Here is a 67,835-nt window from a genome sequence, read left to right on the forward strand (position 1 = left end):
AACCAGCCCATTGCCCCACAAAGTGTCATTATATGCTTTCGTTTGTTTGTTTGTTTGAGTTAGTTGGTTGGGTGTTTGTTTGTTGTTGTTTTTTGTTTTTGAGACAGGGCTTCTCTGTATAGTCTTGGCTGTCCTGGAACTCATTCTGGCCTCAAACTCAGAGAACGGCCTGCCTCTGCCTCCTGAGTGCTGAGATTAAAAGCATACACCACCACTACCTGTCATGTGTTGCATGCTTTTAATCCCCATAATCGGGAGGCAGAGGTAGTCATATCTGTGAGTCCAAAGACAGCCTTCTCAACATAGTGTTTTCCAGGAAAACCAGGGGTACATAGAGAAACCCTGTCTCAGAAACAACAAAAAGTCGAAAATACTGACTACAGCATCCACTGTCCGGGGGGGTGGGGGTGGGGGGGCGGGGGTGGGGGGGCGGTGCACAGGAGGGCACAGGCGCGTACTGTCGTGAAGGTCAGAGGACAACCTGCAGTAAATCCTGCTCTGTGAAAACATACTGAACTTGCCGCCACACTCTCCCAATCGGGCTCCCTCTAGTGCTGTCCGTGGTGCTGACTCGCACTGCCTCTGAGCCTCTGCTTTCAATAGGCAAGGGCTGGAGTGACGGTTTTGCGGGTAAGAGATGCTGGATACACACTTGGTCTTGGGCGTCCTGAGCCAATACTGATCCTTTCAGAGCCCACAACAGATCAGTACAGATATCACCAAAGTCGAACTTGGTGAACCAGTGAGTTCTATTGGTGTTACTTACAGGAGCAGAAATGACTTACAGACAAGCTGTATCACCAAAGCTCGATCCAGCATGAGTGACAGCTTACAAAGCTGAGAAGCTGGAGCCCACCGCACACCCTGGAGACAGACAGCTAAATAGGTTGGAGAGTGTCCTTCCAAGTGATTCAATTGGTCTAAACCTCTTCCAGGCAGCTTAGCTGGTTTCTGCTTCCTCCAGGCAGCTGGTCTGGTCTAGGAGTCTTCTTTGCAGCTTTGCTTGTCTGAGAGTGACTCTCAGCAGCTTGTTTACTTTGGGAAGGAGAGGCCTAGCGAGTCTGGTCAGTTTCAGGGACTTCCTGAAGCCATTTTGAGATATTTGCCTTCCTGCTTAAGGAGCTTCCCTGAAGACTGGAATGTTTCCCTCTCAGAGAAAACTGTCATACAACTTGTTCACCACTGGGCTACTGCCACCTGAGCCCCTTTCATACTATTTCTACAGTTTGCATGAGTACCCTTCAAAGTCTACATGTTAAAGACTTGGTTCTTAGGATGCTCCAGGGGGGTGCTGTGAGCCTTTACAAAACACAACTGAGTGAGTAGGAATGGTCCCCACAGACTGGTATGTGTTTATGCTTGGTCCATAGGAAGTAGCATTATTAGGAGGTGTGGCCTTTTTGGAGTAGGTTTGGGTTTATTGGTGGACATGTGTCACTGGAGGCAGGTTTTGTAGTGACACAGTCTTTGTTTCCTGCCTGCAGATCAAGACGTTGAACTCTCAGCTCCTTCTCCGACACCGTGTCTGCATACTTACCTCCATGGTTCCCACCATGATGATAATGGACTAAGCCTCTGAAACTGTAAGCCAGCCCCAACTGCTTTTCTTTATAAGAGTTCTTGTGGCACATGCCTTTAATCCCAGCACTTGGGAGGCAGAGGCAGGTAGATTTCTGAGTATGAGGCCAGCCTGGTCTACAGAGTGAGTTCCAGGACAGCCAGGGCCACACAGAGAAACCCTGTCTCAAACAAACAAACAAACAAACAAACAAACAAACAGAGTTCTTGTGGCCATAGTGTCTCTTCACAGCAGTAGAAACCCTAAGACAATGACTTTATATGAGGTTCTTAGGTTGTGGGGACATGCTCCCAAAAGCAACCGTGGGACTTGGTCTTGTCATTCTCTCTGCTTCATGGTTCATGATGCAAAGGGTTCTCTCCACCATGCACTCCCCAAATGATATGCCCTTAGCAATGGCCTACAGCAGTGAGATGCTCAATCTTTGACTGAACCTTCGGAATTCTGGGCTAAATAAACCTCCTTATATATTGGCTACCTCCGGTCTCATTGTGGTAACTCGATGTTACTAATGTTTAGTCACTAATGACTAATGTGACTAAATGTACCGATCAAATTACATCACAGTGTGTGGGAAGCGGTTTCCGCTGTGCCTGTGTGGCTTAATTGGTAAACAAGCAATGTGCGCATGTGTGAGAGTGTTTTTCGTGCCAAGTCACGGCCCATCCCGGGGAGTGGTGATGCGGCTCTGGGAGAGCAGCCAATCAGGTGTGGACACGCCACACTAAGGTGTATATAAGCAGCGCCTTTTTGATGCTTGGGGTCTTCCTCTTCATGTTGAAACTGGTGTAATAAAGTTGCTGCAGAAGGATCCGGTTTCTCACACGTGTGTTCTTGCTGGCGAGACAATAGCGCGTGTGAGAACAGTGGGCACATGCACAACTGCCAAAGAGCATGGCAACAGGCTCTTCTCTCGTGACAGCTCCTCCTACAGTGTGCGAGAAGCAGAGGCATTGTATGCATCCTACCTGAGCATGCCCTCAGATTCCCCTTCGTTTGCATCCGTGTTAGACCTTGAATTATGCAATCTCAGTAAGACATAGACACTTAAATGCCACCTGGAAAGCACCAGACAGTCTGGCGGGGATGGGGTGGGGGTTGGGGGGGGCCCTACAGTTTCTGTAAGAGATCAGCATTAGCTCAGGATACTTCAAGACCAAGGTCTCCTACAAAAGAGATTTATTTGCCCCAGAGAGACAAGGGCAGGGAATAAGAGATAAATGCTGGAGATAGAGGAGGAGGCAAGGGGGAGGGAGCAAGAGAGAGGGGGGATTTCTCTAGAATGAGGCAAAGGACTGGGATAGAGAGGAGACAGATGCGGCACATTCTGCAAATGGCAATTAGTAAAGGCTCAAAGGGAAACCCCCGTGATAGGATGAGGTGTTTAATTTTGATTGGACAGGTTGATTTGGATAGGCAAAGGGAGCTTTTGATTGCTGGACTTCAGTGCTTTGATAGCTGGACCTTGATAGCCAGCTTCAGGAGGAGGATGTGATCTTACAGTTTTCTTAGCAAAGCATTGGGAACAGGAGAGAAGGGCAAGGCCTGCCAGAGCCGTGTTTGCCAAGCTCTGGACAGCTAGAGCCGCTTCGCTTTCCAAAAGTTGTGTTCACAACTCGGGGTCTGACTTGGGGAAAGAGTGATATTTAAAAGAATCCACAAAGGAAAGCAGATAATTGACTAAATGACATAAGTGACGGGAAGGACGTGGCTGCTAGTATACATCAAAATGTTGAGCAGTCACCAAAGGTCTCGAGTGCCCTGTGAGCAGCCGACTCACAGGACACGCCTGCTCTCCCTTACTGTCCCGTTCTTTTCTCAACATGTTCGCACGCACGAAGACTTCAGAGAACAACTTTTGGGTGTCATTTTTTTCCTTCCACCATGTGGGTTTCTGGGATTGAACACAAGTAGTCATCAGATTTTGGGGAAAGTGACTTTACCCACTGAGCCATCTTGTTGGCCTTTATGGTTCAGTTGTAAGTCTATCTATTTATGTTTTGCCTTTAATTGATAAATCATAGTAGAGTTAATAGGTTAGTATAGTTAATAATAACCTGTACTAGGTTAGTTAACTATCGAGGCATAGTGAGACATGCCTATCATCCTAGACTCAAGAAGCAGAGGCAGGAAGATCAGGAGTTCAAGGCCATCCTTAGCAGTCTGAGCTTCGTGAAACTGTTTCAAAAACACAACCAAGAGACCAGAGACCTGGCTGCAAGGTTAAGAGCACTGGCTACTCTGGTAAAGGTTTAATCACAGCACCCAGCAGGGTTTCCGTAACTCCAGTTCCAGAGGATCCAGCGCCCTCTTCTGGCTTCTGTTGGCATTGTATTATGTGGTACACATATAAACATGGAAGCAAACCATCATGCCCATAAAATAAAATACATACAAATAAAGAAAACTTTTTTTTGTTTTTGTTTTTTTTTTTGGTTTTTTTTTTTTTTTTTTTTGGTTTTTTCGAGACAGGGTTTCTCTGTATAGTCCTGGCTGTCCTGGAACTCACTCTGTAGTCCAGGCTGGCCTTGAACTCAGAAATCTGCCTGCCTCTGCCTCCCTAGTGCTGGGATTAAAGGCGCGCGCCACCACGCCCGGCAAGAAAACTTTAAAGACTAATTTTAAAACTAAAATTAAATTTAGAAACTTAAACCGATTGGTAGAAATGTGAAAGAGACCCCCCCCCTTCAACAGAAAGGATGCAACCGCTCTTCTGACTGCTAGGTAGCAATCTCAAGGCTCGCCAGCAAATGCCCGGAGGACACGCGTGCGCACTGCTCCTCGGCTTCGCCGTTGGAGCTACGCCTGCGCAGACGGCGAGACACGCGACCCCCTACCCGTGCGCATTGCGCTCGTGGACGCGCCCTCGCGTGCACGCCCCGCGCCTCACGGCCCCGTTCTTCCCGGGTCTCAGCGAGCAGCGGTGCTGACCCCGCGGTCCGACATGTCGCAGCTGCCCGCAGTCAGCAGCGCCCCGCAGACGGGAGCAGCGAGCCGCGACCGCCGGCTCCCGCAGGCCGAGGTAGGCGGCGGGCGGCGTGCGCTCCCGGGTCCGGCGCGACCTGGGGAGACCCGGGGACGCCCAATGGCGGCGGCCCGGGAAGGCCCCGCAGCCCCGGCGGCGGCTGCCAGGGGAGGCCGGGTGGCTGCAGCCCGGGAAGGCAGGGCGGCGGCGGCCCGAGGAGGCCCTGGGGCGGCGCCCCGGGGCGGCGCAGCGGCCCGCGAAGGCCCGGCGGCGGCGGCGGCGTCCAGGGAAGCCCGGATGGCAGAGGTGGCCCGGCTGCTGGGCGATCCGCTGGAGGAGGAGGCTCCGGAGGGCAGGCCCCGGTCCAGGGCGGGCGGCCTGGCGGCGATGCCGTACATGCGCTTCCGCCACCCCCTCAGCGTCTTGGGCATCAATTACCAGCAGTTCCTGCGCCACTACCTGGAGAACTACCCGATCGCCCCCGGCCGGATCCAGGAGCTGGAGGAGCGCCGGCGGCGCTTCGTGGAGGCCTGCCGAGCCAGGGAGGCAGCCTTCGACATAGAGTACCTGCGTAACCCCCAGAGGGTGGATTTTGACATTTTAACGTTTACCATAGCCCTGACTGCATCAGAGGTGATCAATCCTCTAATAGAAGAACTGGGTTGCGATAAGTTCATCCACAGAGAGTGAAGAGTCGGACTGCGGGGAGGGCACGGCACCAAGACCTCCGCATCCAAGTGAAACCCCATCCTGCAACTTGGTTTTAAGAAATCAAACGGATCTTGAGAGGCAGCGCTTCCTCAGAGGGAGGAAAAGCGTCAGAAAATTGGGGGTGGGGAGGGAAAGCATCGTAGACTCCTACCGTTTCTTGAGTTTATGATCAGTTGAAATTTCTTGTGTTATGGAAAAGGTCCATCCTCGTGGCTTCGTTAATAAGTAAAGGACGGTTTTGTAAAACTGTAAAGACTTAAAATTGCCAGTAGTAGAGCCCACGACGAAGAAGACTCGAAGAGAAAGCTGGTTTTAGGACGAGGTTTCTGTGGAGAACTTGACCTTGTCAGAGCAGGCAAAGTCTTCACGTCAGCGTCAACAAGCGTGTATAGTGTAAGAGGGATTTTGTGTCTCAGACATTGTGAATGGCGAACAACATAAATATTGTATATAGTATGTGATAAATCGTGTTTCCAAACATACCAATTTTCTGGGATTTTATTTTCCATTTTTCAAAAGTTTTTTTTTTCCGTCATTGCTTTGTAATTAATCTATTCCTAAGTCCCAAGACTATGAAGGATTGAGAGTCTTCTGTCCTTCTCTCCTTGTCCCCATGCCTCATGCAGCCTCTGAAGGCAGTTTCCGTCCTTGTTTCCTTTTTTATACACATTTTATTTCTCAGCAGAGTTGACAGATTTTGGTTTGGATATTGTGATTTCTTATGAAGATACCGTGAAGAACCTTCCCGACCAGTATATTTACTCCTTAGGGCTATATTTTGTGGTTATGCTGTTATGAACCAGGAATATACTGGTGGACGGTGGGCTTTTTCCCATCGGTTTCTCCTGGCAGTATGGCGCCACCTCTGGTAGGTTGGCGCCTGCGCACACCAACGGGCCCGTGGGCAGGCACATACTGCTTCCGTTCTGAACACATTTTTCATGTCTACCATCCCAAGGTGGAATAAGTCTTATACTTGATGGTGTTATATACCTACTACTTTTTGGGGTTTTTTGGTTTTTTCGAGACAGGGTTTCTCTTTATAGCCCTGGCTGTCCCGGAACTCACTTTGTAGACCAGGCTGGCCTCGAACTCAGAAATCCGCCTGCCTCTGCCTCCTGAGAGCTGGGATTAAAGGCGTGCGCCACCACGCCTGGTTTTGTTTTGTTTTGTTTGTCTTTTAAGTTTCCATAAAATTGACGGTTCGTCTCACTAGCTTCTTAGGCTTTTTGTTCTTGATAATCTCTGTAGCCTGATGTCTAGAGGTGACAGTCCTGGGCCAAAGGCTTGCCTTTGTAACTTTACAGATGCAGCTAATTGGCCCCTTGGTGCTCCCACCAGTGATCGATAATTGGATGTTTTCTGACTCCCTAGCCAATATGCTCAACCATCAGATGCACAGTGCTTACCAGACTGACGGTAGAAAAAAAAGATATAGCGGTTGTAAGGTTTTTATTGTAAGTTATCTTTTCACTTTAGAATGAAAAGGTGGGGGGATGGAGAGATGGCTCAGCGGTTAAGAGCACTGACTGCTCTTCCAGAGGTCCTGAGTTCAAATCCCAGCAACCACATGGTGGCTCACAACCATCCGTAATGAGATCTGGCACCCTCTTCTGGAGTGTCTGAAGACAACTATAGTGTACTTACATACAATAAACAAATCTTAAAAAAAAAAAAAAAAAAAAGGAAAAGGTGAAGCCGGTGTGGTGGTGAATGCCTTTAATCTCAGCACTTGGGAGGCAGAGGCAGATTTCTGAGTTCAAAGCCAGGCTGGTCTACAAAGTGAGTTCCAGGACAGCCAGGGCTACACGATGAAACCCTGTCTCGAAAAAAAAAAGAAACAAAAGGTGGGTCAATGATAGCACACTTGCCTAGAATCCCCCAGTGAGGGGCTGGGGGCGTGGCTCAGTGGTAGAGCCCCTGCCTAGAATCCCCCAATGAGGGGCTGGGGGCGTGGCTAGACCCCCCCAGTGAGGGGCTGGGGGCGTGGCTCAGTGGTAGAGCCCCTGCCTAGAATCCCCCAGTAAGGGGTTGGGGCATGGCTCAGTGGTAGAGCCCCTGCCTAGAATCCCCCAGTGAGGGGTTGGGGCATGGCTCAGTGGTAGAGCCCCTGCCTAGAATGTACAAGTCTCTTGGGTCTGATCCCACCCCCAACACACACCACAAAAATCTAGTTCCTTTTCCTCTCTCATGACTGTCCAGATTTTTGTTGTAGTTGTTGTTTTGGTTTTGGTTTTTTCGAGACAGGGTTTCTCTGTGGAGCTCTGGCTGTCCTGGAACTCACTCTGTAGACCAGGTTGACCTCGAACTCAGAAATCTGCCTGCCTCTGCCTCCCAAGTGCTGGGATTAAAGGCGTGCGCCACCATCACCCTGGTGAATGTCCACATTTTTTACCCATTTCTCCCCTTAATAATTCCCTTAATGGCTGTAGTAGCTTACTATTATTAGTGACATTAGGTATAACAATAGTTTGTGATATGAGTTACAAATATATTTTTTTCTAGTTATTTAAGTGGCTTTTCTGAAAGATTTTATTTTTATTCTCGATGTGAGTTGAGCAGATCAAACCAGGCCACCAGGCTTGTGTCAACTAAGGTTAGGGGTTTTTGTTTTTCCTGTTTTCCCTAAATTGTGCGAAATTTTGAATTCCAAAGTTTTATTAGTGTGTATGAGAGAGGTTACTCTTTTTTTGGATTTTTGGTTGGTTGGTGGGTTTGGTTTTGAGTTTGTTTTTGTTTTTTGTGTTTTGTGTTTTGTTTGTTTGTTTGTTTTTTGTTTTGGTTGGTTTGATTTGGTTTGGTTTGGTTTGGTTTGGTTTGGTTTTTCAAGACAGGGTTTCTCTGGAGATTTCATTTTTTTATCGTGAACCACTTGGGATTTATTCAAAGAAGTAATAGTGTTTCTGGTTATTTATGCTCATTTTTACTTGGGGGCGGGGATGAGACAGGGTTTCTCTGTGTAGCCCTGGCTGTCCTGGATCTGCCTCTGTAGACCAGGCTGGCCTCAAATTCAGAGATGGCCTGCCCATGCCTCCCAAGTGCTGGGAGTAAGTGTGACCACCACACCTGTGTTATTGCTAGTTCATTAGAATCACATTTATATATAACCTAGGAATAACTGCTGCCTTTAAGATACTGCTTTTTATATACCTTTCATTTTATAATCAGATACTTTTTATTTTAAAGTGTTTATCTTTAATGTGTCTGAGCTGTTGCCCCCATTTATATCTATGTTCACTTTGTGCATGCAGTGCCTCAGAAAGCCAGAAGGGGGCGTTGGATGCTTTGGAACTGGAATTATGTGCAACCTTTGAGATGCTGGAAGCCAAACTCAGGCCTTTACAAGAGCAACAAGCGCCCTCCGCCTCTGGCCATCTCTCCAGCCCCTCAGTCTTTCCTTTGAGCTGTGTTTTGTCATATTTGGTTCAAGACAGAATCTCACTTTTAATCCATGCCAGCCTGAAATTAAGGATTCACGTGTCTTATCTTCCAAAGGCTGGGGTTACAGGTGTGAGCTACCACATCGGTAAGATATGGAACTCTTCCAGCTAGGTGGTGTTGGTGCTTGCCTTGCCTTTAATCCCAGAAGAGGCAGGCCTGACCTATTGTTCTATAGCCAAGGCTACTCAGAGAAACTCGATAAAATAAAATAAATGGTGAATAAAAAGTTACAGAGGTCTTTCTGTTCAAATGATCTGTTTGCACGTTATTTTTTACTTATTTTTTGTTTTGTTTTTTCAAGACAAGATCTCTCTGTGTAGTCCTGGCTGTCCTGGAACTTGCTCTGTAGACCAAGCCCAGAACTCAGATCTGCCTGGCCCTGCCTCCTGCATGCTGGGCTTAAAGGTGTGTGCCACCACCACTGCCTGGCTGTTTTCATGTTTTTTAAAGACTTTATAGACCAAGTAGTGAGACCTCATGCCTGTAATCTCAGAACATAGGAGGATCACCACAAGTTTGATATTTGGCTAAATATCTTGGCTGGGGTCAGAAGTCTGTAGAATACTTGTTTCGCAAGGTTTGGTCCCAAACCCACATAGGAAAGATGAGGTGACACACACTCATAGCCCCAGCACAGGTGGTATAGACAGAGGATTCCTGACGTTCTCTGACAAGCCAGCAGCCCTGGGTTCCAGCAAGAGGCCTGCCACAGAAGACAGGTTGAACTATCACAAGGAGCACTGGGGGTTGACCTCTAACCTCCACATAAGCATGCACCTGCACACGCATGAAAGCAAGCGTGCACACAGATGTTTAAAAGCTTCTTTGTACCCTTGAGTCTAAATGTTTTATTTGGAGAGTATTAATATTGTTAGATGAATTCACCTGAAATTGGTCTTTCACAGGTCTAGTCGTTTGTTCCTAGATATCTCATCTGTTGTCTGCATGAATTCTGTGTACTTGAATGCCAGGTGCTCAAGGAGGCCACAGGAGGGCGTCTGACCCCTGGAACTGCAGTTACAGAAGGCCGAGCTGCTGTGTGAATGCTGGGAACTGAACCCAGGTCTGGCAGAGGAGCAGCCAGTGCTCTGAGCCATCTCTCCAGCCCCACTCAATAATGTTAGTTTGTCTGATGATTCTTCTCTAACTTTTCAGTGTGTGTTCATGTGTGTGGTGTACACATACATGTGTATGTGTGTCCATATGTGCAGAGGCCAGAAGAGGGTGTCAGGTAACCTCTATCACTTTCCTTGAGACTCTCACTGAACCTGGAGCTAAGCTGATGGCCTCCTTCTGTCTCTACCTCACAGAGGTGGGGTTATAGCACATGTGGCCATGCTCAGCTTTAACATGGATGCTGAGACCCAAATTTCAGGCCCTCATGAGTGACAGACAGTCTGATGGCCCCCATGGGTGACAGTCTGATGGCCCCCATGGGTGACAGTCTGATGGCCCCCATGGGTGACAGTCTGATGGCCCCCATGGGTGACAGTCTGATGGCCCTCATGGGTGACAGTCTGATGGCCCTCATGGGTGACAGTCTGATGGCCCTCATGAGTGACAGTCTGATGGCCCTCATGAGTGACAGTCTGATGGCCCTCATGGGTGACAGTCTGATGGCCCTCATGGGTGACAGTCTGATGGCCAGTCTTGGTTGTCAGTTTGACTTACCTGAGGAAAGGGCCGTCAGGTGAGGAATTTCCTTTAGCATTTTGGCCTTTGGGTAAGTCTCTGAGGCATTTCTTCATTGCCAATTGATGTAGAAAGGCCCAGCCCACTGTGGGCAGTGCCATCTGTAGGAAAAGTAGTTGGACAAGCCAGGAGAGGAAGCCAGTTAGCAGTGTTCCTCTGTGGCCTCTGCCTCAGTTCCTGCCTTGGCTTCCCTCAGGGATGGACTGAGTGTGACCTTAGAGTTATAAACTGAAATGAATCCTTTCTTCCCCACATTTGTTTTGATCAGTGTTTTATAACAGCAACAGAAAACACCAGGGCATACGGCAAGGGCTCTCACCCTGAGCCATCTCTCTGGCACTCTGACTTTTTTTTCCATGTGCATTGACATTTTGCCTGTATGTATTTTTATTATTATTATTATTATTATTATTATTATATGTAAGTACACTATAGCTGTCTTCAGACACTCCAGAAGAAGGCTTCGGATCTCATTACAGATGGTTGTGAGCCACCATGTGGTTGCTGGGATTTGAACTCAGGACCTTTGGGAGAGCATTCAGTGCTCTTACCCGCTGAGCCATCTCTCCAGCCCAGCCTGTATGTATTTTTGTGTGAGATCCCCTGGAACTGGAATTACAGACACTTCTGAACTGCCATGTGGGTTCTGGGAATTGAACCCAAGTTCCCTGGAAGAGCAGCCAGTGTTCCTAACCACTGAGCCATCTCTCCAGCCCTGCTCTGACTTCTGTTTGGCTCCTTGGCCACTGCATTCTGTTTAATGTGGTGAGTGACCATGACTTGTGAAAATGATTTCCATAGCCATCTATCCATAGTCTCTGGAGAGAAGGCTCAATAATTAAGAGCACTGTTGCTCTTACAGAGGACCCTAGTTCACTTCCTAGCAATTACATGTCAGCAGCTCACAATCACAAACATCTGCAATCCCAGCTCTAGGGGAGGGATCTGATGTCCTATTCTGGCCTGCACAGGCATCAGCCGTGCATGCATGCAGGCAAAACACTCACACACATAAAGCTAGAGAGGAAAGGAGTGGTTATCGGGGCTGGAGAGATGGCTCAGCAGCTGGAGCACTTGCTGCTCAATCGTGAGAACCAGAATTTGGATACCAGCACCCGTGTTGGGCAGCTCACAACCACCCTACAACTCCAACTCCCGTGGATCCAGTCCTCTTTTCTGGATGCCAAGGTCACCCACTATACTGGCTGGTTTTGTCTCAACTTGACACAAGCTGGAGTTATCACAGAGAAAGGAGCCTCCCTTGAGGAAATGCCTCCATGAGATCCAGCTGTAAGGCATTTTCTCAATTAGTGGTCAAGGGTGGGAGGGCCCATTGTAGGTGGTGCCATCTCTGGGCTGGTGGTCCTGGGTTCTATAAGAAAGCAGGCTGAGCAAGCCAGGGGAAGCAAGCCAGTAAGGAACATCCCTCCAGAGCCTCTGCATCAGCTCCTGCCTCCAGGTTCCTGCCCTGTGTGAGCTCCTGTCCTGGCTTCCTTTGGTGATGAACAGCAGTATGGAAGTCTAAGCTGAATTAACCCTTTCCTCCCCAACTTGCTTCTTGGTCATGATGCTTTGTGCAGGAATAGAAACCCTGAGTTAGACACCCACACACGTGTACATACACATTCACACAAAAGTACATAAGCACACACCTATAAATAAAAATAACACATTTTTAAAAAGAAAGCTTGTTGAATTTTGTCAAAGGCCTCCTCAGGTTATGAACATAACAGACATGGTACAACTTGTAATCCCAGCAGCAGCAGGGAGCAGCAGGGAGCAGCAGCAGCAGCAGGGAGCAGCAGGGAGCAGCAGCAGCAGCAGGGAGCAGCAGCAGCAGGGAGCAGCAGGGAGCAGCAGGAAGGTGCTAACTTGGAGGACAACTTGTGCTCTGTAGCAAGACCCTGTTTCAAAACCGAGAATCTACAGATGCCATCCTAGGTTATGTCAGATGCACCATGACGAATTATGGGATCATGTTGAGACTAACACAGCATGGTCTTTATATTCTTTTCAATTTTACTAACAAGCTTTTTTGTGTGTATGACAGGGTCTCACTGTGTGTAGCCCTAGATGGATTAGAACTCTATGTAGACCAGGGTGACCTTGAACTCACAGAGCTCCTCCTGCCTCAGCCTCAAGTGCTGATTGAGCCCAGAGCAGCACCACTGAGCTACACTCCCAGGCAGTACGAGTGCATCTCCCACAGTATATACATAGTGCCAGAAGACAGCTTGCAGGAGTTGGCCTTCCTCCCACTCTGTGGGTCCAGGGGATGCAACTGAAGACATCCTCAGCATTACCTGCTGAGCATCTCGCTGGTCCTCTAACCCTAGGCTTATTTTTACTTTGAGTCATGGTCTTAGTTGCCCAGACTGTCCTTGAAGTCTGTAGCCCAGGCTACCCTTGAACTTTTTCGGCATTGGACACCTAGGTAGCTGGGGTTACAGGCTTGAGCTCCAGATGCGAGTGTTGGGGACAGCATTGACAGGTTGGAGACATGTGGCCTCTGGGTTCCTCAAAGGCACGAGAAGGCAGGTGCAGAGTTGATTACGTGGCGGAGATACAGCTGCATTTCAGACTCTTAGCACACTTTTCACATTAGCCCAGGCTGGCCTAGAACTTGCCAAGTAGCCCAGGACGAACATAATCTCATCTTCCTGCCTCTACCTCCCAAAGACTGGGATTGCAGCTGTGCTCCACCACGGGTAGCCCTCTTGTTTTCTGAGATTATCGACAGGCAGTGGCCACCCTAGGAGATTCAACAGTGTATTACACTCAAGTAAGGGAAGTGCTGCCACTGCGTGGGGGAAAGAGGCATGGAAGTGCCGAGAGAAACGGCTACACCAACCGTAACGAGCAAAAATGAAGAAAATATGCCAGCAAGATGGATCACTAGGTAGAGGCATTCACTTGCCAAACCTGACAACCTGAGTTTGGGTCCACATGGTAGGATGGAACTGACTCCTAAAAGTTATCTTCTGATCTCCATACACCTGCCGTGGCTCGAACTCGTGTGCGCACTCAAAGCTAAATGTGACACAGAAGCCAGAGTAGAGCACAACTGACTAGCACCTTGAGTTCAATAAGGTTGGAAGGAGAGAAGGCCACGACGTTGACCTTGACCTCCACAGCTGCACGGTTCCGACTTACACAGACACACTAAAAAACAGTCCGGAGATTAAAAGCACTTTTTCTTTCAGACAACCCAGGTTCAGTTCCCAAAACCTGTGTGGTAGCTCAAAACTACCTTGCTTCCTCCCTCCCCACCTTTCCTTCCCCCTCCCCTCTCTCTCTTCTCTGTCTCTCAGATAGGGGTCAAACCCAAGACCTTACACCCTAGGCAAGTTCTCAGCCACTGAGCTATCTCTAGCCCAGTTCACAAACACCCTGGAACTCTAGTTACCGATACCGTCTTCAGATTTTCTTAGGATCCAGACACACATATGGCTTACATATACAGATATGTAACAAAACATCCATATATGTGTTTGTTTGTTTGTTGAGACGGGGTTTCTCTGTCCTGGATCTGGCTCCAGAGATCCACCTGCTTCTGCCTCCGGAGTGCTGGTATTAAAGGCGTGCGCCGCCACCACCGCTAATTCCAGTTTTCTGGAGGCAGAAGCAGGCAGATCTGAGTGTATATATGAGTTCCAGGCCAGCCAAATGTACATGGACGCTGCCTCAAACAAGGCAATAAAATAATAATAATAATAATAATAATAATAATAATAATAATAATAATAATAATAATAAATTAAAGTATGTGATGCCGCCCCTGCTGGTTCAGAACTTGAGGCGGCCGTGGCGGTAATGGCACATGGCACCCCTAGAGGGCGATAGAGGTCCGGGCACCCGTCCTTGCGCAAGCACTTTTGTTTTCCAGGGCGCCGAGGCCCGCGCATGCGCACATCTTCACGCTGCCGCCGGAGCCGGTGCTTCTGAGGATTCAACGGTGGCAATGTCCGAGCTTCCCGGAGAGAGCAGGATCCCGGACCTGAGCCCCATGAACGGCGTCGGCGACGTCCTGCAGGTGGGACTGGGCGGAGGCAGTCCGGTCCCCGAAGCCCAGGAAGACCCGCTGGCCACAGCCTCCCAGCCCATGGCGCCGGCCCCGGGCCTGGCTCCCGGGCAGTTCCCCGGCGTGGCGGGCCTGATGGCGATCCCGCACGTCCACGCGCCGCTCCTCCTCCTAGAGCTGTACGAGCAGCGGATGTTCCAACACTATCTGCACACCAACCCCCTGATCCCCACCAGGCTGCTCCACGAAATCGAGGAGCGCCGCCGGCTGTTCGTGGAGGGCTGCAGGGCCAGGGAGGCGGCCTTCGACGCCAACCCCCCGCAGATGGACTCGCACGCCCGCGCCTTCATGCTGGCGCTCACGGCCTCCGACGCCCGCGGCCCCAACGCCGACTGAGGGGTGGCCTTCACCTATAACCTCCGAGGAAGGAGGCCGGAGGACCGGACTTCAAGGTCATCCTCCGCCATGTAGCGAGTTGGAGGCCAGCCTGGGCTACAGGAGACTGTCTTTTAAAAATAAAAAATAAAAATAAAAGATTGGTGGCCAGGAAGTCAGGTGACTCCTAGAATCAAGGGCAAAGGCAGATGTCTGGGCAAATGTCATGAGGTGGGGAATCCATGCCAGAATCCAGCCGTGGGCAGGGTGGAATGAAGCAGGCCGGGAGAGAGAAGGGCACTTGAGGCTTGAGGCTGACAAGCAAAGAGGACTCTTCTGACTTCCACCTTGTGACTGTCAGCAATCTTTCCCTCCCCTGCATTTGTTGAAAATCATGGTTGCTTCACTGCGAAGGACGATGGTTTTGCAAAGATGAAGTCTAAGAAATATCAATGAAAAAGACCATAGAAATCAGCGGAGATGCGGGAAGAAACCAGGGGATGTGCTTGCTAGATTCTGTTCCTCCCGGGTTTTACTGAGTAAGAAGAAAGCTGTAAACCACTTGGACATTTCAGAATTGAGGGTCGTCCCATCGTCAGCTGACAAGATCCATGTATCGTTACTTCTTGTGTTTGATGTTCTGTAGACGAGTTGTAAATATTCAGATAGGGAAAACCATGTATGTGTTGTGAGATGAATATTTTTCCAGACCTTGTGTAGTTGTAACCATGCGGAAATAGATGAGTGATTATTTAAATAATACAGACACAAGACTCAAATTCTGCAAAAGATACTATGGGAAGTTAAACTTATCTGCCAAATTGAAAATAGGTATCCATACAGATTTGTGTTTTCTGTAGGGTTTTTCAAACAGATTTTATAAGGCATATATGAACTGGTACCAGTCTAGTTATCCCCCAATCTTGGGTGCTGAGGATGGACCCCAAGCCTTCTTGCCCTGCTCCCATTCCTTCTGAATCAAGGTAGGGTAGGGTTTTGGCTCAGTGGTTAAAGGTGTCTGCTGCTAAGCCTTATTACTGAATTTGATCCCTGGACCCAAGAGGTGAAGGTGGAAGAATCCACACCCATTTCCTCCAAGCACCACTGGTGCACATCCACGTGCAATGTAAACAAATCTACATAGTACGTACATATATCAGCATCTGAGGTTTGATATGTTCAGTTATCATGGAAGTAATTCTATATAGGTTTTTTTTTTTAATGACTACTATTTAAGTCTGTATCAACATATTTAATGAACTAGTTGTCTTCTGGACATCTGGGTTGTTTGAAAATGTTTCCTTTTGGTTGTTTTAAAGATTTATGTGTATGTGTGTGAGCCTGCATGCATACGTGTGTACCGTGTCCATGCAAGAGACTGAGGAGACCAGAAGAGGGTGTTGGGTCTCCCAGAACTACAGTTTCAGGCAGCTGTGAGCCCCGATGTTGGTTCTGGGAACTGAACCCACTCCACTGAGTCATGTCTCCAGTCTTATTTTTTGTTGTTGGAAATAGGGTCTCTCTTTGTAGCTCTGGCTGGTCTAGAACCTGCTAAATGGGTAGACCAGGCTAGCCTTGAACTCACAGAGATCCTCCTGTCTCATACCTAGCTATTATGTGGTTTTCTGGGGGGTGGGAGGAGGGGAAGGGGTTGTTTTGGGGTTTGTTCATTGGGGTTTTTTGTTTGTTTTTTTGGTTTGTTTCTTTGTTGTTGATTTTTGAGATGAGGTTTCACAGAACTGTGGCTGATGACGAATTCCTTGATCTACTTCCCAGGTCCTGGAACTAAGGGTGGGTCACTGCCCCTGGCGTTGCTTTGGTAACATTCTGTGTTGCGTTTGCTCTTTCCTTAGACTTAAACGGAGCAGTTACAGGGCAAAAGCATTGCTGTTTGTCTTAAGGATTCCCTGCCCTCTTTGTGCCTCTGTCTACTTCCATTCACCAAGGAACTCTGGGCCTCTTTCTCCACAACAGTCTTGGCTTTGGGAAAAACTCACACTAAGAGCACTGACTGCTATTCTGAAGGTCCTGAGTTCAAGTCCCAGCAACAACATGGTGGCTCACAACCATCCATAATGAGATCTGATGCCTTCTTCTGGGGTATCTGAAGACAGCTACAGTGTACTTACATATAATAAATATTTTAAAGGGGGGGGGGCAGTCGGAGATGGGTGTGATGGCACACCCCTGTAACCTCAATGCTAAATACTCTGGAGGCTGAGACAAGCTGGTCCAGAGCTTAGGCCAGGGATGGCAGGCGGCACATGACCTCAATCCCTGCACACAGCAGCAAGCAGATCTCTATGAGTTTGAGGCCAACCTGGTGTACCCAAGTTCCAGAACCACCTTGGTTCCATAGTGAGATCTTCAAACGATAAAAAGTCTAGAGCAGCCTGTGCAATTGAGCAGAGAACTAGAAAACGTGCTCAGTGGGTAAACGGTTTGCCAAGAAGCCTGGTGGTCCCGGGAACCATGTGAAGCTGCAAGGGCTGGCCCCTCCAGAGGTGTCAGTCACTCTCCACATGCGCATTACCACACAGTAAACCTTTAACTCACCCACCCCTCTGAAGTAGGTCACGGATGGTTTCTCAGCCTTGACGGCATTTGATGCTTCTGTCCTGCAGGGATGTTTGTAGCTGTACAGGCTCAACCCTTGCTGCTTCCTGCCTGATGCACAATGGCCTTGCCACACGAGTATAGTTGACAGCTCCAGTCTCAGACTCAGAAAGCTAGGGCAGGATGGTTGAGTTTGGGGCTAGCCTGACACTTCATTGTGAGACCCCCATCTGGGGGGAAAAATGTTGGCCACTGTGAATGGTAAAAGGGACATGCTGACATCAGCCTTCACTGGGACACTTGCAGCTCTGGGAGCACCGGGTCTTCAGAGACTTGTACTCTCCCCTATTTTGACAGGGAGAGGGGTTCAAGACAGGGTCACTGGGTAACCCTGGCTGTGCTGGAACTCCATAGACCAGGCTGACCTCAAACTCAGAGATCCACCTGCCTCTGCCTTCTGAGTGCTGGGACTGAAGGCGTGTGCCAACACCACCTGGCCTTTCTTTTTTTTTTTTTTCCTATAATGCAACATTAGGATCAGTGTGACAATTTCTTACCAAAACGGGTGGCATTTTTATTTGACCTGCATTAAATCTCTACATGAAGGACTTGGTGTCTGCACTAAATCTTATGCAGCCGCGTGGTCGTCTCAATTTGCTCCATGGCCTTGGGTTTTAAAGCTTTTAGAGGTCTTGAAGCATTTTTTGCTAAGAATATTTTGGGATTTATGGCTGGTGTGAATGAGGTTTTGTTTGTAAATGGCTCCCGGCATCCAGCTTGTCCAAAACACCTTTATCCATTACACTGCACCATCTTGCCTCCAACATCTCACAAATAAACCCTATCTTTTTTACTTACTTTTAAAATATTTATGCATATGAGTGTTCTGTTGGCATATTTGCAGAAGAGACCAGAGTTCATGACTACAGATGGTTGTGGGCCACCATGTGGTTTCTGGGAATTGAACTCAGGAGCAGCAGCCAGTGCTCTTAACCGCTGAGACGTCTCTCCAGCCCCCAATAAATTATATTTTTTAGATAGGATCTCACTACACATGTAGTAACCCTGGCTAGCCTGGAACTCACTATGTAAACCAGGCTGGCTTCTAGTTCACAAAGATCCTGCTGAAATGCTGAGATTAAATGCATGTGACACCACCTCAGACAGTTTTTTAAAACTCAGTAGTGGGCTGGCGAGATGGTTCAGTGGGTAAGAGCACTGACTGCTCTTCCGAAGTTCCTGAGTTCAAATCCCAGAAACCACATGGTGGCTCACAACCACCCGTAATGAGATCTGACGCCCTCTTCTGGTGTGTCTGAAGACAGCTACAGTGTACTTATTAATAGTAATGAATAAATCTTTGGGACTGAGCAAATGGAGTTGACCTGAGTGAGTGGGGCGACCAGAGCAACCGGAGCAAGCACAGGTCCTAAAAATTCAATTCCCAACAACCATATGAAGGCTCACAACCAGCTGTACATGTACATACAATAACTAAATAAATCTTTTTTAAAAGCTCAGTAGTGGGGGCTGGTGAGATGGCTCAGCGGGTAAGAGCACCCGACTGCTCTTCCGAAGGTCCGGAGTTCAAATCCCAGAAACCACATGGTGGCTCACAACCACCCGTAATGAGATCTGGCTCCCTCTTCTGGAGTGTCTGAAGACAGCTACAGTGTACTTACATATAATAAATAAATAAATCTTTAAAAAAAAAAAAAAAAAAAAAGCTCAGTAGTTTTACAGCATCCTATTTTAAAAATTTAATCTGTGTGTGTGTGTGTGTGTGTGTGTGTGTTCTCCCTACATATATGCCTGTGCCTAGTGCCCTCAGAGTGAGTGTGTGTGTGTGTGTGTGTGTGTGTGTGTGTGTGTGTGTGTTCTCCCTACATATATGCCTGTGCCTAGTGCCCTCAGAGGCCCAAAGAAGATCTAGGATCCCTTGGAACTGGAGTTAGAGGTGACAGTGAGCTATGACATAGGTGCTGGGAATTGGACCTGAGTCCTCTGGAAGAGTTTAATTTCCCAGAACCCACGTTAAGATGGAGAGTGAGCCGAGCAAGCAGGGTAGCTTGTCTCTTTAATCCCAACAGTTAGGCAGAGTTCTTGGTTTGGATCTTTGTATTTAAAGCCAGCCTCCTCTACACAACAAAACCCGGGACAGCCAGGGTTGCACAGAGAAAAAAAGGAAAAAAGTGGAGAACTGATGTCACAAAAGTTTCCTCTGATCACGTACACAAGAGTAATAACTATCGGGCTGGAGAGATGGCTCAGTGGTTAAGAGCACTGACTGCTCTTCTGAAGGTCCTGAGTTCAAATCCCAGAAACCACATGGTGGCTTACAACCATCCGTAATGAGATCTGATGCCCTCTTCTGGTGTGTTTGAAGACAGCTACAGTGTACTTAGATATAGTAATAAATAAATGTTTTTTATTTAAAAAAAAAAGAGTAATAACTATCAAGTCACTCAAATTTCTAAAATATTTTTAATTTGAAATATATTTTTGGAAAGAGAAGAAAGCTTTGAGATCAACCACAATCCCTCTTTCCATTTCAATGGTTTGGTTGGCTTGGCTTGGCTTGGTCGGGTTGGGTTGGCTTGGGTTGGCTTGGGTTGGCTTGGGTTGGGTTGGTTGGTTTGGGTTGGGTTGGTTGGGTTGGTTGGCTTGGGTTGGTCGGGTTGGGTTGGGTTGGTTGGCTTGGGTTGGTTGGTTTGGGTTGGCTTGGGTTGGGTTGGTTGGTTTGGGTTGGTCGGGTTGGGTTGGTTGGCTTGGGTTGGCTTGGGTTGGGTTGGTTGGCTTGGGTTGGCTTGACTTGGGTTGGGTTGGTTGGTTTGGGTTGGGTTGGTTGGGTTGGTTGGCTTGGGTTGGGTTGTTTGGGTTGGGTTGCATTGGGTTGGTTGGGTTGGGTTGGGTTGGGTTGGGTTGGGTTGTTTGGGTTGGGTTGCATTGGGTTGGTTGGGTTGGGTTGGGTTGGGTTGGGTTGGGTTGGGTTGGGTTGGTTGGGTTGGGTTGGCTTGAGTTGGGTTGGTTGGCTTGGGTTGGGTTGGCTTGGGTTGGGTTGGTTGGTTTGGGTTGGTCGGGTTGGGTTGGTTGGCTTGGGTTGGGTTGGTTGGGTTGGGTTGCATTGGGTTGAGACAGGGTCTCACTAAGTAGCTCTGACTGTTCTGAAACTCAGGGATCTGCCTGCCTCTGTCCCCTGAGTGCTGGGACCTGAAGGTGTGAGCCAACACTGCCCACCTGGCATCAACTTTTAGCTGTGCCAATAGGATCAAAAGCTTTCCAAACATGTCTTGAATTAGGCTGTTGGAAATGAAGGCATGACAAAAGTTACAGACTGGCTTTGACAGTATGAGGAGTCGAGGCTGGACTGCCAGGAACCTTGTATTCCTCTAGCCATATATCCTGAGTGATTTAGTCAGCTTCCCATCACTGACCTGAAGTACTGGAGACAATCAAGTGCTCTTACAGGGAGGAAAGCTTCACTTTGGCTCATAGTCACTGGCCCTTTGCCTTGGGCCTGTGTTGGCACGGTACATCATGGCTGACCCCATGGTGGAGGGAAAGCAAGGAGAGAAAGGAAAGGTCTGGGTTCCCAGTGTCCCCTTCCAGTGCACATACCCAATAGCCTAACTTCCTCCCACTAGGCCTCACCTCCTAATGGATTTCTACTACCTCCCAACAGCAGCACAGCCTGGGGACCAGGCCTTTAGCATATGAGTCTTTAAGGGCATAGTATGGACCTTCCTCGTCCTTCCTTGTCCTTCCTCCCAGCTCGGTCTTGGACCAGATGGGGGAGATGCTGAAGGCCTAGGTGACAGCCTCAGACCCCAGGTGTAAGTGTGGTGGTGATAGCAGACATTGTCAGACGCTGACACAGGGAAGCAGTTTACATTTTTCTTTACTCTCCCAAGCCCCACCCAAGCCCCAGCCACCATCAGAAAAGGACCTGGTTTGGCAGCATTTCAGCCCTTCTCATCATCCTGCTGAGGCTCCTGAGATGGGGAGAGAGAGAAAACAAAACAGTAACGATGCCCCATAAAAGGATTAGTAGTTCTGTAGGGCTTTGTGTTCTAAAGCTGTCCATGGATCAGATACCCATTTTATAAATATATACACACACATATATACATATATATACACACACATATATATATACATATACATACACATACATACACATACACATACATATACACCACTGAGCTACATGTCCAGCCCGTTTGTGGTTGGTATGTGGAGTGTATGTGCACTTGTGTGTATGGGTGCACGTGTTGTGTGCCTATATACTACATGTGGAGGCCAGAGGCAGATGTTAAATATCTTTTATCCCACTCCAACTTATTTTTTTGCTAAGGTTTATTTTTCTTTCATATGTTTGAGTGTTGGCCAGCATATAAGTCTGTGTATACCATGTGCACACCCAGAGCATGAAGAAGCCTGAAAAAGGTGTTTGATTCCCCAGAATTGGAGTTACAGATGGCTGTGAGCCAACATGTGGGTACTGGGAATTGAACTCAGGACCTCTGCAAGAGCAACGCAGTGCTCTTAACCCCTGAGCTGTCTCTCCAGGCGGCACCTTATTTTTGACACAGGGTCTCAAGCACACGGTTTCAGCTAGACTGGCTTGGCGGTATGACCCTGGGATCCACATAGTCTCTGCCTTGAACCCCAGAGTCACAGGAACACGTGGGCATGGCCAACTTCATACCCAAGTGCTGTGAATCTGAACTCAGTTCCTCTTTCTTCACAACCAGTGCTCTTCCTCACTGAGCCTGCTCCTTAGCCTCCCCAATCTTTTGGTTTCTTGAGGCATGCCCCGAGGAGCCCATGTTGTCCTCAAACTCCCAGTGAGCCGTATCCTGCCTCAGTTTACCTAGTGCTTGTAAGTAGGATTACAAATATGAGCCACCATGCTCAACTGTAAAAAAAAGATATTTTTGAGACCCTTGACTGGATATTAGATAATCTGAAGACATGCCTTTTTCAGGCATCATAATGGCCTCATATTCCCATTTTTTAAAACTTTTCTCTTAGAACCAGGAGGTAGCCCACACCTGTAATCCCAGCACTTAGGAGGCTGAGGCAAGGGATTCTTGAATTTTAGGCCAACCTGAAGTAATTATTAGCTCACAAAGTCTAGAAATAAAAACTTCCTGTATCGGGCTCAGAAGTGGAGTGGTTTCTTATGATGTACCAGTGAGGGACTGGGGCATGACTCAAAAATAGAGCACCTGCCCAGAATCCCCCAGTGAGGGCTGGGGGCGTGGCTCAGTGGTAGAGCCCCTGCCTAGAATCCCCCAGTGAGGGGCTGGGGGCGTGGCTCAGTGATAGAGCCCCTGCCTAGAATCCCCCAGTGAGGGACTGGGGGCGTGGCTCAGTGATAGAGCCCCTGCTTAGGAGGTCAAATCTCTGCAGCTCATGCCTCACAAATTCAAGGTGAAAGTCAATGCTATTTAAATCATTGCAGACATCTTTTAATATCTCAAATATTTTAATATCTTATAATAATGCCAGATTGCCTTTGTGTGCTGTGTCTACAATCTATTGCAGATCAACATAGCCCAACACACTAGCCACATCTTACTGTTGAGGAGTTGAAATGTGTTATGGCATCTAAGAACTGGTTTTTTAATGATTTTAGCTTTACTTTTTTATTTTGAGACAGGGTCTCTCTATGCAGTCCAGAATGGCCTCAAACTCACCTCAATCCCCCTGCCTCAGCCTCCTGAGTACTAGTACATTACAGGCATGTGCTACCACACCCTATCTCAAAATAAGACAGGAGAAGAAGAAGGCTGTGGATGCAACTCCAATGTAAAACTCTCACTTCCCATGTGTGAGGCCCAGGGCTGATGCAGGACATTAGGTCATACTGTGAGCCCCAAAAATGTGTCACTTACTGAACAACTCTGGTTCTAGCTGTGGTCTGGCTCAGCCCTTAGCACACACCTTTAATCCCAAACAACGAAGGTAAAGTTAGTTTGTAGAAGGGAGCACCCATGTTTGAAAGTGATGTCTGAGTGGTCAAGTGATGAATCAGGGAAAGAGTTAACAGAACAGGGTCTGCCCGGTCTCACGAGCAGAGACCGAAAGGGAAGCTACTTAAGGGAGCAGAGCAGAGAGAGAGAGAGAGAGAAGGGAGGGGGAACTTTACTGGTTCAGTTGTATGAGGCCAAGCAGAGCAATCCAGGGAGAAGCTGAGAGAAGCCAGACTGCATCAGTCGGCTGGGAGAGGAGTTTGAGCAGAACAGCTGAGTTGAACCAGCCTGCCAGAGATCAGAAAGGACTAGAAAGGGGTGAGTTTATTCAGCAGTAAGTCTCAGAGGCTGAAGACATTCTAGGCCTAGATAAGACTGTACAGAGGCTAGAAGCTTCCAGGACTGGGCCTACGGCAGCAGATGGAGGAGGAAGTCTTGGAGATGACAGTCACGTCAGGATCCTAAACGTTACTTTACACAGGTCAATCTCCAGCACTGCAAGGAGACGGGAGGAATGAGAAGGAGAGGGCCTGAGGAGTGGTGCAGTTGCTAAAATGCCTGCCAATGTACGCAGGCTCTGGCTTCACTCAGCAAAACCTAAGAAACTGCGGATGGTGGCCACGCCTGTAATCCCCAGCTACTGGGAGGTGAGGCAGATGGATGCATGGCTGAGGGTCATTCTCAACTCATAGCAAGTTTGAGGCCATCCTGGGTTAGGTGAGACTCTGTCTCGAAAATGGGGGGTAAGGAGTTGAGGGGATAGCTCAGACCTGTAATGCCAACACTTAGGAGGCTGAGGCAAGGGGATTGCTGGGAGTTCTAGGGCAGCCTGAACAACATAAAGGCTTCTAGAATAGGCTGAGCTCTGCAGTAAGGCTGTCTCGCGTGATGGGGAGCAGTGATGGGGACCCTCACTGAGTAGAGGGTGCCTGTTGCCAAGTTTGATGATCTGAGTTCAGTCCCCAAAAACCACTCTGTGGAGGAAGAGACTCCCACAAGCCATCCTCTAACTTCCACAAACACGTTATAGCATTCATGTGTCCCTCCCTCCAATATAAAATAAAAAATAAAAGGTGTGATGTGCCCTGATTTCAAGGGTGAGGGTCAGCTGTGAGCGGTAGTAGATCCTAAATATTGCCCTGCCCCGTTCACTTACTTGCATGCTTCCTCCTGGCCCTCCACAGCACCTCACTCATGTCCCCTCCGTTGCTGCTGCTACCTCTTCTTGATCTCTTCGTCAATAGCACCCACAAGTTTCTTCAGACCGGACTCATCCACAAAGCCATCACCTTTCTGGGTATAGAGGAGAAAGACTCCAGACATGACCCGACCTCCCGGCGCCCCATCCCTACCCTCTGCTCCCAGAAATTACCTTCTTGGAATGGATCAGCTTCCCATCCACAAACACTTCAAACTCCCCTGTAACCTGGGTAGCTCTTTCCTCCTCCTGCCAGGGGAATGTTGTGGGTGGAGGAGGCTGAGGGCTTGGGGGGGTTGGGGGGGTCTGGGAACCCCGACCTCTCCTTCTCCTCAGGCTACCAGTACACTTACAAACTCCAGAAGGTTTGGGAATTGATGCTCCAGGGTCCTTTTCAGTATAATGTACTGAGAGGGAGGACAAGAGGTTATGGAGTCAAAGGGTCACAGGAGAGAGAGACGGGCACCCCCTTCCAGTCTTCCTACCATTTGCTCCCTTACATTCTGAGGGAGAAACTACTCACCCGAAGGCCATAGCTTCAGAGGCCACTGCAAGCGGAGAGCAGGAGAGGGAGGCAGGAAAGAAATAAGGGAGACGTTATAGCAGCAGTGAGCCTGAATCTGGCCCCAGCCTTGCCTGCTTGGACATTCCCCCACTCCCTTGGTACCTTGCGGGGGGGGGGGGGGGGGAATCCTCCTCCTTCTTACCTTCCTGAGTGCCCACATAACCGTGCCCATTATTCCTCACCCTTTATCCCCCACCTTGCCCAGCTACAAAAACCTCCTTGCTGGTCTTTCAGCTCGCTGCATTTGTACAGGTGTGCACTGGTAGGTGATTGCAGAGTGCTCCTCCCCAGGATGTTTGTGGCTCCTCTCCCTTCCTCAGGTCACTTCAGCAAGGCCGTCTTGACCCTCCCAATAGAAACTGTGACCCTCCCAGATGCCTTCCTGTACATGCTGGCTGTGACATATTGCCTGCCCCTCCATGTCACAGCTACAAGGACAGGAGTCTCCACCTGTCCATTGCTCAGTGCCTGGTGCCACAAACACCTGATGAGTGTGTAACAACAGCTGTCAAGCCAGCTGTGGCGCTCCACATTTTAATCAGACTCTGTGGTTTCCAGGCCAGCCTGAGCCACATAGCGAGTGTCCCAGGACAGCCAGGGCTACACAGGGAGACGAGGAGGAGGAGGAGGAAGAGCAGAGAAAAGAGAAGAGAGAAGAAAGAAGAATGGGGAGAGGAAGGAGGTAGCAAGAGGGAGCCAAGCTTGGGAAGAGGAGAAACAGACACGGTGTGGCAGGGGAAGCAGAGGGAAGTTGCCTGGTCGGGCAGAGGATGGAGGAAACGTGTGAGACAAGGGCCTGGAGTCTTCCAGAGCAACAGAGGCAATAAGGGCACAGTCCTGACCTGTGCTACTCCACCCAGGTCACTGCATGAGCCTGAGGCAGCATCTGAGAGCTGCACTCAGCTCCAGAGCCTCTGTGCTCATTCACCAGCTGCCCCACTCCATCCCCCGTCCCCTCCCCCACCCACTCCCCTTCATTCAGCAGCCTCCTTCCTCTTCTCTGAGAAGTGGCCGCTCAAGGGTCACCATGGAGTGAGACCATCCCGACCACCCAGCTCAGCTCTGAGGTGGACAGCCTCTCCTCCTTCCTCAGGAAGTACCTCTCTGCTCACAGTTCTGCAGGCTGGCATGGGGTGTGCATGGCCTGGCCTGCTAGGGAAGTGCTCAGGGCCCTCAGAGTGAAGCGCAGCAAAGAATGGGAACGGATTCCCAGTCATAAGAATCAACCGTGAATGCATGGATGGATGAATGAATGAATGAATGAATGAGAATACAGTTTAGACCCATCCATCATGTAAATGTTGAATGGATGAAGGTGGATGAAGCTTCTCGCTTCTACCAATAGAATGAATGAATGTATGAATAAGAGTGAATGCATGCATGAAGTTAAGAGACAGGAATCAAGCAGCTAAACGAATGATTCTGACTGCCAGGTGGGAAACGCCCATCAATGAATGAATAAAAGCGAATGACAGCAGTCATGTTACTCATACAAACGTTTGAAGGAAGAGAGGCGTGAATAAAGCCTTAAGTCAATAAACATGCAAATGAGTGAGGAAAGATCAAAGACAGAAATCACAGGGGTTCGTGGGAGTGAATGAAAGAAGCCAGGGTGGGAAACCGATCTCAAAGGGACAGACAAGTGGTGGTCAGAACTCTGTGGATCTGCCTCCCTACCTAGCGCGCCCACCTGGGCCTGCACACACACACACACACACACACACACACACACACACACACACACACGCCCAGAGCTCCAGCATCTGCCGGCTCGGCTCCCGTTCTTTCGCGGGTAGGGGGAGCCCCTCACCAGTACATCACACGGATCAAGATTCTGTTGGGCGTTGGGACGTCCTCGCTGGTGGATGGGATCTCCTTAGTGGAACCGAAGCTGGGTGCTGGGGAAATCGTGGAGAGCTTACCCAGACCAGGGGTTTCCTTCAGCGGGGAGGCCAAGAACTCTAGTGTAGGGTTGGGGCCCGGAATGGGGCCCAATGTACTGGAGGCCATGGCAGTAGAAGCCAAGGAGTCTATGGGAGAGGCGGTGTCCGGTATGGAGCCTTGTGTCTTGGAGGACGAGGGAGTGAGCACTGGAAGGGGCCCCTGGATGGCCTCCGCTAGGCTGTGGATCGAGGGTTTCTGATTTTGAGCGAGTGTGGGATCCTTCAAGAGAGCGCTAGCAGCCCTGGAAGAAAGGGGCTGTGCCGTGGGCGAGGCCAAGCTCGGGAAGAACCTGCCTGGAGAGATCTTAGGAAAGACCCGACCTAGATTCGGGGCCCGGACTGGTGCTGGAGTCCGCACCGGTGCTGCATGCCGGACTGGAGCTGGAGTTGGGGCTGGGGTTAGGGTTGGGGCAGGGACTGGGGCTGGAGTTGGGAACCGGATTGGAACAGGGTTAGGGACTTGGGCAGGAGCCCGGACCCGGATGGAAGTTCGGACTGGAGTCGAGTTGTGCGCTGGGTTCGGGGCCCTGACTGGGGTCGCGGTTCGGATGGGAGCGGGTGTCCGGGCCGGGGTGTTTGCCCGGACTGAGGAGGGAGCGGGGACCCGCGCCTTGTTATTCATGGGGACCAGGTGAGACCCGGGTACCCCAGGCTAAGCGTCCCGCCTCGCCCTGCTTCCTTGAGCGAGGAGAGCTTTCGCACCCGAGGATTCTAAAAACCGAAGCAACCACGAGCAGGCACTGTTACACCGGGTTCCAGTCAGGCGGAGATTCCAAGCTCTGCGCCAGGGAGGCGCTGCTGTCTTCAGATCTCACCGAATAGACACCGCCCCTGTCCCTATCCCCACCCAGCAGGAGCCAACTCTGCCTAGAGCTTCCCATTGCCACCCTGACACTCATGCGTTTAGCTGGTTGAGTTCATTAAGCGCCCTCCTAGCGCTGGGGATTCCGGGGACAATGCATCTCTGCCCTCCTTGCTTCCTGCCCATGATAGGAGGTCACACCCAGTATGAGAGTGACAGCCTAAAACCGTCAGTGCAGTGGAGAATACCAGCACCCATATAATTCAGAAAGGAGGCACCTCTCTGCAGGATACGAGGTCCGGAGAAAAATAGCGACAACCCACACAAATAATCCAATTTACTCCCGGGGAGTGGTCAAAGTGAGACTCTGTCTTCTTCATGCTGTATCCCCAGCTCCTAGAACAAGACCTGGATCAACCAATCCTGTGGAACCCGAGTTAGGGAGATAAAGTGGAAGCTGGCACCAGGAAAGGGGACAAGTTTGAGAAGTGGAGTATAGGCAAAAGGCAGAGGTGACAAGGATTGGAGCCAGGGACAGTGACCATGTAAGGCCGACTAGACTTCATTCTGAGGCTCACAGAAGGATGACTTAACAGGGGTTGTGGCTCAGTTAATAGAGTTTTCATAGCATTCACAAAGCCCTGGGTCCAAGTCCCCCGTGCCACACAAACCAGTTATGTTGACTCAGGATTGTAGCTCCAGCACTCAGGAGGCAAGTGGATCAAAAGTTTAAAATCACTCTCAAGTAAAAAAAAAAAAACAAAAACAAAACAAAAAAAAAAAAACAAAACCAACCAACACCCCCCCCCCCAAAAAAAAACCCTCAGGATGCACATAACCCTGTTGATGTCTCAAGAGATGTCAGCCTCTGCCTGTGGCTTTGGGGCAGTATTTCTAAGCCAGGGAATATCCTTCTGGAAGGGGGGTGGGGCATACATAGACCAGCCAATCCACAATAACGTGGATAGTGATGACAGCCTGGGGCCACATTGTGTCAGTTCTGCCCCAGGAGGGCTATTAACTTTATCTGCCTGACCAAGACCTCATGAAGACTCTAGGCCCCAGAATGCAATGTACATTTCGTGACCATTAACGTGCTGTGTTGCCAGACGTCAGTGCAGTGGGTGCTTCCACAGGAAGAACACACAGATGTTTGGACTAGGAATTGACCTGGACCCTGGCACATCCCCTTCTCTAGTTGGCTGGGTTTTAAACGTATTTTTTGTTTTGTTTTGCTTTCTGTTATCTTTGAGAAAGACACACAGCTATATAGCTTAGGCTAGCCTTAAACTTACAATCCTCCTGCCTCAGCCTTTTTTCCCCCCCTTTCTGAGACAGGGTCCCATTATGGATCCTTGACTATCCTGAAACTCGCTCTGACAAGGCTTGTCTTGAACTCACAGACAACCACTGCTCCTGCCTCCCAAGAGCTGGGGTTAAAGGCATGTGCCATCGTGCCAGAATCTCTTGGCTAATTTTAATTATATTTTAATCTAATTACCTGTGCTACAGCATAACCACAAGCCTAAAAACTTTTAGTGAGCCTTCTATCAAAGGACCAGGCCTAGTCCAGCGTGGTGGTGCCTGCCTGTAATTCCCAGTGTGCAAGATGCAGACGCTGGAAAGCTGCTGCAGTTTGATGCTAGCTTGGTTGGCAATCCAGTAGATCTACAGAGTGAGTGGCTTCCAGGGCAGCCAAGGCTACAAACCCTGTGTTGAAAAACAACACAACTGGAGAGATGGCTCAGCGGTTAAGAGCATTGACTGCTCTTCCAGAGGTCCTGAGTTCAATTCCCAGCAACCACATGGTGGCTCACAACCACCTGTAATGGGATCTGATGTGCTCTTCTGCTGTGTGTGAAGACAGAGCCCTCATATAATATAAGTACCTGTTTAAAAAGAAAAAAACAACAGAAAAGAAAGGAAAGAAGAAAGAAAGGAAAGAAGAAAGGAGGTGGCTCTCAACCTTCCTAATGTTTCAACCCTTCAATACAGTTCCTCATGTGGTGACCCTCAACCATAAAACCATTTCATTACTACTCCATAACTATGACCTTGCTGTTGTGATGAATCATAATGTAAATATCTGATATGCAGGATCGGTGATGTGTGACGCCTGTGAAAGGGTTGTTCAACCCCCGAAGGGGTTGCAACCCACAAGTTGAGAGCTACTGGTTTATACAATGAGCTCCAAGCTATCACAAGATGCTGTCTCAATTTAAGAACAACAAAAACCTACTATTCCCCTTATGAGACAGCTCTCTTAGTTTCAACATCAAAAACAAAGTTCACCTGTTGGAGTGGTGCACGCCTTTAATGCCAGCACTTAGGGGGCAGAAGCAGGTGGATCTCTGTGAGTTCGAGGCCAGCCTGGTCTACAGAGTTCTAGGCTGGCCAGGGCTTTTACAGAGAGGAAACTCTATCCTGGGAAAATAAAAAGTTCTCAGCCTGATGTGGTTGAGCAAAATAAGAACCTTTATAGATGTCTCTGGGGAGATGAGAAAAACTAGGTTATAAATAAGCAATATGTACAATAAAGCCCTTTCAAAGAGTCTCCAGTCGGTAGGGGGAGGTAGAGATTGGACACCACAAAGTAAATAAAATCATTCAGGCTCCATCTCCAGGCGATGATAGAGAAGGGACAAGATAGAGAAGGGGCAGGATCAGGCCTGAAAAAAGAAATGAGAAAGAAGCGTTAGAAAAGATATTGAGGGTGGGAGGAGCTGGCTGCCACTGAGCCAAGTGTCCAAAGCCTGGAACGTGGGAACGTGGGTCGAGGATACCTCTCGTGCATAAATGGAAGGGGCTGGTATGACATAAATGGATCTAGAGTCTCCATCTTCAGGATGATTCCAGTCAGCCGACGAACTGTGGGAGGAGAGAAACGGGGGACAATTCAGACCCCACGAATTCTCATTTTTTTATTTCCCACACCCATCAAAGAGGGAAACCGCAGACTGGCAAGGGAGAATTCTGCAATGACCCCATCAGAAGAGGGCTAGGGCTAGAACACCTGGGTAAGAAAGTCCAATCCGATAGAACCAGACCAGTCAATTGGCCGCAGTGACAAGGTGTGTCGCCCTCACCTGGGGCCATCCCCAGCACCGTCTTGTAACCTCAGGTTGTTGAGTGCATCCGGGAGCGTGTGGACCGAAGGCTCCCGGGTCCCAGAAAGCAGGCGAGTCCCGGTATCCTGGCCAGGACCTCGGCGGCGAACGTGGATGACCAAGAGTGCGGCGCCAGCCAAACCGGCGGCCACCAGCAGCCCCAAGGCGGGAGGCAGAAGAAAGCGCTGTGGATCCGCCTGCCTCAGGCCCCGCGGGGCGGCGGGCACCGCGTCCGCGCCGTCCGGGCGCACAGCGAACTCGCATCTCACGCCCATGTAGCCGGGCGCGCAGGCGCAGACCAGGCCAGAGAAGTGGGCGTAGCAACGGCCTCCATGCGCGCAGGGGCGGGAGGCGCAGGGGTCGGCGCGTTCTCGGCAGTCGCGCCCGCCGAAGCCCAGCGCACAGGAGCAGCGGCGCGAGCCGCCGCCCTCCACGCACGTGCCGCCGTTGGCACAGGCGCGGCCGGCGCAGTCGTCCAGGTCGTGCTCGCAGCGCGGCCCGGCGAATCCCGCGCGACAGCGGCAGCGCAACGCGTGGCCCAGGTCCAGGCAGAGGCCGCCTGCGGGGAAACGGTGTCAGCGCCAACCGATCACCCACACCCTGCACCCACGCACCCACTTGTGTCTTTTCTACTGTTGGACCATACTTTAGAAGTTCCCGGTCTGAATATCTAAAGAGCCACATCCATGCCTTTTTAAAAATTTGAACAGGTCTCGGTATGTGGCCAGCTTGGAACATAGGGTCCTCCTGTATTCTCCCCTCAAGTGCGGGGTTACAGGTGCAAGGCTGCCCATGGCTTCTTGAACCTAATCACCTCTTTCCCGCTCCTTTCTCCCCCGCCCACCCTATTTTCCTCCAGGTCTCTCTCTCTCTCTCTCTCTCTCTCTCTCTCTCTCTCTCTCTCTCTCTCTCCTCCATTCCAGCCCAAAGCCCCTGTGCCCTGTGCCCTCATCCAGCCCTGATGCCTCTGAGACCTGAGAGTGGGCAACAGAGCCCCTGGGAAAAGGCAGCTACTGGTACTTGCAAAAGGGCATTGTCTAGTACCGTCCCTTCTGTCACTCAGTCAAAGGAAACAATTAGCCCAGGTGAGCTTTGAATTTATGGTTCTCTGGCCTCGGCCTCCAGAGTGCTAACATGTTCAACTGTAAACAGTATTTCAGACTCAATTATCTACCAGGGTCTTCACATTCATCTTATTTAACCCTTGGTTTGGGGTTTTGCTGCTGTTTGTTGGGGGCTAGCCTGGAACTTATATATAGCCCAGAATGACCTTGAACGCCTGATCCTCCTGCCTTCACCTTCTAGAGTGCTGGGGTTTATACGCGCAGCTTGGCTTCATGTAACCATTTAACACCCGTGTCAAATCGGGGTTCTCCCCAGCCTAGAATCTTCCTGGGCTCCATCTCACCCAAGTAAAAACCGAAATCCTCCCCCCCCCCCCCCAGGGTTTCTCTGTGTAGCCCTGGCTGTCCTGGAACTCACTCTGTAGACCAGGCCGGCCTCAAACTCAGAAATCCGCCTGCCTCTGCCTCCCAAGTGCTGGGATTAAAGGTGTGTGCCACCACTGCCCGGCCCAAAGTCACTATCACCATCCTAGCAGGTTACCTGGTCTGCCCCTGTCACCAGCCTTAGCTCATCTGTCACCAGTCTGTTCTGGCCACACTGTCCTCTCTCTTGAACCACAACAGGGATTTTTGGCTTCTTACTCTGCTAAATTCCCAACACCTAAATTAAAGCCTGACAGGCAGTAAAATCTTAAAGACCTAGGAGATGAATATTCTTCCTGTTTCATGGGGGGTGGGGGGGTCATGTCTCCAGGACATAGGGTACACAGGGCACACAGGCTGTATTTCCCACCCAGGATCATCTGAGTCATGCAGAGACCCCATCCCACCCCTAGCCGCTCTGGCTTCCCCACCTCACCATTCTGACATGGCTGCAGGCTACAGCGGTCCACCCTCTTCTCACAGTTAGAGCCTTGGAAACCAGGTGGGCAATGACAGACATAGGCAGAGTCAGGATCTTCACCGCCAACACACAAGCCGCCATTGAAGCAGGGTCCATCTGCGCACGTGACCCCGCTCACCTCACATCGAAGCCCGTAGAATCCCCGGGGACAGGCACATTCAAAGGAGCCAGAGGTTTCCTGAATAGAGAGACAAGCTGGCTTTGGGCAAGAGACTCCTTGGAGCCAAATCTCTTCCTTCTATACCACTATGGGTGGCTTAGTTCATCCCCAAGTCCCAGGGTATAGAATTTCCCCCAGGAACGCTGCTCTTCGATCTAGTCCATGTTGTTATTCCTACATGTGAAATCCTAGAGTGGGTGAAGCTCTGGAAACCCGGAAAGCTGTTCCCATCACAACTGAGCCTACCACATGGCACCTACCTGCCCTGCCCCCCCATACACACACACACACACACACACACTACTCACTTCCCCCATGAGAGCAATTTTAAAAGACAGGTCTCTCTGCTCTCTGTCCCCGGAGGCCTGGATGACGTAGAACTCAGGAGCCTCAGTGTCCCAAGTGCTGGGGTTACAAGAGTGAGCCACACCACACCTACCACCACGAGAGCTTCTTTCCTGCCCCGACCCCCACCTGAAGACGAGACTCGTCATCGTGCATGTGCAAGGCAAGTGGTCAGACACTGAGCTGTGGTTCCATCTTCCCCACTAAGCTCCTTAGTGTGCGAGGGATTGAACCCTGGGCCTCTTTAATGTTAAGAAAGCGCTTGACTCCTGAGCTGGGACCCCAAACCCTCACTGGTGGACAAGTGCGCTATCCCTGAGCCACACACACACCCCTCCTCCTCCCCCCACCCCCTTATTGGAAGATTCTAGGCTGGCCCTCTGCTGAGCCACGCCCCTAACCCCCTCACTGGTAAATTCTAGGCAAGGGCTCTTACTACTGAGCCCTAGCCCAGCAAGGAGGCTTCACCGAGCTCCCTTTCACGGGCCCTCTCTCTGTAGCTTGCATCTCGTCTCGCCCAAGCTGTCGGTGTCAGAAGGCCCGCCGGACTCTACTCTCCCAGCGACCTCCTTCCCAGCTCCGTTCCTTTGCTGCCTCCATGCCTGCCACTCGCCTGGCCTGCCCTCTCTAGCTGCCTCCTGTTTGCTCTGCCCAGGGCCCATCCTCAGGAAGCTGTCTGATGCCATCACCTTCCATATGTGCCCCATCCTAAACCTTTCAACTCACAGAGACCCCACAGGGTATCATTAATGCTGCTCACACACCTTATGACACTGCCAATTTACTTTTTGCTTTTCAATACCATTTCATACCCTAATCCTGCTTTAAGGTCCAAGTTGCAGGCAGGAGAGCCTGCCTCCGGGAAGGCTACCAGATAGTTGCACCCGGGCTTCCTCCCGGGCCAGGGGAGGAGGGGGAGGAGGCCCGTGCTGTAACTCACAAGGTAAAGTTCTAATCAGGTCAGCCATGGTGATGGTGACACAAACCTGTAATCTAGCACTCAAGGTGGCCGAGGCAGAAAAATTAGGAGTTCTAGGCCAGCCCTTTGTTAATCAGAGTTCCAGTGAGGGTTTTATTTAGCTAAAACCTATCTCAAAGAAAGCAGGGTGTGGTGGGCTATCTCAAAGAAAGCAGAGTGTGGTAGCACACTCCTTTAATCCCAGTGTTTATGAGGCCTAGATAGTTCTCTGGGAGTTCAAGGCCAGCCTAGTTTACATAGTGAGCTCAAGTCCAGCAAGGGGCTACACAGTGAGAGCCTGGGGTACGGAGGAGCTGCCAGGAAGATAGTTCAGTGGGTAAATGGTTTCTGTGCAAACATGAGGACCTGAGGTCAGATCCCTAACACCCATGTAAAAGCAGGCTCGGTGGTGCACACCTCCGATCTCAGTGATGCTAAAGGAGTAAAGACAGAAACACTGACCAGACAGGCCGGCCGAACTGGCCAGCTCAGGCTCAGTGAGAGTCCCTGACTCAAAAATTAATTGAAAGCCGGGCGGTGATGGCGCACGCCTTTAATCCCAGCACTTGGGAGGCAGAGGCAGGCGGATTTCTGAGTTCAAGGCCAGCCTGGTCTACAGAGTGAGTTCTAGCCAGGGCTACACAGAGAAATCCTGTCCTCGAAAAACAAACAAAACAAACAAACAAAAAAAAAAACAAAAACAAAAACAAAAAAGATACTGACACTACAGCTGCCCCCATTGGCACATGGGTTCCCATCACAAGGTCCAGGCCCAGGTAAAAGGCATCCAGTGCTGGCAGGACCAGGAACCCTGGAGTTCAGGCAGCTACTGGTGGAGACAGGGACCGTGCAGAGGGGTCCAGTCCAGCCCTCCAGGCAACGGCATTCATCAGGCTCTTCACAGTAGCCGTGCTCGGGGCTGCAGCCTGGTCGACACACAGCTGCAGGAAGCAGAGGAGAGGCAGAAAGAACAAGACATGAATGCTAGAGCAGGTTGGGACCCAGGGCCCTCGGTTCCCTAAAGGAGATCAATGGGATATGAGAAGGAACTAGGATCCGCGCTTAAGTAGTAGCGCAGGGCACGCATAGGGACTCACACGGGGCTTCGCACTCGTCTGGGAATGGCGTGCAGGGTCGCAGTCCCGGGCCACACCGCGAGGGGGCACTGCGTGAGCGGCACAGGCGCGCGCAGGCGGCCCCGACGGCGGGCGGCTCGCACCGCGCGCGGTAGGAGAAGTGCAACTCCCATGTGCCTGTGCGCTGCACATCGCGGGCCCACGGGCCCCCAGCCGCCAGGCGTCTACGGCCGACCACACGTGCTAGCAGGTTCCAGGCGGGCCCTGCGGAAAGAATGATGTAGAGCACTGAGATTCAGGTCATCCCCACCCCTCCTGGGAATTCCTGGTTAGGTGAAGAGTAGAAGCCCTCCTTAGCAAGCCTGCCCTCCCCTTAATGCACCTAGGGACCTGCATGGCATATCTAGTGTTAAAATAACACTAACTCCTAAGATAACTCCTGTATTTGTTAGAATATTAAAATAGGAGACTTCTAACATCTTGTGCCATCAATAGCTACGGACAGGATCTCCAAAAGTGAAGTCATAGCGCCCCCTCAAGGTCTTATGCGTAGTGGCTCCACTCATGTCTAATCCCAGCAAAAGCCTCACAAAGGGCAGAGTTAAGCCAGATGGATGGCCTAGTACCAATGGAGGAGCCTTATCCAGAAAGCTAAAAAGAGACAACCAACCTCAAAATGGTGGTTCATGCTCACAACGCCAGCACTTGGGAGGCGGAGGCAGGAGAACTGTGAATTCAAGGACAGCCTGGGCTACACAGCAAGTTCAAGGCCTGTCTACATTATGTGACACCCTGTTTCAAGAAAAAGACTTAAATTTTAGGTGCAGCATAGTGGGGATAATTCCTATAATGGGCATTTTGAAGACAGTTTGGGCTACATGAGACATTGTTTCAAATACAAAATCAAGGCCAAGGAGATGGCTCAGAAGTAGAGTGTCCCAGGAATCTACTAGGGACTAGGAGCAAGGCTCAATGATGGAGTCTTGCATAGCATATGGGGAGTTCTTCTCTATTACAACAGATAAGATACAATAAATGGATTTTGGAGCCCTTTGTCTCATTTTGGGGTCAGAGATGCTCAACCTCTCTCAGGACATGGTCTTTACATTGCTACCATTAGGAATTTTGAATTATATTTATACCCAGATTGCCCACAGATCCAAAACCACTAGCCCAGCACCACATCCTAGGAGCTATGATGACATCACAAGCCCAGCAGGAATGCTCCACTTTAGAGGCAGCCCATTATCAGTCCTGAACTCAACACTGCCCCTTCCTACCCGTGAGACACCCACCTCCAGCATGCTCTCCCAGCTGCTCTCTCCAGGTTTCAATGACGAGGGAGAAGGTGCCCTGGTTGGACAGAGAAGAACGAAGAGAGGAAGCCGGTGGTCAGGGAAGCTCACTGACCTCCAGAACACAGCACGGAGTCTGGAAGCCAGCTCTGGGACTGAGCTACGGAGCATTCCCAGAAGGAGCTGCCCCGGGAGCCAGGAGCATTTTGGTCTCATTCTGGATACGCCATTGTGCCAAGTGTGTTTGCACATACCTGTAATCCCAGCGCTCAGGAGGCTGAGATAGGAGGGTTTCAAATATGAGGTTAGTTTGGGGTATCTAGCAAGACCCTGTCCAAAAGGACATACTAAGGTGTTCCCATCTACAGGTGAGGAAATAAAATATGGAAAAAGTTCCCAACAATGTCTACATTTCAAATACGGGCCCTGATTCTTTTTGAGATGTGCAGGGTACAGGGATGGGGACCAGGATTCAGTAAGTGACCTGATGTCCCAACCAAAAGAACTAAGGCTGGAAACATGAGAGATTAGGTGACCTCAAGAAAGTGCTTGAGAGGAGCCCCAGGTCCAAAGAAGAGATCTAGAATAAAGACAAAGACCCCAACTCGACTTGCTATTGCACCCCATAACTCCAGCACTTGGGAGATGGGAGTGAGTGAAGACAGGAGGATCAGGAACTCACGACCAGATTTAGCTACATAGTGAACTCAGAGACAGCCAGGCTTGTCTCTAAAAATACAAAACAAAATACAAACAATAACAACAAAACAGGATGAGAAGAGGATTCACTGGGTAAAAAACACTTACTGAAAACCTTAGTCCAACCCCCTGGGTCCCACATGGTAAATAAAGGGCAGAACTGAAATTGTCCACATATCGCTGTAAAGCGTATTCGTGAGTATAACACACACACACACACACACACACACACACACACACACACACACACACACAACCACAAAAAGATGAGAAGCCCAGTTTTAAGACATCCCTGAAGAGAATAGCGGAGGGGGTCTGGGAATGTGGGTTTCGGAGAGGAGGGGGTAGTAAAGGCTCTGGGGCACGGGATGGTGTCGGGAGCTGGGGGGGGACAGAAAGAGGTGGAGGTTGGACTCACCGGCCAAGCATCGCGGAAGGGCACACGTACGAGGCCATCAGGCAGCGGCAGGGCAGCCGCTGACTCTCCGGGGTGCTCCGTATAGACCGGGACGCTCGTGCTCAGTGCTGCGCCCAGGGCGCACAGGGACTCGGTGGCCTCCTGGGAGACTCCGGGCTTCAGGCAGACCCTGAAGAAGAGGCGGCAAGGGCCTCGGGCGTTGCAGGGGGAGCGTGGGGTCCCGAGGCCTGGGCCTGGCCCGAAAGAATGAATTTGTAGCTCGAAGACACCAGCTGGCAGTGCCTGGGACAGAGAGGGCCACAAGGTTAAGGGACCTAGGTATCTGTGTGCCCCATGAAAGTCTCTAAGACCTCCAGGTCTCGGCCCAACCCCATCTGTTCCTTTCCTTTCTGTATCTGACCTGAGGAAGAAGAAAAGCCAGGATCAGCGTCTGGGAAAGCGGAGACACCTGCAGAGAGACCATTGCTTTGGGGGACAGGATGGGGAAATAGTCTCAGGAGTCGCAGCTGCTGGATGCCGGAGTCTTATATTTGAGGGGACGCTCCGCCCCTTCAGGCCAGTCTTTTAGCTACCGGCCGAGAGGGGTCCCAGGGAAAGGGATACAGTAACTCTATGTGGGCGACTTGGTGAGGTTCATCCTGAGTGTGATTGCATGCGCCAATCTGAAAGCGGCAGGGGTTAATTTCTAAGATACTGTGCGTACTGAAGTGGGAGAACGGAAATACAGGTGCATTCCTCTCTATCATGTATGTACTTATGTGAGCTCCTGTCCGCTGTGGAGGACCCTATGAACCCATGAGTGCAGTGAATGCGTCTCCAGCCGGCTGTGTGTGAGGTTGTGTTTCGGAGCCCCACAGAGGAGGCGGTGAGGAAGAATCCTGAGTTCTTTGTGTGGACCCCTGTGTGTTTGTGGAAGACCTCTCGTGTGTATGCATGTGTGTTTCCCCTTCTTAAAACAAAGCCCCCCCTCCGCGAAGCCAGTATCGCCACCAGACGCCAGGCTAGGATCCTGGTCTTGGAGGGGCCTCCCAGCTGTATGTAAATGTCGCCATCTGCCGGGCGGCCGTGCCCCTCCCCCTTGGGCCGCAGCTGGGCCTCCCATTTGGGCTCAGGAAGGTGTGAGAGGCAAACGGACAGGAAATTAGTCTTCAGTCTTCGGGCACCAGGGCCCCACTCTCCACCCCAGATGAATGGAGCTGCTCATCCCACCCCGGGGGGCGAGGAGGTGGGATTTCGCAGGATCCAGGCAAGTAAAACAATTTAGGTGCAGGTGCCCAGGCTAGTGTGCTGAAGTCAGACGGTGAGCAAGGCTGCAGAAACAGAGGAAACCCACTCCCCACCCCCAGTAAATACTAAGTTAATACTCAGAGCTAGTAATTTTAGGGAAAATATAAGTTGCTCCTATATCCACATTTGTCTTGTAGAGGGGAGACGGCTATAGTCCCACTAAATGTTTAGTCGAAAAAGAGGCGTGGGTGGGCATGGCAGACCTGTAATCCCAGCAGTGCAGAAGCAGGACAAACAAGAGAAAGAAGCCAGCCTAGACGACATAAAGCCTTTCTCAAAACCAATACAGGAAAATACCACAAAACCCTACCACACCTGGTTTTGCTTCACCACGAGGCAAGGTGGTATTTCCAGAGCTCTGAATCACAAATAAAGCAGACTTTAAGGGATTTCTGAAAGTCTTAGCTGTTTAGGACTTTGTTACGCACAGAAACAGAGCCCCTGCTAAGGCCTGGGGTGTGAGGAGGATCCTGGAGCAAACACATTGTGAACAGCAAAGGCTGAGGCCCTGGGACGATCATGCCTGCCCGACCAGCCATCCCAGGAGCTTTTCCTCTCACTGTAGACTCTGCTGGCACACACCTTCCAAAGAGGCGCTCCAGATCATTCCATCCGGTCTAAAACAGCATCTTCCAGCTGGTGAGATGACTTAGGCAGGGCACTTTCTGCCAAGCCTGTTTTCACCCGTGGATCCACATGGCCAGGAACTACCCCCACCACTCTTCTCTTACCGGATGCCCATGCCTACTCTGCCCCCAGACATATAAAAATATAAAACAAACAAACACCTCTAAGGCCCCAAACCACTGCTTCTCTCCTCAGTTCTCTTTCCTGTGAACACTCCTTATGCCTGTTAGGTTAGCACTCCGGCTGAGCTACCACCCCAGCCCTTGCCTAGTCTGAGACAGAGTGGCCAGCCCAAAACCCTCCACACTCCTGCCTGCCTGTTTCCCGAATAGCTAGAATTATAGTCTTATGTGTTCCCCTTTTCTCTGCCCCCATTTTTTATCTCTATCCCCCCACAACTGCCTGCCTTACATCTCCCCTGAGGGAACAGTAGGACACTGCTTCCTAGCAGCCTTGTTCACTACTGTCTTGGGGTGTGAGGAGGGGACATGACTATACACACAAACGACTCCACACAGAGAGCCCTGGAGAACAGGGCATTTGGGGTTAAATGCTTCCCGCCTCATCATATGAGCACTGTCTCAGGGCTCCTGCACCTATGTTCAATTCTCTCCTCCAGTGGGAGTGACACGAGACAGGGCTGAGGTAGCAGACTTAAGTCACATTTCAAATCCATTCTAGAAGACTGTAGGGGTACATGTTTATAACCACAGTACTCAAGAGGCTGAGGCAGGAGGGCCAATTAAGTGCAAAGCCAATTTGAGCTACATAGCAAGATCATCTCAGACATGAGGGCCCCTCCCTCAGAGGGCTCTGAGGGACCCCAACTCCAAAAACCACGTTCCCTCCACCCACAACCCATTCCACCCAGGATCCTATCCCTACAGCAAGCTTTGGTCCACTGTTGTTCTTTTAATCCCAGCACTGAAGGGAGAAGAGGCAGGCAGTTCTCTGTGAGTTGGAGTCCAACCTGGTCTACTGAAAGAATTCCAGGCAGCAAGTTATACAGTGAAACCTGTCCTGGAAGAAGGAAAAAAGAGAAGGGAGTCCTCAAAATCTGCTGGGAGCACCCCTCTGTATTGCCTAGTACTCTGGGCTGAGAGCTTTGGCTGCTGGGAGCACCCCTCTGTATTGCCTAGTACTCTGGGCTGAGTTTTGGTTTTACTTGTAACTCTTTGTATAGTGTCTTGCTACATAACCAGTTTTGCTTCAAACTTGACAGTTCTCCTGTGTCTTAAAAGCTGAAATTACAGCCCTGTGGCACACCAACCCTTCCCCCCATGGTACCACCAAAGGCACTTTAAACAACCTAGAATGCAGTCTCATCTGACCCATGTCTTCAAACTGCCAAAAAAGCATTAATTTTTGGTTTTACGCAGGCTAATACTAGATGCTGGCTGGAGCAGGGGCTTGGGTCAGATGCTCCACCCTACCTCAGACAGGAAGAAACTAAGGCCTTAAGTCTTTTTTTTTTTTTTTTTTTTGATTGAGACAGGGTTTCTCTGTGTGACCCTGGCTGTCCTGGAACTCACTCTGTAGACCAGGCTGGCCTCGAACTCAGAAATTCACCTGCCTCTGCCTCCCAAGTGCTGGGATCAAAGGCGTGCGCCACCACTGCTTTGCCTTAAGACCTTAAGTCTTAAGTACCTTGCAGTAGCTTGCCAAAAGTTTGCGTGGCTACTACACAAGAGCCTATCAATTTGTGAACTATTTTGGGTGGGCTGGAGAGATGGCTCAGCAGTTAAGAACACTGGCTGCACTTGCAGAGGACATAGGTTCAATTTCCAGCACCCTCATAGCAGCTCCCTCACAACCTTGGGGGATTCCAAGCCCTCTTCTGGCCTCCATGAGTTCTAGAATAAGCACACGGTGCATTGACAAAGCACATATATACACATTATAAAAACGAATGGACTATCATTGGGGCTGGAGAGATGGCTCAGGTCAACAGCACTGATTGCTATTCCAGAGGACCTGAGTTCAATTCTAGCACCCACATAGTGGCTCAAAACTGTAACTCCAGGTCTAGGGGATCCCACACCCTCACAAAGAAATACATACAGGCAAAACACCAATAAATATAAAGAAAAATAAATTAATTAAAAAACCCTATTAGTGAGCCGGGCGTGGTGGTGCACGCCTTTAGTTCCAGCGCTTGGAAGCAGAGGCAGGTGGACCTCTTGAGATCACGGTTAGCAAGCTCTACGCAGCGAGACCATGTCTCCAAAAAGACAAAGCAATCGTATTTCTGGCTTCTATGAGGTGTGGCTGACCGCACAGCTCCAGAACCACATTCCCACAGAGCCACACACGGCAGCTAGGCTGACAGCCCTCGAGGCGGCTCCCCAGAGGCCAGACTTCTCTTTATTTCTACAGCACACAAGGAGTCCAGAGCCAGAGAAAGAGGGAGGGAGAGAGAGAGAGGGGCTTTTCTTTGCCAACTCATAGAGTATATGGGAAGACATGTGCAGCAGAAACCCAGGTTTTCAGTTTCAGGCTGGCAGGAGCCCCACTCCAACGAGGCACTCATGGCACCCAGCCCTGTGGTGGTGCTCAGTCACTGTGAATGACGACCGAGTCCAAGACCTCACCCCAGTGCCCCATCTGGACTCTGGACACAGGCATTGTGGCATCTGGGACTCGCTTTATTGGACACATAGCTGTCCACACTTTGCCGTGTAAGGGCTGGGGCCCAAGGCTCAGGCATCAAGTCTCTGAGGAAGCCTAGAAGTCAGGGCTGCTTGGAGCGAGGCCACAGTCGGCTGGCGAGTGAGCCAAAGGAGAGGCCCTGCCTGTTGGACTTGGAGAGCTCGGCCAGGCGCTGCTGCTCCTCCTGGGGATGAGGGACAGAAAAAGACAAGGGTCAACTCAGAAGCCTGCCTGCCGTCATACTCAGGCCCAGTATAGAACCCGAGTCCACCCGTTAGATCCAGAGCGTGGAAAGAGCAACTCTTAGCCCCAGGGGTGCAGGACTAACATGCCCGAGGCCAAGCGTCCACAGATCCCTGTGCACAAGCTCTACGCACACAGTCTACCATGAAAGGTCTCAGGACCACCCAAGGCCATGGACTTATCTTAAGTGCTCACTATTTTCTGCCTCTAGCCCATGCTGCAGAGCCCTCAGAGCAGCCCTGCAAGGCAGGCTGTGTGAGAGCCCCACCGAGAGGCCAAAGCCAAGAAGACGGTGCAAAAGTCCAAAGTGCCCAGTAGGGACTAGAGCCTAACCTGCTCAAGCCGGCTCTGCCGCTGTTTGAATGCCTCCAGTGGGTCATCCTCTAGAGCATAGTGCTCCAGCACCGTCCGGACGTCCTCCACTTGGTTCAGTGCAATGGCTGTAGGCACAACAGGTAAAGGGGGTACTAGTTAGTCAGGCCTTAGCATGACCCAGGGTAGGGTCAGCACATCCTGAATGTTGTCAGTGCTGAGAGGGTTCCTCCAAACATGACCAAATAACCCCCACGAGAAATGCCTGGATAGCTCAGAAAGTTCCAGAAGGCTCCAGGATACTCATAAATCTCTTCCACCCCAATTGCTCAGTTTTATACTAATGACAAGCCAAAATCAAGTGTCTGCCATTGTCTTCAGGGTCAAGGGTTCTGGACCAGACACTAAGGTAAGTCTCACTCTTGAGGAAGGCAGACAGGTCCAGCAAGACCCGGTCATCTGAGTTGCCATCCCAGGGCCGCAGGGCAACACCGTTGAAGGGCTGGAGGCGGAAAGCTTCCTTCTTGCAGTCCACGACTACTACTCGGGCTGGGTCCCGATTCAGACAGGAGATGTCCTGGAAGTGAGTGAGAGGATCAGCTCCCCACCCTGCTGGCCGCAGAGTGGACAGACAGACAGACACTCAAGGACGTGCCTTGCAAAGACTCCCAGATACAGGTTATGGAGGGTAACCTCAGGCTTCTGAGAAACTGGGAAGCTGGTCACATGGACACCTAAGCCAGGGGTCTCTGGAGAGAGCATGGGCTCTATCTGGTGGGATCAATTCATACCCCAAGCCTGCACCAGGCTACAAGACTCACTTCAAGCCAGGAATTACAGACAGGCCCTTGTCAAAGCCTGAATTTATACCATGAGTCACCAAGACATAAGGGAGAACCTAACAACACACGTCTAATAGGGGCCTGGTCACTACGTTTCGATGCTTGGCTAGCCAAAGAAACAGGTTCTACGACAGTCCCAAGCACAGCCTCACGGAAGCCACTTACAACCCCAGAAGCAAGGCCTGGGCCCCCACCCCTTAGACAACCTGGAGGCAAGCACTGACATCAGAAGGAGCAAGGCCCCTTTTCTCAGCGGTTTAAGCACCCCCAAATCTATCCCAGAGGCCCACCGTCATCCCCACATGGCACCTTCACATGATGTCCCTCCATATATCTGGTGGCGTCCCGGAACAGACGGTAGGAGATGAAACCGTGAGGGTCCACACTATCAATGAGTGGAAATGCAGTCTGCAGGGACGGAGAGAAGGAGAGATGAGGCTAGGTCCAGCCCGGGCGTCTGTCAACACACCTGGGTCATTGCTGCCTCAGAGCCTCACTCACCATGCCAGTCTCTGATGTGAAGATGACTATTTCATACAGAGGGGCAAGCTGCTGGAACAAGGTCTCGATGCCTGGACGCTTCTTAAACCTCCAGCCAGTGGCCAGCTGCAGAGGCAGTAAGGACAGGGGAGTGTTTAGACCAGAAAGCCCAAAAGGTCAAGACCCTGCCTGAGGGCCCCAGAGGCAGGCATCTGTCTACTTCTGGGGGCCGAGGAGCATACGGCTTGGCCCCACTCATGTGGTACAACAACTCTAAGCCAAAGCCAACTCATGTTTGTCACCCTAAAGTAGGCACCAAAGGACACAAGAAGGAAGAGAACACATGGCAGTGGGGCTGACCCCACCACCACTCCTGACCCAGCCCCCCAGAGGATCCCAACACACTGCCTTCTGCAGGACACACCGACCACTCTGGGTGCAGAAGGACCCCGGTAAGCTCCAGGACCAGTGTATAAGGTGGCTGGTAGTAGGGCTCCCGCAGAGGGTCTGGGAGAAGGCAGGGACTGGTGGGCTCGATGATCATCTGCAGGAGAGAATGGGCCGCTCATTCAGATACAGGGCATGGGGGGTGGGGACTGAGCACAGCCCCTCTACACCCACCCCACTCACCTGTCTGTAATCTTTGAAGTATTTGTATGTCCGGCGCAACTGCTGAACCAGAATTGGATCTAAAACACCAGGCACAAAGGGATTCCAAAGTAAGCCACTGTTCCACCTCCAGGACAGATGAGCTTATGTGGAGCCCTGGCTGTCCCAGAACTCACTCTGTAGACCAGGCTGGACTTGAACTTATATAAAGATCCCCCTGCCTATCTCCCAAGTGTTAGGATTAAATAAAAGCATGCCTACTTTCATGGAGGTATTTTTATTGGTTGTAATACTAGCATCTGATGAGTAGATACCCAGAGGACGGCTTCAAACATCCCATAACACACAGGACAGACTCCCTGCAACAAGGAACTACCTGGTTGGAAGTAGGATCAAAGCTGAGTTGCAGCAGCACAGGCCTGTCGCCCAGCTGTCTGGGGGCAGCCAGGATTATATAATGAGTTTGAAGTCAAAGTAGGCAATTTTGTAAGATCTTGTCTCAAAGGGGATGGGGTGGGGATGGCTGCACCAGCAGGCAGGAGAGATGGCACCCATGTCAAGAGGATGACAAACACCTGTTACTGTAGCTGCAAGGGACCCAAAGCTCTTATCTAGCCTTTGAAGGCATCTGCATCCATGGGTCAGCACACACGCACCTCATTTTAAAATGAGACAGCAGTGAGGACGCAGAGCCCTTGCCCAGCACCCATCCTCCAACCCCAGCAGCCACTGTCCTAATAAAAACCATCAGTGTTAGAGCCAAGGGTGAAAACTCTGGGTTAAATGAACACAGGAAAATCAATGGAAATATTTCAATATGTTATTCTTACTCTAGCTCTATCTGTGAGCCTGCCTCTTAAAAGACACAATGTTGAAGCCAGTTTAAACTAGTAGGCACACTTTAACCTCCCATGTCTACCTGCCCAATTTAGGTAATTTGTTTAAACCAGTGGAGAGCAGGGCATGGTGGTGTAGGCCTTTAATTCCAGCAATTGGGAGAAGAGACAAGTGGATCTCTGTGGGTTTGAGATTAGCCTGGTCTACACAGTGAGCTCCAGGACAGCCAGGGCTACATAGAGAGACCCTGTCTCAAAAACAAATAAATAAGAAAAAAAAAAGATAAAACAAGGGGGTTGGCCTCTCCAGTTAAAAGAACAGACTTACCCATCTGCCTAGCATGAACAGAGCGGTCAGTGCTTGTACATGCTGTCTGCAGACCTCCCACACAAACAGGGGCCTTTCGGACCCACAAACGTCACCTTCTCTAAGAAAAGGTCCGGTAAAAACCACAACTATTCCACTATCGAATTTATTGGAAGTCCCTTAACAAACTCTGGTAGTCGGGGTGTGTGGAGAAGCAGGGCAGAGACACAGACACAGACACAGAGAGACACTGTTTTGGAAATGAGGCATGGGTTGGAGTAGGGACTTGGGGATTTAAAAAAAAAAAAAAGGTGTTATAAAAGAGTGGGGTCAGGGGCTGCAGATGCCAAATCTAAGGCACAGAAAGCCCTGTGTCTGGGATGGACTGCTGACGCTCCCTGCCCCCATCTGTCCCTGACCATCTGCTCCAGGGCGGTGGGGCCGCGAAAGGGAGCTTTTGTCACGTCTGTCCCCTGAGCCATCTAACTGCCACACCTCGGATGGAGGAGGGGTTGGTGTATGAGACAGGCCAAGAGCACTCTACAGGAATAAACAGAGCAGCAGAGGTGGGAAGGAAGCCCAGCTCTGTGTTTAATCACTCACCGCTGTCGAATTCATCAGGAATCTGGGGAAAAAAGGAAAGGTTTGAACCGGCAGAGGCAGGAGCCCAGCACATTCAGTCTGCGAGTTCCAGGCTGAGTCCCAGAGAAGAAGGGAGAGGCTCAGTGCAGACTATAGAGAGCCTGACCCAATGGAAGGCAACCTGCCCCGCACCCTCACAGAACCGACCCCTCACACCTCTGCCTCTCACTCTCCTCACCTTGGTACCATTTTCATCCACAGGGTTGTTTCCTGCCAGGGAAGGAGACAAGAGACAAATGAAGAAAACTGGAGCCTTGGAGCAGTGTCTACTGGGTCTGGAGGGGGGAGGAGAGTGAGGGGTGGGGACTCCCCACTCAAAGGGATTATGGCTAGAGGCACAGCTCCTGGATAAAGGGAGGAAGAGGTTAGGGGTCAGGATTCCAAGTGGGCTGGGGCTGAGCTGGACACACAAGGGGAAGGTAGACTTCTGCTGCTGAGATGGACACATAGCTTCAGGCACGGTGACAGGTTATTTCTCCACCAATACGAACCGCAGTCCCTTGTCCCAGGACTGAAACCAAGCACACTGGTCTAGCCCTACTCTTCCCACCATTCCCTTAGTTCCTGAATTCAGGTACAGGGAACAACTAGAGGATAGAACTTTTAAGTACAAGGGGTCGAAGAGGACTTCTTGAATTTCAAGGTGAGTATCCTAGTTGGAGGAGCCAGGTAATGAACTGAGTATGGGGAAAGAAAGGGGGGGTTCACAGTAGAAATCTGGGGGCCAACAGTCAAGGGTTATGTCTCTCACCAAAAATATAGACGATGCTGACAGTCCCACCAGCTCCGAGCAAACCGGCGATCCAGAGCGCAATTTTTTTGGCATAGCTGGGACCCTCGGAGCCTGGCTGGTGCTGTGGCCCCTGGGCCTTGGAGCCCCCACGGTTGGCAATTTCAGTGACCTGAGTGGAGGGGGATGGAGGAGAGGTCACACAGAGAGAAATAACAGAATACTTAAATTTGTCCAAGCAGCCTCAAGATCAAGAACCAGGAAGTGGACATCCAGAGCAGAAAACTGTGTCCCTGAAGGGGTGAGTTCAGAGGCTGCTCCCCTCAGACAGTCACAACTAAACTGTCTAGAGAATCACAGGGGTTCAAGAGCTGAAAGGGCAAATTGCTCAAGGTCTTGGAAGCAATAGCACTGCAGGGTCTGGAGCCAGGAAGAGTAGGGCAAGGAGAATAAGGGATGGGTGTGTGTGTGTGTGTGTGTGTGTGCGCGCGCGCGCTAGCACAGAGATGTCAAAACTAAAGGGACAGAGGGCACCCAAGGGACAGAACGAACAGTTAAGATATCCGGATACCCAGAGCCCAAGATGGAGGGGTTTGGAAGGGAAGGAAGCAAGAGCGAGGAGAGGCAATCTCCTGTCTGGGACTTTGGGAACGGAAAGTCATGGACTTGGAGGTCAGAATGGCTAGGCTGGAACGGACGGCAGGCTGGATCCTTCCTGTTCCTCTCGCTCAAGGAGGCGATTGAAATGTCACTGGGACAGACCCTGGGTCCCTAGCGCCCTGGGCCCCACCCCCGTCAAGTATCACCTGAATGGTCACCGAGATCAGAACAGGTGACCTCTCCCGGCACCCACGTGGTTGAGACCTGGGCTCCAGGGGATGCACTCCGGGCCTCCATAATCCAGCCCCGGGGGAGCAACTGTGGTCCACACAGGAAGCATGGAAACATCGAAAACGCGGGCTCCGTCCCATTCAGCACCCTGAGGTGCGGTCTCCCAGACCCGCCGGGGTTGCCACCAGACGCCCAAAACTTTAGAGAGAAGCCCCATATCGGGGCGCGCGTCCCGGCGCCGCTCACCTGCTCGGGAGTGCGGGGAGGTGGCGGCGCTAGCCGCGTGCACAGCCCCCGCGCGCCTACCCGGAGCCCGCTCCGCAAGCGCGAGAACAGAGCCGCCGAGGCCGCCATCTTGCGCTGACGCCACGCGGCCCCGCCCACTCGCTCCCTCTCTCCCGCCCAGGCGAGGACTACGACCAATGGGATCGCTGAGGTAGTGCGTGTGGACAGGAACCCGAGAGGGACAAAAAGAACTGGGCGGAGTACCTTTGGTGCGCTCCTAGTCGGTCTTTCCTCTGGCTGAGCGCGAAATTGGAATACTGTCATCTGGCACCACGCCCCCTGGGGCCCTAAGGACCGCCACCATCCAGTCGCTCGGACTTTGCCTTTCACCTCCCATCGTTAGAAATGGACAGAGGCCCAAAAAGTGAGCTGACCCAGCATCCCTCAGTTTTTCTCACGTGGACCAGGAGGCTGAACCAGTCTTCTTTCCCGTCTCCAGATCTCTTTTTACCCCTAACGCCGTGAGTTTGTAGAAAGGACTGGAGTATCTTTCCTTTGCCCAACCACTCATTTGGATCTACCACTCATCTGGATTCAACCAAAGGAACGTTCCGTGCTGACTTGTTTAGGCTTTAGAGTGATTAAGAAAGCAGTGAATTAGGGGTGCGGGAGCCACCATGAGTCTTGCCCAAGTTGTTTTCTATTTGTTTGTTTATTCATTCCTTTATTTGTTTAATCATTTATTATTCACTCGTTCATTCACTCATTTTAAATGTATGAGTGCACTGTCTGCAGGTACAATTGCATGCCAGAAGAGGGGATCATATCTCTTTATAGATTGAACTCAGACCCTCTGGAAGAACAGCCAGTACTCTTAACCGCTGAGCCATCTCTCCAGCCCCCACAAGTTGTTTTCAATGGGAAAAAAAAAGTCAGATTTTTACACTTAAACTTTAAAAATCCAAAGTACTGCAGGGCATTGGTGGCACATGCCTTTACTCCCAGCACTGGGGAGGCAGAGGCAGGCAGATTTCTGAGTTCGAGGCCAGCCTGGTCTACAGAGTGAGCTCCAGGACAGCCAGGGCTACACAGAGAAACCCTGTCTCCAAAAAAAGACACCCACCCACCCACCCAAAAAAATCCAAAGCACTAAGATAGTAAAACTACAAAGTTGGGCAAAGGAAAGCCACACAGAATTCAGAGCTGTTATTTCTGGAGTGGAATGAAATGGATTGGGGTGCTGCTTAAGTGTGCTCAGTCAGCCTCATGCCACAGGGCGTGGTCAGAAGACAACTTTCAAGAGTCGGCTCTCAGCTTCCACCGAGAGTCCAAGGAATCAAAGTTGAGTCATTTGAACTAGGCTGTTTTCCTCACATTAACTTGGGTGAAAATGCCCGTGGTCAAAACACTGCCTTGACATGGTAAGTCTTGTTTGCCTTATATTGATATAACTGTGTGGAGGGAACATAGGTATTCATGAAATATATCTTCATTTTTTAAAAATTAGGTTTTGGGGTTTTTTTGTTTTTTGTTTTTTTTTTTTGGTTTTGGTTTTGGTTTTTCGAGACAGGATTTCTCTGTATAGCCCTGGCTGTCCTGGAACTCACTTTGTAGACCAGGCTGGCCTTGAACTCAGAAATCTGCCTGCCTCTGCCTCCCAAGTGTTGGGATTAAAGGCGTACACCACCACGCCTGGCCTAAAAATTAGTTTTATCAAGTTGGGGAGTGGTGGCACAGATTCTTTTTCTAGATCTAGGTCTTAATTGTTCCCTTGTATTTCACCATAGGCTGGGTAAGTTCTGAACAGTCCAAAATCCATTCTTTTTTTTTTTCTTTTTTACTTTTTAAAAAAAGATTTATGGGGCTGGTGAGATGGCTCAGTGGGTAAGAGCACCCGACTGCTCTTCCGAAGGTCCAAAGTTCAAATCCCAGCAACCACATGGTGGCTCACAACCATCCGTAACAAGATCTGACTCCCTCTTCTGGAGTGTCTGAGGACAGCTACAGTGTACTTACATATATTAATAAAATAAATCTTTAAAAAAAAAGATTTATGTATTTGTTTATTTTGTGTGAGTACATTGCTGTCTCCATTAGCCACTCCAGAAGAGGGCATCAGATTCTATTACAGATGGTGTGAGCCACCATGTGATTACTGGGAATTGAACTCGGAACCTCTGGAAGAGCAGCCAGTGCTCTTAACTGCTGAGCCATCTCTCCAGCCCCCAAACTCCATTCTTACCTGTTACTTTTTACAGACTGGCTTTCTAAAGCCATGGTGCCACACCTACTTTGTAAAGCACTCTTCATTAAGCTGTGTCCCAGCTGAATTGCTGAGTATACCTGTCCACCCCCACCCCCCATAGGGTCTTACTATTTAGCTTTGACTGTCCTAGAATCCACTCTGTAGACAGCACAGAGACCCACCAGCCTCTGCCTCCCAAATGCTAGGATCAAAGGCATGTACCACTGTGCCCTGCCCTCTGAGGCTCGGGTCCTAAGGCAGTTCTTAACCATATACTGCAACCCTTTAACACAGTTCCTTATGTTGTAATGATCCCCAACCATAAAAGTATTTTCATTGCTACTTCATAACTGTAATTTTGCTAGTTATGAAACATAATGTAAATATCTGATATACAGGATATCTGATGTGACTCCTGTGAAAGGATCGTTCGACTCCCCCAAACATGTTTACTCCCCCCAGGTTAAGAAGCACTGCAGTAAAGGGGCTTGTTGCCCTCAGTGAGACTTGCTCAGATAAGACATGAACCTGTGATCGTCCTCCCCAGGTCTAAGTAGCTTGGGTGACAGGCCTGAATGACAAAGGCCAGCCCTAATCATCTTTCTCCTGTCCGCAACAGACTCTGAAGAGCCCTTTGGAGTTCCAGAAGCATTATTTTTCTAGATGGAGAAACTTACTTAAGATCTGGTTATTTCCCCAACTTCATATCTATACTTAAGACCAAGAAAACTCTTCGTACACACACTTTTCAAACAGCTTCTCTTTATTGAAAGACCTGAACACAAAGTCAAGCTGGGGCTGCAGAAGAAGGCAGGAACATTCCTCAGACTCTGCTCTGACTCCTAGAGTATCAGGGAAGGAGGAAAAGGAAATACAGAGTGATTGCCCTGGCTTGCTCCAGACTCAGGGTTCCATGCTAGGCCAAACAAGGCCAGAGGGGCTGCTGGCTCCATGTCTGCACTGCACACTTGGGCGTCAGGCTTCCAGGAGCTTCCCTAGGAAGCGGAGGTTTAGAATCTTGATCTGCTGGTCCTCTAGGTCCATGCGGATGATGCCATCCTCACCATCAATGCTCAGTAGGACCCCGGTAGCCTCTCGGTCCTCACCCAGAATCACCTTCACCTGGAGGCGACAGCCAGTGTCAGGCCCAGCAGCAGCCCTGTCATTCCCTCCGGTATCCTCCCAAGGCCCCATCTCTACCTTGTTGTTCTTGGTGGGCGTGATGGGCTCCAGATGTTCACTGGAGATGCTGACCACCTTCTCACTGTCCTTCAGGTACACGGAGCACATGCCTCCCTGCAGAAGGACGGACAGCCTGCTCTTACTGCCCACCCTCCAGCTGCCTCAGACACCCCAGCCTTCCACATCTGCTTGTCCATCACAGCTTACCATGCATTATAGTTGTAAAGTTAAATCTAAAACTATAACAATAAGTTGGGGATGTAGTTCAGTGGTAGGCACTAGCCTAGCATGTGTGAGGCCTAGGGTTCCATCCACAGCAACAGAGATAAAAATAACTACAAAGGCTGGGGGGTAGAGGGGTACACATGTCTACCTCCTAGGGCCACACTTACCGTGACACTGCGGATGACGCCTGTCTGCCCCACTATTTGTGTGTCCAGATAGGTGTCTCGAACCTTCACCTGGATATCAGTGGTCACCCAGTCGCTAGAGTTCTGCTCAATGCCTGAGCCCGGTGTGTGGGGATTGTAACCTCCAGGAGAAGGTGCTCCAGGGGTCATTGGACTGTAGCCAACAGGGCTTGGGCTGGGACTAGCCTGAAGGAAGACAGGAGTGAGTGTCTGGAATAGTCACTGGGCCTGGCCAACCCAAGCAGGGTCCTTCTGTGACATGGTATACCTGATAGGCCATAGGTGACGGTGTCGGGTGATAGCTGGCTGGGGAATGGGTGTTCTGATAGCCTGCTGGACTTGGTGCCACTTGGTGGTAGCTCTGGGGGCTGGGGCTGGGCTGGTAAGACCCCTGTGGAGAGGGGGCAGCGTAGGGGGAGAACTGGTCTGTGTTGTACCTGTAGACAGAAGAAAAGGGTGTTATTCTTGGCAGAAAGGGTCAGGAGGTGGGGCAATGGGTAGCTGCGTGCAGGGCTTTTCGGGCTCAGCCCTGATGGACTCACATGGCTGGCGTCCCTGGTGTCTGTGGATTGTACTGTGGATTGACCTGGGGGGATGATGGGTCTGGGTAGCCGGGTGTTTGGGGATTCGGGGTTCCCCCATATGCTTGTGGGGATGGGGTGGGTTCGTCGTCAAAGGCATATTCGTATTCCTCCTCAGCCCTGGTGGGGACAGAAGTCTTTGAGAATGATGGGTGGTAACAAGTCTGACGAAGCACCACAACTGGACCCTCATCTGAAGCAACTTCACTCTGGCCGAAGAAATCCCAGCAAAGGCTTCCTGACACTAAAGCCATTCTGCAGTTGAGTCGACGGTGCAGAGACATGATCACGCCCCAGCAATGTCTCCAAGCTCAGAGTAGCTATCTGCTGAGGCCGGTGATTCGGACAGGACTGCATTCCCAGCTATGCCCGTGGCAGGGCAGGGACAAGCATGGAGCACAATTCTCTAAAATAGCCACTCATACCCTTGCCAACACAGCCCATCCTAGAAATGGCTCTCACCTGGAAGGCGTGTTTGGGTTGTTGGGGTCCCAGGCCCCACTCTGAGCAGGAGTGCGGCTACCATCATGCAGGGGTGTCTGTGAGCCATAATGTGGAGTGCGGCTGCCTGGATAAAGGAAAGAAACAAGACTTTCATTCTATCCTATCTGCTGAGCCCTCTGCCACCCCACTGCTCCATCCCTAGTATTCTGGACATACTTACCATCCTGCAAAGGTGTCTGGGAGCCATACATAGGTGTTCGGGAGCCAGAGCCATACATGGGTGTCTGAGAGCCATACATGGGAGTCCGTCCATATGTAGAGGTCATGCCACCTGGACGCTGGGAGTCGCTGTGACACAGGCGAGGTGGTGAGACGCCTAGCACCCTCATGCTGCTCCTCTCTAGGCCCACCCATCAACCCCACACTGGTTTTCTCTAAGCCTAGACTTACACCGTGGTGAGCCGCTGGCGATCCACAGAGATGGTCTGGCAGGTAGAATGCAGTTCTACTCTGGCCGTGGACTCTGTGGCATCCTTCACCACACCAATGTAGCCTGTAAGGAATGGCAGTCAGAAGTATGGGACTTCCTCCACCACAGCCCCTGCCTCTGCACACGCCATGGCTCACCTTTGTAGGGTCCCTGGGAGATACGCACAGTCTGGCCTATGAGTTCATTGTCTCTTCTCCCTCGACCCCTGCTCATGCCACCTGGGCTTCCAAAGCCACCATGCTGACCTGTAAGGTGGGAGGATGTTGTGGGAGCCCAGGAATTATGTTTGTCCCTTTTATGCTATATCCACAGCCAGGACATCTTCAAATCCCTCTCTACCAGCTTGAGAGCCCAAGTTGGGTTAGGAGCCTCCTCCACCTATTCCCTAAATCCCAAGCCTTTCTTGACTCCACTCTGGCCACATGGTTGAACAGTTAAGGCTCCCCCCAACACTAATCTCTGAACTCTAACCCCATCTCACCTTCAGCACTGGGGTGCATAGGGCTGCTGATCCGGGGGCTCATAGGAGTGAAGCCACCAACAGTTAAATTGGTCACATCCCGGGGCTGAGAGAGGGATAAGGAGTAAATAGCCAGGCAGGATGCCCGCTCCCCACAATGACAGAATGACAGGGCTAGGCTCTGTCTGCAGCTGCCCAGCAAACATTCCTCCTCCTATGGACAAAGCCTCCATCTCCTAGGAGAAGAAGTACTACCTCTCTGCCTCTCTGTATACCTGTCCATCAAAAGGCCTGGGTCACCCCACACCAAGACATGCAACTTAACCACAAGTTAGAAATCTAAGTCCCCAGGTCAACAGTACCAGCCATCTCATCTGAGGGGCACTGGGTTCACCTACTGGATCTGACGTCCTCATTTTTTTATTAAGATGTATTTCTGAGATAAGGCCTTGTGTAGCTTAGGCTGGCCTTGCACTTCCTATGTAGTCAAGGACAGATGACCTTACACTGAGCAGCCTGCTATCTCACTTCCCAAGTGCTAGTCCTGCAGGCGTGTGCCATCACATCTTGCTTCAGATTGCCTTTCAGTATCTAGCGCTGCACAGAGTTACACAGTGGCTCTGTATTCCTTCATTCTGATCTCTGCTGTAACACACATGCCCATCCCTCTCTCTGTCTCAACCACAGATACTGCTGCCACCATTTGGCATCAGACCCTCACTTCCAAGAAGAGGGGCACTCAGGAACAGAAAGAAGTCCTGAGGTGAAAGCCTGCCGCCACCTCACACTTTCCCTTGTACCCCTGTCTCAGCTCCAGGAGGGTAGAGACTTTCATCTCCTTTGAAGGTACCCCAGGGTGTCTAGTACCCAACATGTACCTTACAAAAATGAGTGACAAATGACAGGAATGTAGATCAAAGTCCCAAAGAAACCTTTCACCTTCCCCAAGAACTCGGCAGAAATAACTAGTCCCCAAGTCCCTACCAAGCGGGTCTTGCCCGTGTGGAGCCCTGATATTCTCACCTTTGAGCCCCCAGCCAACACCAGGTGCCGTGCCTTACAGACAAACATGCCGCCGTTCTCCACCAGCTTCTTGCAGTGCAGGAAGGCAAAGCTGCGGTACAGATGGCGGATCTCACCCTCTCGGCCCTGGGCAGGAGAGCAGAGTCACACACTGGGCAGGGCAGAGCCCACGTCAACCCCTTTAGACTCAGGCCGAGAGCAGCAGCTGACACTTACTGAGTGAGGGCCATCGATGACCTTGACAATGTCCTTCACATGGATGTTGTTCTGATCCGAGTCCAGAGCCACAGCGAAGCGGTTGTCCTTCTTCTGCGTCACGGCCTGGTGCCTAACGGTCACCACCTTCCCGTGCATGTTGAGAACCTTTGGAGGGAGAGGGAGGCAGAGGATGAGAGGTGGGTGATGTGAAGTGAGCTAGTCCTTCTGTGTGGGAGACAGCCCGAAGATCCTGAGCCCTACACAGCAAGCTGACAATAAAGCAAAGTCATAGCACCACCCACCAGGTACTAGGTCAGCCACAGACATTCTACATCATTCCAAAAGACCCTACAGGTAGTCGGGACGTTAGCTCAGTTCACAGAATGCTGCCTTAGCATGGATGAAGCTGTGTTTGAGTACCAGCACCATATAAACTGGTATATGCCTATCACCTAAGGAACTCAGGTGGACGCAGGGAATGCAGAGTTCAAGATCCTCGGCCACACAGGGGAGGGGACACACTTTAGGAGGGGACTACTTTCAGGACTGAGCATCAGGGGTGCAAGAGGTGGAGCCCCTGATTACCCACCCCTCCTAAGCTCTTCACACACTTCCCTCTGAGAGGAACACAATCACAATGCCTACCTTACAGTGACTCTGAGAGTGTAAGTCATGAGGCCAGGGTCACACAATACAGAAGCAGCAGGGCTGACACAGAACCAGGGTCCTAGGTACTATGCTAGTGCCCCGGGGAGGGCAGAGCTGTGGCAACTGTAGCACTCGGTCTTGGCAAAAGCACCAAGTACTGGAGCCGACACTCAACTCCCCGCAAAGAGCACATCTTCACCTACCTAGTGTGAACACTGAGGCAGACAGGAACAAGGACAGGCCACTTGCCAACATTACAGACAGGCTTCAGGGAGCCTTACCAGGCCTGCAACTCCCCACAATTTGTGGGTTTGGTCACTATTCTGCTCTGCACCTCCTGGGATGTGGGGCTCTCAGGTTAGGAACTTAACGTAAGACACACCTGGAAGGTTTCTCGCTCTAGCCGCACGATGACACCCACAGTACGGGGATCCAGCTGCACCAGCTCACCCCACTCATGCTGGCCCCCAACATCCACGCCTGAGGCTGTCTCTGAGCAGAGCTGCAGGTCTCGGGGAAGCACTTTCAACTGTGGAGAGACAGTGGAAGGAAGGGGTGAGTCGGGCCCCAGTGAATGACCTACTCGAGTCCCGCTTGGTACCCGATGCCTCTTCCATACTCTTCCAGGCACTTACCTCATGCATGGTGAGGTCTGAAAAGAGAATAACAAAGTTCTCTTCCACCCGCACAATGAGACCTGTGTCACCCTCAAATCGGCCAGCAATCACTTTTACGTGGTCCCCCATCTTGAAGTACTTCCGAAGTTCCTGAGCGGGGAACTCAAGCATGTCCTGGGAGATTTGAACATAACACAAGTAACGACTCAAGAAAAGCCACAGTTGGGCTGGTGAGATGGCTCAGCGGTTAAGAGCACCGACTGCTCTTCCAAAGGTCCTGAGTTTAAATCCCAGCAACCACATGGTGGCTCAACCATGTGTCACAAAATCTGATGCCTACTTCTGGAGTGTCTAAAGACAGCTACAGTGTACTTACATATAGTAAATAAATAAATAAATCTTTATTGGGGGGAAAAAAAAGCCTTGATCGGGCTGGAGAGAAGGGTTAAGAGCACAGACTTCTCTTTCAGAGGTCCTGAGTTCAAATCCCAGCAACCACAGGGTAGCTGACAACCATCTGTAATAGAATCCGATTGCCTCTTCTAGTGTGTCTGAAGACTGCTACAGTGTACTCATATACATAAAGTCAATAAATAATTGTTTAAAAAGAAAAAAAAGAATTGCCTTGGTCATGGTGTCTGTTTACAGCAATGAAACCCTAACACATCAGGAAACATTCTATAAAAGTGATTGGTCACAAGCCAATCACTCCATCTAACAGAGAGGATAAGGCAGAAGGAGCCCAAGTTCAAGAATAGCCTGAATAATTTAGCAAGTTCCTGACTCAAAAATGAAAGGAAGCAGTGAGAAGCTGACAGCCTGAGCTCCAACCCCGCCCCTCTTCCTCATATACACAAAACAATTCTTAAAAAGGTCTTGGTAAGTAAAGGAGGCTGGTCACAGTGCCTACTGCCTTTAATCACAGCACTCGGGAGGCAGAAGCAGGCGGATCTCTATGAATTTAAGGCCAGCCTGACCTACATAGTGGGCTCCTGTTCAGACACTGCTACATAGGGAGACCCTGTTTCAAAAAAAAAAAAGAGAGGGCAAAGGAGCCCAGCAAAATGGTTCGGTGGTAAGAGAACTTAGGCCAAGGCTGTTAGCATGAGTTCAATCCTGAGTAAAGACTGCTAAAGGAGGGAACAGACGCTGTCCTTCATGTGTGTGCTGTGGTATGTGTACATACAAAATAAGTCAATGGGGGGGTGGGGGGGAGGTGACAAAAAATATGACTCAGTGGTAGAAGCCACCAATGAGGGACTGGGGCCTGGCTCAGTGGTGGAGTACCTGCCTGGATTATACTAGTGAGGGGCTGGTGGTGTGGCTCAGTGGTGTAACACATGCCTAGACGTCACCAATGGGGGGTTGGACTGAGGCTAAGGGTAGGGCACTTACTTATCTAGCATGCACACAGCCCTGGCTTCCATTCTGAGTAGCACACATGCACCAAAGAAAGAGGGTAAAGAGGCGACCCTTGGATGTATCCTTCCTCGGCTGTAAACCCACATAGGTGTGTCACTATCACACTGTCTTCTTCATGCACAGGACAGAGCCCAGGCCACAGCATGGACCCACAAAGTCCCCTACAGACAGGCAGAATCGGGCCTGAGACTTCAACCAGACACCTGCTTCCCTAATTACAGAAAGTAGGCCTAAATACTCTCAACAAACCCATTAGCACAAGGAGTCAAAAAAGGTCCAAACATGTCCGCATTAAGGACAGAACACACTGCCGGAACATCTCTGACCACCTTACACACAACCTGCCATGAGCAAAGCCGGCCAGGCCTGTGGCAGTCACCTTGAGGTCCTCGTGCTTGGGCATGATAGTGATCTTGTTGCCATCCACGCTGAGGACCTTGCCCTGTAGGTTGATGAGCTCGCCCTCGCACACCTCCACATTGTCCCCAGGCTGGAAATTGTGTTCCCGCTCCTTCCCTGAGGGAACAGTGCAGGGTTGGCTGGGCATCCTTCCAGAGCCACGTCCTCCTCAGCCACGTGAGGCCAGGACTACATACCTGTGCTTTCAGTCACAACCTCCAGGTCGATGCCCTCAGGCTGATCTTCAAACTTTTCCAGCTCTGACAGTGTGGGCTTCACACCTTCTGTAATCTGAGATCCAGGGTAGGGGGAGGAGATGGACAGAAGTCAGTGTCACCATGCAGTGGCCAGAACCACTGCCCAGGACAAACCACTGGACACCAGAGCTCCAGGAGGAACAAAAGTTTCACCCCTGCCTGAGCACTGCCCACCAATCCTTACCACAGCAGACATGGCAAAGCTCTTGAACAGGAAGCCCTTTCGGCTGTAGCGGTTCCCCTCAAAGATGAGGAAGTCACCATCAGAGGCAACATCACCCCCCAAGGACCTGATTCGGGGAGAGAACAGAAGATGACAAGGATGTGTGCGATCCTTTCCCTAGGTGGAAAAGGGCTCAGGACCCTCCACATACAACCGTGGCGGCTCAAATGACTTCTCACACCCCAAAGGCAAGCTAAATGAAGGGACTCCCTGCCTTACTGGGTCACTGGAACTGGCATGTCAGCTCCATTAGAGCAGGCCTTCAGGACCTGCTGCTATGCCTATTCTCAGTGCACACAGCATATGCACACAGCAGCCTCTCAGAAACACAGATAAACAAACGTTGTTATTGGAGGGCAGAGGCAAGACTGCCTGTCTGTTCACAGCTGTCCAGATGCCCCCAAGCCCTGTGACAGCAGAAGCAGGACATCATTATCTAGGGAAGGAGATCTCAAGATGGCTCAGAGCAAAGCTGATGGTTATGATATAGGCAGGTAGGAGTCAATCGGTGTCTTAGCTGCAGCTCCAACCTGTCAGAGTCCCTCACCCTGAGTATAGGTTACAAGCACTTGGAGTAACCCCCTAGTATGGAAAGATGGTAGCAGCTATAAGGAAACATTCAATGGCTGTTCCCTCAGCCATCTTGGCCAAACGGTGAGCCTGGGCAATCGAGCTCCACTGGGCACATTGAGTGGTACAACGTGTGAACAATGTGCCCAATGCCCTAAGTTCCATCCTAGCACCAAACCAAAAACCTGCCTGCCTATCTCACACAGAGCAGGACTAGAGAAAACCATGTCCCCTCTCTCCTTTGCCTGTCACCAGTCTTAGATGTTCTCACCAGAGGGCTTTCTAAATCATCAGCCTAGGAGCTCTCCAGACTCACGAGGCCGAGAGAATGCAAAGCTGGAGCTTGTGCGCTACCAGACAGACAGGGGCAGTTCATCACTAACAGCAACATGCAACAGGCTGGGACGTGGCTCAATGGTAGTATGCTTGCTTGGCATGAACAAGACCTTGCACTCAATTAATACTAAGAAAAGAAAAGGAGAACAATCTTCTCCAGAGGAAACTGAGGTCCCAAGACAGAACGTGCTTGCCTGAGGCTCGGCTGCCCAGCTAAGCTTTCACACAATGCACCTGAGGGGGAAGTGCCTGAAGAGACCACCAAAAGTACACTGTACCATCAAGCAAGAGCAGGCCTGGTCTCCAGGTGCGCTCACCTGATCTTCTCTGCATCAAAGAGCCTCTGTGGAGGCCGCTTGAACTTCTTCCTTTTGGCAAACCAGTCTTTCTGTGGAAGACAAGGGACACATGGGGGTGGTGAGGGAGGAGGGATGGCCACCAGCAAGGATACAGTGTCCCCAGAAGACACCACAGCTCAAAGTACCAGGCTCATTCGGGCTTTGATGCGGTCGTAGTCGATGCGCGGGATCATCTTCAGGGAAATGGTGTTCTGGCTGGGCTCCACATAGTCCACCTGGAGGGAAGCGGCAGGTCAGCAGGCGCAGGCGGCCTGCAGGAAGTACTAGACGGCTCAGAAAAGAGCAAAGAAGAAACAGGCTTGCTTACAACTCCCAGAAGCCTCTCTGCCCTACCCAACACTTCTCTGCACTGGAAATGAACACGTACGGCCCCCACTTGGATACGTGAAAGTTCCCACAGACACTGGACTACAGCTTAATGACTGCTTTCTCCAAACTGCTTCCATTCCCACCTACTCCCCCTTTCCCATAATTCTGCACTCTTCTGCTCAGGCCACAGCCTAGAGTAATTTTCTTTCTTTCTTCCTTTTTTTTTTTTTTTTGGTGTGTTTGGTTGGTTGGTATGGAGGCAGGTTTCTCTGTGTAGCCCTGACTGTCCTGTCTCTCCGTAGACCAGGTAACTCAAGAGATTCACATGCCTCTGCATCTTGTGCTGGGATTAAAAGTGTACACCACAGCCAGGCAGTGGTGGCGCACGCCTTTAATCCCAGCACTTGAGAGGCAGAGGCAGGCAGATTTCTGAGTTCGAGGCCAGCCTGGTCTGCAGAGTGAGTTCCAGGACAGCCAGGGCTACAGAGAAACCCTGTCTCAAAAAAAAAAAAAGTATACACCACCAAGGCCTGGCACTTTTCTTATCTTTTAAAGGTAGGAGCTCACACAGCCCAGGCTGGCTTTAAACTCGCTAAATAGCTGAGAATGATGATGGACTCGACTCCACCTCCTGAATCCTGGGATTATAGGCATGGACCACCATGCCTGCCTTTATGCAGGGCTGAAGATTTAAGTCGGGGCATCCTCTACCAACTGAGCTTCTCTCCTATCTTCCCTAGTGAAGGGATTCATGAATACAGTCTCATGTACTCATGTCAGGCAACTATCATCAGTTTAAAGGCCCTGGCAGTCATTCTCAACACCTTCATTTTCACAAATCCTGTCAACTGTACATTTTAAGATTCCAACCTTCTATGCTGGGGGTTGGAGGGGTTCCACAGTTCAGCATTTGCCTAGAATCTACATATGTTTAAGGTTCTAGGTTCACTAGGCATTGCATAAGAAAATTTAAAACTTGGATTGCATTCCATAGAACCTTCGCCATTTCTGTCCACTGAAGCCAGGTTTACAAGCTTTTAACTTAACCCAGCACTCCAGAAGCAGAGGCAGGTGAACCTCTATGGGCCAGCATATTCTTTTTTTTTTGTTTTTTGGGGGTTTTTTTGAGACAGGGTTTCTCTGTATAGCCCTGGCTGTCCTGGAACTCACTCTGTAGACCAGGCTGGCCACAAACTGAGAAATCTACCTGCCTCTGCCTCCCGAATGCTGGAATTAAAGGCATGCGCCACCACGCCCGCCCGGCTTGAGGTTAGCATATTCTACATAGTAAATTCTAGTCCAGCAGGAGCTGCAAAGACCCGATCTCAACAAAGCAAACTAACAAGGACTACAATGAACCATGAAGACTATTATCTCAAAGCTAAGTTCTACTTCCCTCACTTCCTGCTTTAGCCATTTTTTTTTTTTATCTTATGCATGGGTTTGTGGGGGTGATGTGTGTGTCTGTCAGTATCACGCTGTACCAGAGGAACAGAGAAAGCATTAGATCCCTGGGAACTGGAGTTTCAGAAGGTTGTGAGCCACCATGTGACTGTGGGACTCAAACCCAGACCCTCTAAAAGTATAAGCAATGCTCTTATACATTACGCCATCTCACCAGCCTTGCTTTAGGGATCTTACCTCCCATACACTCCATGTGGCTCATCAGTCCCTTCCTCGGCCTTTACTCAACTTGCCTTTCAATGTCCTAGGAACAACCATAAACCTCTGTGTGCTCAGAGCTACACCCTCACCCTCGTCCCTGCCCTGAGGGAGGGAGGCTCTGCTCTTGGCTCTCGGAAAGGGAGGAAAAAGGAAGAAGTGCAGTGTATATGATGAACACCGCCCATTCAGCTGCTCCGTCGACTCCCACCTGAGCAATGTCATCTTTGTAGATGCCTCGCTTGAGGCGGACCCAGGACTTCGGCTTCAGGTTGGCCACCTCCTTCACCACCTTGAGTACATCGGTCATCTCCTTAATAGGCACCATCTGCTGGTTCCAGTAGCCAAGCCGCAGGTTGCCCACACCTTCAATGGCCTGCTTCACATGGGTCTGTTTGTAGGCCTCCACATAGATGTAGCCCTTCACGTGCTCAGGGGCAACCACTGACTTAATCTGCAGGGGCTGGAGACAAAGGCGGGAGAGGGACAATGAGGAAAGTCAGGATACTACTCTTGGCTCTCCCCCAGGCAGTGAGTTCACAGAAGTATACTGCCAAAGTGGCACACACACTAGGGTGGTCATATAATGGAAGCTTCCAAATGACTCAACTTTTGTTCTAAACTGGCCTTGAATTCTTGTTCCTCCTGTCTCCACCTCCTTAATGCTTAGATTGCACAAACACATTAGCATGCCAGGCAAGGGACTGGTTCAGTTATAGCTTAACTACACTGCAAAGAACAGTGTAACCATAGAAAGAAATAATGAGGGACTAAGAGTGTACCTTAGTCACAGAGTGGGAATGGAGAGTGACTGCTAAGTAGTATTAGATTTCTTCTCTCTCTCTGTTTTTTTTAAAGACTTATTTATTATTTATATTAAGTACAATGTAGCTATCTTCAGAAACACCAGTAGAGGGCGTCAGATGTCATTATGGATGGTTGTGAGCCACCATGTAGTTGCTGGGATTTGAACTCCGGACCTTCGGAAAAACAGTCAGTGCTCTTAACCATCTCTCCAGCCCCCGCTTTCTTCTCTTTTAGGGTTTTTTAAGACAGGGTTTCTCTGTATAGCTCTAGCTGTCCTGAAACTCAGCCTCTAACTCAGTGATCCACCTGCCTGACACCCAGGTGCTGGGACTAAAGGAGAGCGCCACTATGACCCGCTTAGTGATTTTAGTTTTCATAACATGTTCTAGAATTACAACACACTGATGATAGAGACATAAATTTGAAAGCTAAAACATGCTGGGCTTTACATTAAAAGGGAGAATTCACAAGAGGATTGTTATGAGTTCAGAGTCAGCCTGAACTAAAAAGGGAGTCCTTGTCTTTAAAAAGTTACTTCTGTTAGCCTATGTCTATGTGTGTTCATACTCATATGTGTAACGACTGCAATCAGAGGTCATCCTCATGTGTGCAGCCCACCTTAGACTTGGCTAAACTGGTCAGAGAGCCTCAGGGATCGGCTAGCACTGGAGTTACAAGCACGCACTACCATCCCCAGCCTTTGTACATGGATACTAAAGACTGAACTCAGATCTTAATTCTTGCACAGTAAACATTTTTATCAACTGAATTATCGCCCTAAACCCTGACTGTGTTTTAAAATAGGGTTTCACAGCCCAGGCTGGCCTAGAAAGTGGTATGTAGCCAAGGATGACCTGTTTCTCCTGCCTCCACCTCCCAAGTGCTAAGATTACAGATCTCTATCTATCATCATAACTGTGTCTGGTCTTACGCAGTGCTGAAGACCAAGCCTGGGACCTCGCGCTCGGCAAGGACATTACTACTCTAATCCTTTTGTTTTCTGAGACAGTTTCTTGTGTAGCCCAAGTTGGCCTTGAACTCTTGATCCTCCTGCTATAATCTACCAAGTGCTAATGTCAGGTATGGGCTACCATATCTGGCTAAAAGACTTTTTTGTGTGTTTTTAAAAATATTTTTATGGGGGGCTGGTGAGATGGCTCAGCGGTTAAGAGCACCAGACTACTCTTCCAAAGGTCCAGAGTTCAAATCCCAGCAACCACATGGTGGTTCACAACCATCCGTAAAGAGATCTGACTCCCTCTTCTGGAGTGTCTGAAGACAGCTATAGTGTACTTACATATAATAAATAAATAAATCTAAAAAAAAAATATTTTTATGATTAATTATGTGTACATATGTATCTGTGTATGTGCCTGAGACCAGAGAGATCAGATCTCACGGAGCTGTCGTTACAGGTAGTTGTGTAATTGTGAGCAGCCTGATGTGAGGGCTGAGAATCAACTCCAGTTCTCTGTAAGAACAATATCCATCCCTAACAACTGAGCCATCTCTCTACCGCACTTTTTAAATTTATTTACACACACACACACACACACACACACACACACACACACACACACACACACACACACACACCCCTAGCGACATGGTCAGTAAGAACATTTGCTTAGCAAGCATGAAGACCTGTATTTGAATCCTTAGCATACATGCAAAAAGCCAGCAGGTACGAAGATATGGAATGAGACAGGAAGATCTCTAAGGTTTGCCAGCCAGCCTAGCCAAAGGGGAAAAAAAGAACTCCAGGTTCAGTGAGACCCACCTCAAGAGAGTAAGGCACTGACCAATAGGAAGCTACATGCTATTCTAGCTTCTTCATGACCGCACAACACTATTCACTGCACATGTGCATACATACACTGCAAATCAAGGACTGGAGAGATGGCTCAGCCAAAGGGCAAGAGTCCAGTTCCCATCATCAGTCAGCTATCTCTCCAGCTAAAAACAAACACCACCAACAAAAACCAAGTCCCAGGGAGGCAGAGCCCCTGAGTCAGGCAGTGGTCTTCGCTTTTGCTCTAGTTCATCTGCTCACTTGCTCACTGCACAGGTCTGCTTGCCCAAGGGTGCCTAGTGCCTGCAATATCCTTCCATCCATCCATCCTTTCTCACCCACAACCAGTCCACTTCTTGACTTACTGTGTCTGTGAACTGGTAAGCGATGAATTTCCGCATCAAGGAAATTGCCGTGGCTCGTTCCTCCCCAATCTGGAAAGAGAGACAGGTGTTGGAGAGCTGACAGGGAGAGGGCAGGAGACAGGAGAAGCAAGGGAAGGTAAATGGAGGAAGGTGAAGTAGGAGAGAGATGGATTCCAAGACAAAGGCACTAAAGGACATGAGAAAAGGGGATAAAGAGGCAAAAGCGAGTGAGAGAGAGAGAGCGCTACAGAAAGACCAAGAGACCCAGAGAGACATATGGCCCCTCCCCATATGCAGCCCAAGATCAGAATACACACCTTACACTTGACAGTCCACAGGTTGGGGTCCCTACATGGCACAGGATAAGAAAGACAAGGAAACTTATTACCAGACCTGTCTCCTCACTAAGTCATGATCTATACCACCACCTATCTTCCCCTCTGGCCCAGGAACCACACCTCATGAACCGTACACAAGAGTCTTACTTCCTCTACTTCTATGTGTCTTGACCCCGTATGGGATTCCAACCCTGATTTCTATCCTCCTACTGTCTTACTTGACTCCTGGGAGCAGCTGCTGCTGAGTGATGTCATCTGAGAGCTCGTCAGACCCTCCATACACCCTAGAGAAAGAAGAGCATTGAGAAGAAGGGATGTCCCCGTAGCCCCGCCTGCTTCCCACACAGGGACCACCCACCCCCGCCAGGCACTTACGTCTCTCCCACAGACGACTTAGCATATTTCTTCATGTAATACTCGCCCAGTTCTTCTTCTCTCTGGTCCCTGGGACACAAGGGGAAAAGCAGACATGAAGGAAAGTCAGTCTGCCCCACATCTGTCCAAGGAAGCTAGGTCCCCCCCAGGCCGCCTCAGTTGCTCACCTCCAGAGATTCTGCAGACGACGAGCCCCAGAGCGGTCTTCATCCAGCACAACGTTATCAATATTGGAGGCTGGAAACAGAGTCACAAGGGGAGTCAGGCCGGGAACCAGCTTGGGGAGTTGAGGGGACATGCCTGGCCCTGGGGAGATGGCTAAGGCTCCCCCATCCTTCCCCCATCCTCTGTCCTCCTCAGCCTCTTGCTTTCTCATCACACACACTCAGGGATAGGCCGGCTGCTGACACAGCCGCCAACTGAGCATGCCCTGAGCACCCCACCCATACTCCTATATGCACTATATTTACACCTGTGGACACAGAAATGTGCACCTTCCCAGGTCAGCGACCCCAAACTGCCTAACCCTGCACCCCATGTGAATCAGAGCCCCAGGGCCACACAGGATATGGGACCACAGACCACACTTCCCCAGTTCTTACCTTCAATCTCTTCTACTCGGAGGAAGAGGAGAAGGTGGTGGTGGTAGTGGTGGTGGTGGTGGTGGTGGTGGTGGTGGTGGTAGTGGTGTGCAGGGTAGACAAAGTATGAGCCAAATTATAGCAGCGAAATCAACCAATGGGGTGGGGCAGAGGGAGGGACACAGGAAGGTCAAAACCAAAAGTAAAGGCCAGGCACCAGGTGGGTGGGAGAAGCCGAAATGTATGAGGCGCACAAAACGGAAAGTAACAGGGGAGGGGGCACTGGCCCAGCAAGTGGGGGGATCGGGGTCAGAGCCCGCCCACCCTACACCCCACAAAAGGGATACCCAAAATCCTCTTCCTATAATACCACCCACCCGACAGTCCCCGCCCCCCACTCATGGGCCTAAAAGGAAAAGGGTTGGGGGAAGCTGTCTCTCTGGCAAGGACAGAAAGAAGCACGGTGAAAAGAGTGAGGGTTGGGGTGGGTGCAGGGCATGGGGTAGGGAGAGGGCTTAAAAGAAAGACACCCTCCCAGGCATGATTCACCCCGAGTCGTCTTGCAGGCAGGTCCCACACACACCTTTCTCCAGGATATCTTCAGCTCCATCTTCCCACTGGTCTTCATCTTCATATTCATCATCTACATCTGAATGGGAAAGCCAATGGGATCAGCAGAGAGGAAAGGTGACCTCAGAGCAGCAGCTCCAAGAGAATGAAACACCTCTAGAAGAACAGAGAACTCCGGAACTACATAGCCCTGGACCCGGACTCAGAGAGGTGTGATGCGCTTTCTCCAAGGGACACCACACACTGGTAGAATGCGGCAGGGCTATGTGTAATGTACATCTACCTAGCTCTGAAGGCCATCTGCCCCAACACACCACAGACCCCTTCCAAAAAATTAAGACCAGAGCTGGCAAGGAGGCAAACACCTGTATCCCCAGCATTCTTATCCAGGTCCCATGAAATAGGATAGCCACCCCAACTACTTGAGAGGCTAGCAAGAAAACTGCAAGTTCAAGGCCAGCCTAAGCAACTTAGCAAGACCATGTCTCAAAATAAAAAGTAAAAAAGAAGGCTGGGGAATGGCTCAATGGCACAGCATTTGCCTAGAATCCACCTGTTAGGTGTCAGGATGTGGCTCCACAAGTAATTATGTGGCACAGTCAATCCCCACACTTCCTTTCTTTTTTGTCGACGTGCATCCAACTCCTAAGTGTGGAAATTAAAGTGTGTGCCACCACTGCCAGGTCAATACATACACACA

General features: G+C 50.4%; 6 protein-coding genes and 1 long non-coding RNA gene across 10 annotated transcripts in view; 3 read left to right on the forward strand and 4 right to left on the reverse strand.

Annotated features, from left to right (window-relative positions):
- The first annotated feature begins 4,449 nt into the window (after positions 1-4,449).
- Positions 4,450-5,737, forward strand: Eid2 (EP300 interacting inhibitor of differentiation 2). The gene has a single exon (NM_198425.2). It carries the CDS (start codon positions 4,524-4,526, stop codon positions 5,232-5,234), a length of 711 nt encoding a protein of 236 aa, NP_940817.1. The 5' UTR covers positions 4,450-4,523; the 3' UTR covers positions 5,235-5,737.
- Positions 5,738-14,274: 8,537 nt separating this feature from the next.
- Eid2b (EP300 interacting inhibitor of differentiation 2B) lies at positions 14,275-16,698 on the forward strand. The gene has a single exon (NM_001177427.1). It carries the CDS (start codon positions 14,350-14,352, stop codon positions 14,803-14,805), a length of 456 nt encoding a protein of 151 aa, NP_001170898.1. The 5' UTR covers positions 14,275-14,349; the 3' UTR covers positions 14,806-16,698.
- Positions 16,699-21,220: 4,522 nt separating this feature from the next.
- On the reverse strand, positions 21,221-27,755 carry Selenov (selenoprotein V). Its single transcript, NM_175033.4, has 6 exons — positions 26,892-27,755; positions 25,040-25,064; positions 24,870-24,923; positions 24,691-24,765; positions 24,475-24,611; positions 21,221-21,332 (listed from the first exon to the last, which is right to left on the reverse strand). Exons 1-5 carry the CDS (start codon positions 27,644-27,646, stop codon positions 24,534-24,536), a joined length of 987 nt encoding a protein of 328 aa, NP_778198.2. The 5' UTR covers positions 27,647-27,755; the 3' UTR covers positions 21,221-21,332; positions 24,475-24,533.
- Positions 27,756-30,123: 2,368 nt separating this feature from the next.
- Dll3 (delta like canonical Notch ligand 3) lies at positions 30,124-38,354 on the reverse strand. The gene is made up of 9 exons (NM_007866.2): positions 38,253-38,354; positions 37,853-38,134; positions 36,736-36,793; positions 35,462-35,704; positions 35,088-35,305; positions 32,857-33,079; positions 30,913-31,492; positions 30,610-30,694; positions 30,124-30,495 (listed from the first exon to the last, which is right to left on the reverse strand). The coding sequence occupies exons 1-9, from the start codon at positions 38,313-38,315 to the stop codon at positions 30,490-30,492; spliced, it is 1,758 nt and encodes a 585-aa protein (NP_031892.2). The 5' UTR covers positions 38,316-38,354; the 3' UTR covers positions 30,124-30,489.
- Positions 38,355-42,084: 3,730 nt separating this feature from the next.
- Positions 42,085-48,615, reverse strand: Timm50 (translocase of inner mitochondrial membrane 50). Of its 2 annotated transcripts, none has more exons than XM_011250673.3 (11): positions 48,223-48,579; positions 47,438-47,588; positions 46,865-46,896; positions 46,648-46,669; positions 44,923-44,981; positions 44,717-44,836; positions 44,314-44,418; positions 44,122-44,220; positions 43,391-43,547; positions 42,992-43,098; positions 42,085-42,599 (listed from the first exon to the last, which is right to left on the reverse strand). In XM_011250673.3, the coding sequence occupies exons 1-11, from the start codon at positions 48,385-48,387 to the stop codon at positions 42,498-42,500; spliced, it is 1,119 nt and encodes a 372-aa protein (XP_011248975.1). In that variant the 5' UTR covers positions 48,388-48,579; the 3' UTR covers positions 42,085-42,497. The 2 variants fall into 2 exon arrangements, with proteins under 2 accessions (XP_011248975.1, NP_079892.1); NM_025616.3 differs by having other exon boundaries at positions 42,395-42,599; positions 48,494-48,615.
- On the forward strand, positions 46,409-49,342 carry Gm51445. Its single transcript, XR_003946618.1, has 3 exons — positions 46,409-47,329; positions 47,659-47,717; positions 48,654-49,342. It is a non-coding gene; the product is annotated as a predicted gene, 51445 (long non-coding RNA).
- A 2,117-nt stretch (positions 49,343-51,459) lies between these two features.
- The window catches only part of Supt5 (suppressor of Ty 5, DSIF elongation factor subunit), a 23,914-nt gene continuing 7,538 nt past the window's right edge, over positions 51,460-67,835 (reverse strand). Inside the window, exons 4-30 of one of the 3 annotated variants that reach the window (NM_013676.1) lie at positions 67,149-67,214; positions 66,587-66,598; positions 66,152-66,221; positions 65,985-66,053; positions 65,828-65,893; positions 65,589-65,619; positions 65,272-65,340; positions 62,519-62,770; positions 60,462-60,551; positions 60,295-60,365; positions 59,033-59,138; positions 58,789-58,882; positions 58,572-58,708; positions 56,789-56,944; positions 56,536-56,682; positions 55,524-55,670; positions 55,308-55,433; positions 54,306-54,390; positions 53,962-54,069; positions 53,785-53,887; positions 53,555-53,682; positions 53,353-53,458; positions 52,852-53,010; positions 52,578-52,746; positions 52,292-52,495; positions 51,918-52,013; positions 51,463-51,839 (exon numbers count right to left, since the gene is read on the reverse strand). In NM_013676.1, coding sequence (NP_038704.1) covers positions 51,693-51,839; positions 51,918-52,013; positions 52,292-52,495; positions 52,578-52,746; positions 52,852-53,010; positions 53,353-53,458; positions 53,555-53,682; positions 53,785-53,887; positions 53,962-54,069; positions 54,306-54,390; positions 55,308-55,433; positions 55,524-55,670; positions 56,536-56,682; positions 56,789-56,944; positions 58,572-58,708; positions 58,789-58,882; positions 59,033-59,138; positions 60,295-60,365; positions 60,462-60,551; positions 62,519-62,770; positions 65,272-65,340; positions 65,589-65,619; positions 65,828-65,893; positions 65,985-66,053; positions 66,152-66,221; positions 66,587-66,598; positions 67,149-67,214 — 3,014 coding nt within the window. In that variant the 3' untranslated portion in view covers positions 51,463-51,692. Of the gene's footprint in view, positions 51,840-51,917; positions 52,014-52,291; positions 52,496-52,577; positions 52,747-52,851; positions 53,011-53,352; positions 53,459-53,554; positions 53,683-53,784; positions 53,888-53,961; positions 54,070-54,305; positions 54,391-55,307; positions 55,434-55,523; positions 55,671-56,535; positions 56,683-56,788; positions 56,945-58,571; positions 58,709-58,788; positions 58,883-59,032; positions 59,139-60,294; positions 60,366-60,461; positions 60,552-62,518; positions 62,771-65,271; positions 65,341-65,588; positions 65,620-65,827; positions 65,894-65,984; positions 66,054-66,151; positions 66,222-66,586; positions 66,599-67,148; positions 67,215-67,835 lie in introns of all 3 variants that reach the window. The other 2 variants (XM_006539702.2, XM_006539703.2) reach the window with 2 other exon arrangements.

The sequence above is a fragment of the Mus musculus genome, chromosome 7 (assembly GCF_000001635.26).
Source record: "Mus musculus strain C57BL/6J chromosome 7, GRCm38.p6 C57BL/6J".
NCBI lineage: Eukaryota > Metazoa > Chordata > Mammalia > Rodentia > Muridae > Mus > Mus musculus.

Bases quoted from the DNA above. Each gene is read 5' to 3' on its own strand.
- Eid2 (NM_198425.2), top strand. From the start codon at position 4,524: ATGTCGCAGCTGCCCGCAGTCAGCAGCGCCCCGCAGACGGGAGCAGCG.
- Eid2b (NM_001177427.1), top strand. From the start codon at position 14,350: ATGTCCGAGCTTCCCGGAGAGAGCAGGATCCCGGACCTGAGCCCCATG.
- Dll3 (NM_007866.2), bottom strand. From the start codon at position 38,315: ATGGTCTCTCTGCAGGTGTCTCCGCTTTCCCAGACGCTGATCCTGGCT. The intron at 38,135-38,252 runs GTCAGATACAGA...TCTCTGTCCCAG, and splicing joins TGGCTTTTCTTCTTCCTCAG to GCACTGCCAGCTGGTGTCTT. The intron at 33,080-35,087 runs GTCAGTATCTTT...CTCTCTATTCAG, and splicing joins CCAATGGGGGCAGCTGTAGT to GAAACCTCTGGCTCCTTTGA.
- Timm50 (XM_011250673.3), bottom strand. From the start codon at position 48,387: ATGGGACGGAGCCCGCGTTTTCGATGTTTCCATGCTTCCTGTGTGGAC. The intron at 46,897-47,437 runs GTGAGAGACATA...CTTCCCTGGCAG, and splicing joins CAGCATCGTCTATATTTTTG to GAAACAACCCTGTGGATGAA. The intron at 44,982-46,647 runs GTGAGTGATTAA...CTGGTGTTTTAG, and splicing joins TCCTGATGAATTCGACAGCG to ATCCAATTCTGGTTCAGCAG.